General features: G+C 46.8%; 1 long non-coding RNA gene across 1 annotated transcript; it reads right to left on the bottom strand.

Moving 5' to 3' along the window:
- Positions 1-23,205: 23,205 nt before the first annotated feature.
- On the bottom strand, positions 23,206-60,239 carry LOC119967230. The gene is made up of 3 exons (XR_005460941.1): positions 60,144-60,239; positions 49,158-49,352; positions 23,206-23,395 (listed from the first exon to the last, which is right to left on the bottom strand). It is a non-coding gene; the product is annotated as an uncharacterized LOC119967230 (long non-coding RNA).
- Between the last annotated feature and the right edge of the window lie 11,850 nt (positions 60,240-72,089).

Genomic DNA, 72,089 nt, shown 5'->3' with positions numbered 1-72,089 from the left:
TTGGTTTCTCATTAATTTTGAATTAATCTTTTACTCATTGAATGAGTTGGGAATTGCAATGAATGTCAGACATTCCAGCTAATTTTGAAAAGGAAGGTGTCTCATTGGTGGTAAATTTCAAAAATGTAGTAAACTTGATCTATACAAGAAACAATTACTTTCTGTGGGAATGTGTTAATGAAAGTGTTAAACCTCAGTAAACATTAGAAGCCAAATGGAATTTCTCATTCTAGATGTCTTTTTTGTAAATATACTTGCTTTTCTGCTCCACTGATCCATTATGATTTGTGTGGAAGCAGATGACAGATCGAACCAGATCATTCAAGCCATGGCCACTGTCATCACAACTTTCCCCTAAGCCTAATCTCGAAAACTTTGCCTGTGCAAAGTTGTCACATCTGATTTCAACCTTCCTCTCGCAAGGGAAAAGAATCAGAGGGTCACAGGATCAGGATGTGCCTCAGGGCTGCTCCCTGCAGTACAAAAGACTCGACTCAACTCACGTTAGTCATTTTGCTGGCCCTATCGGTGGTGACGGAATGCCAACTCTGTCTATGGCTAGCAGGGAAGGCAAAGTGATATCAGCATTGAAATGCTAAGTGCTTAATTAGGGACCTTTCATATCAGTTTATAGGTTTCCATCACCCATAGCCCTGGGCTCTGTACATTACGGTCAAATCCTAGGAGCTCACCACAATTTTATTGTGGTGACAAGTGAAAGGAACAAGTGGTTTGTAATCTTTTCACAGCCCAAATGTATGTTGTGATAGAGTCAGAAAGCTGTTTGCAACAGAATTACTACCATATATCGCCAATATTTACTAATTCACTATTGGTTTGATTTAATTTCCTGCTTTCCTGAAAATTCAATCCAACTGAAGAGAGAAATTTGTTAAAACTAGAGATATGCTGCCTCCTGAGATTGAATAAGATACATGACATACAATGTTCCACCCATTCCATTGTATTTTCATATGGAAATAATATGTGTGTAAATGTATACGTGCACGTATATACACATATATGTGTCTGAGTTCATGTATAATATTTGTTTATGTAGCAGTTAAAACAATCTGTGTTACATATCATAATGTGTTCATAGTGAAAAATATTCACGGTAGAATTGCTCAAAATATCAAATTCGGAAACGCTCAAAAAATAATAATACATACCAGTGATATCAGCAGGCTGTCTGTGTGATTATGACAGAGCATATGGGCAGTGCTCACAAAGCAGATAGACCCTATGTTAGTGCCACTTGCAGCATGCAGTTTCTTCAGGCAAAATTGAGCTTTGATATCATCAATTACTTGACCAGGATGGGTCGATGAAAAAAGGATAAAAAATGGGGCGGGTCTGCATCACTCCCAAGTCTGCGCATGGTTGCTGTTGTCCTGGAACATATGCACCAATATAAGTGTGACTAGGACTCAAAATGCCCCTGAAAAGGTTACCTTTAATTCTTCTGGGAACCAGTCTCTGAAGAGTAGTTAATAGACAAATGACATATTTATGTGCATGGTTGTTTTGATTCCTAGTAAACAGTTCTAAAGATGATTACTTCAGATGAATGGGATTTTTTTTCAAATTTGATTTTCTTCATTTAATTGAACATTTTTAAAAAACTATTCAGTTAAAATTCTTATGGAACTCTGGCTATTTAATTTTCTTTATTAAAAAACTGCAAATAAATAAACATTTGGATGACCATTTTGAAGATATCTTTCGATGCACAGGATTACGTACGTTCTCAATATTTGGAATTTTTAAAATTCACTTGTGGGACATGAGAATTATTGGCAAGGCTAGCATTTATAGCCCATCCGTAATTGTCCTTGATAAGGTAGTGTAAGTGGTGTAGGTACATTCTTGGGGCAGTTCAGGTGGGAGGGCCAGCATTTTGATCCAGCAATTACGGCAATTTTTGGAGTTCCAAGGAATTTGGAGAGGTAAATTAGGAGAATAAAATGATCCATAAAAGGACAAGGAAATAATAGAAATCAGGGTACAACAAAGGAAAACGTAAGAGTGAATAGGCCATGGACCTTGGTAGTGGTGCAAAGGGCAGGGAATCCACATTTCAGGAGATAGGAGACATTTATAGAGTTTCAAAGAAAAGCAAACAACTCAGAAACTGTTTTGGGGAAATGGCGTAGTGACAGTAGATTTGTCCTATGGCACAGCAGATCAGTCATAACACAAGCAAATTAACCAATAAGTCTCATAAAAATATCTGAAGTCTTTATGGCTGCCCAATAATTACAGTCACCAGGTTTATAAGTTTAGACACCATTACGTTTTATTTATAACAAGGACCATTGTGAGATATGCAGTAAATACAACAGATTAAAAACCGGCCAATACCTACTACCCACTTTAACTGTCCCACCCTCTACCCACACACACAAGACAGAAAAACACAGAGGGGGGAAAGGGGTGAAGAATAATAAGGATGAAAGTCAAAAGATAAGAGTTGTTGCTTCAGGTGGTAGATCTTTCTTCACAGCATGCTTGCAGTTTAGAGAGTTTGCATTTCAGCAGGTAATGGTTTTCTTTGTAGAACCATTCATTCAGAGTCCCTTCATTTCGAAAATGCAGTACTCACAGGCAGCAGGCTTTCCGGAGAGACACCTTATTTCCCTTCAAACTGGGTCTTCTGCGCAAGGTTTGCATTGATTTGATTTGATTTATTGTCACATGTACCGAAGTACAGTGAAAAGTATTTTTCTGCGGCCGAGGAACATACAAAGTATGGACATAGTAGACACAAGAATAATCAACAGAGAACATTGACAATGGTACATCGACAAAACAGTGATTGGTTACAGTGCAGAACAAGGGGCCAAACAAAGCAAACAAAGCAAATCCATGAGGCCTCTATCTTTCTGGAGAGACACTCTATTTCACATCAAACTTTGCTTTCAGCTCATGGTTTGACTTCAGGCCTCTGAGGTCTCAGGAGAACAGCACACAGAGGCTTGCTGGGGAGAAAGGCAGCCCTCACAATGACATTCTGGAGGTTATTAGCTGGAGTTTTTTGGAGAGAGCTAGTTGGATCTCTTCATTGGGCTACCAGAATCAAAACTAAAAATAAACTTGAAACTCGAGACTCTGAAATGCCTTCCAGTGGAATAATATCCAATCATCACCTGTTACCAGGCAGAGCACAGCCCTCTGAGCCCATTCATTGGCCACCAACCAAATCAATCAAACCGAGTCCTCACTGATACCGGTAAGTCTGCAATCAACAGTTTAAACCAGCACAACATTCCAAATTCTTCTGTTTGAATTAAATGTACAGGCTTCTTGCAGGCTACCTGTCTTAAAGTGCCATGTCCATTAATCATCCACAGATCAAAAATGCAACAGCAAAATAGAAGGGGAAATAAACAGGAAATAAACAGAAAGAACTCTTACAGTGTATGTAAATTCAGCTCAGTTGGCTTACTATAAAGTGATATTAAGGCCAAGAGATATGTTTAGAGACAATGTAGTTGATTGACTGTGATTGCAAAACAGTTTCAGAACTGTGCTGCTGATTTACATAGTGATGTCACGATTTTCAAGCAATGTAAGGAACAATAATGTGACGCCTAAGTGAGTGACTTTCATCAGTCTCTCAATTGGCAAGGGAAATTCAAAAAGGTGCCATTTCTGGATTCTAAAACTTGAAGAAGTGTAAGAAGAGAGCTTTTCTTGCACAGTGGTGACCTAGAACGGCCACCAAATGAACGTTCTCCTCGTGTCCGCATGGGTTTCCTCCAGGAGCTCCGGTTTCCTCCCACAGTCCAAACACATGCAGGTTAGGTGGATTGGCCATGCTAAATTGTCCTTAGTGTCCAAAGGGGTTGGTGAGGTTGCTGGGTTACGGGTATGGGGCGGGGTTCTGGGCTTAAGTGGGCTGCTCTTTCCAAGGGCCGGTGCAGGCTCGATGTGCCGAATAACCTCCTTCTGCCATGTAAATTCTATGTGACAATAGTAGGCTAACATATGTTCAGAAAATTGTAAATGAAGCAAGTAAGTGTTCCTGCTTTCTCCATGGGAAAATGAACATTCATAAAGTGCCAGTTGGCTTTTGCTGGGAGAGAAAAAACTATGTGCTGAATTCTCTGCCATCGGGATTCTCCGTTTTGCCGGCACCCCAGGGTTTCCTGACGGTGTGGGGTTGCCCCACAATGGGAAACCCCATTGACCAGCCTGCAAAATGGAGAATCCCAATGGTGTGCTGAACCAGAAATCTGGCGCGGCGGGAAGGAGAAACCCACCCAATGTAAACAACATGTACAGCCCCACAAGACCTTTGAAAGTAAACGCACCGGGTTGTAAAATAATCAGTTTGCTTGGTCATAGTTCCAGTTAGTGGCAGTAGACTAAGGTTAAATAAAATTATGCATTTCAGTTTGACAGAAATTGATCGTGTATTGCCACTATAACATAGGCTTTGACCTATCACAGTGTTAAATCCTGTACTGAAGACTTGTGCTCCAGAACTTGCCCGACCCCTAGCAAAGCTGATCCAGTACAGCTACAACACGGGCATCTACACAGCAATGTGAAAAATTGCCCAGGTGTGTTCTGTACACAGGAAACAGGACAAATCCAACCCAGCCAATTATTACCCTATCAGTCTACTCTCCATCATCAAAAATGTAATGGAAGGATGACTGCACAATGTTCAGCACCATTCGCGACTCCTCAGATAATGAAGCTGTCCATGTCCAAATGCAGCAAGACGACCAAGACAATATCCAGGCTTGGGCTGACAAATGGTAAATTACATTTGCGCCACACGAGTGCCAGGCAAAGACCATCTCCTACAAGAGAGGATCTAACCACTGCCCTTTGACATTTAATGGCATTACCATCACTGAATCCCCCACAATCAACATCCTGGAAGTTACCATTGATCAGAAACTGAACTGGGCTAGCCACATTAAAAATGTGGCTACCAGGGCAGGTCAAAGGCTAGGAATGCTACGGTGAGTAACTCATGTATCCACTCATGTATATAATGAGATGCAGACAGGCAGTGATTGACACATAGGATGACCAGTAAGCATACAACACAGTCCAGCCAATCACCAGACAGGATACTACCACTATAAAGCCAGAGGGCACTAGGTTTCCCGCCCTCTCGGGACCCAGCTACTGAGACAGTCAGAGTCCACGAGCTAGCAAGTGCAAACACCATGCGGTAGCTAGTAAGTCTGGTCAGGCTACTACTGGGTCTCCAGTCAGATCAGTATAGTGTCGACCCACAGCTGAATATGTATAGCAGTTCTATAGTTGAATAAAACAGTGTTGGATCTTCTCCAGTGTTAGACGTCTGTTTCTAATTTCCCTGTATCGAGTGCAGCCCACATCGAACCAACCTGCCTAACATATCACTCACCTCCTGACTTCCCAAAGCCTGTCAACCATCTGCAAGGCACAAGTCAGGAGTGTAATGGAATACTCTTCACTTGCCTTATTGAGTGCAGCTCCAACAACACTCAAGAAGCTCAATACCATCCAGGATGAAGCAGCCCGCTTGATTGCTACTCCTTCCACAAATATTCAAACCCTCCACCACTGAACAGTGGCAGCCATGTGTACCATCTGCAAGATGCACTGTACAAGGTTCCTTAGACAACATTTTCTAAACACACGACCTCTACCATCCAGATGGACAAGAGTAGCAGATGTCTGGGAACCCCACCACCTGGAGGTGCCCCTGCAAGTCACTCACCACACTGACTTGGAAATATATCGCTGTTCCTTCACTGTCGCTGGGACAACATCTGCAACTCCCTCCCTAACAGCACAGTTGGTGTACCTACATCTCAAGGACTGCAGCGGTACAAGAAGGCAACTCACCACCACCTTCTGAAGGGCAACTCGGGATGGTCAATAAATGCTGGCCTAACCAACAACCCCCACGACCTAGAAATGAATTTTTAAAAACATGGACTGGATGGGCGGGATTCTCCGGCCCCTCTGCCGGGTTGGAGAATCGACGGGGGGCAGCATGAATCCCGCCCCCGCCGTTCGCCGAATTCTCCGGCACCGGAGATTCGGCGGGGGCGGGAATCACGCAGCACCGGTCGGCGGCCGCTCGCAGCGGACCCCTCCCCCGGCAATTCTACGGCCGGCGATGGGCCGATATCCCGCTAGTTCTTTGCCAGTCCTGCCGGCGTAGATCAGACCAGGTCCCTTACCGGCGGGACCAGGCGGCGCGGGCGGGCTTCGGGGTCCTGGGGGGGTGGGGGGGCGCATGGCGATCTGGCTTTGGGGGATGCCCCCACAGTGGCCTGGCCTGCGATCGGGGCCCACCGATCTGCTGGCGGGCCTGTGCCGTGGGGGCACTCTTGTCCTAAGCGGCGGCTGTGTCAGCCTCCGCGATGGCCGACACATAGGTGAACCTCCCCTGCGCATGCGGGGGGATGATGTCAGCAGCCGCTGACTCTCCTGCGCATACGCGGACTCTCGCCGGCCGGCAGAGTCCCTTCGGCAGCCCCGGCTGATGCAGCGCCAAAGGCCTTCCACAGCAGCCGGCAGGGGGCAAAACACTCCGGCGCCGGCCTTGCCCCTGAAGGTGCGGAGGATTCCGCACCTGTGGGGCAGGCCAACACCGAAGTGGTTCACGCCACTCCGTCCCGCCGGGACTTCCCCACCCCGCCGGGTACGGGAGAATCCCGCCCGATAAGTCACCAAAATAATATTTCTGTGTTAAGAGGCATCAATTGTAAAATACAGCACCATTGAAGCCTATTGTCTGAGTGTTGCAGTGGAAACAAAAATCTTTGGAACAGCATGGTAGCATTGTGGTTAGCACAATTGCTTCACAGCTCCAGGTTCGATTCCCGGCTTGGGTCACTGTCTGTGCGGAGTCTTCACATTCTCCCCGTGTGTGCGTGGGTTTCCTCCGGGTGCTCCGGTTTCCTCCCACAGTCCAAAGATGTGCAGGTGAGGTGGATTGGCCATGCCAAATTGCCCTTAGTCTCCAAAATCGCCCTTTGTGTTGGGTGGGGTTACTGGATTATGGGGATAGGGTGGAGGTGTGGGCTTGGGTAGGGTGTTCTTTCCAAGAGCCGGTGCAAACTCGATGGGCCGAATGGCCTCCTTCTGCACTGTAAATTCTATGAAGCACCAACTTGTACATTGCTTCCCATCATTAAGCCCCTCCTTAAAAGTGAAACAACAGCTTCTACATTAAAAGGTCCGTGTGAATACAAACTCTAGTATGTTGTTGCCATTAAGGAAAACCCAGACTATTACTTCTTAAATTATTATATTGAAACTAAAAGAAAATGTCCCCATAAAGAATGTTTTCTATTGTACTAATTTCAATTTTTATATCATGTATTCTCTTTTGAATTCCTTAATATCAACTATTTCATTCTACTTTTTAATTCATTAGATTTCACCATTCGTGACAGGGTTTTGAGAAAATCAAAGACTTTTCAGGAGGAAAGAATTCATTCAACCTGGCATCAAACAATGGTCTTTCCAGGAAAATCCCTTGAGTTGCCTGAACTTAATGAACAGTTTTTATTTGAGTGAGAATACCTCCTATGTTTTGAGAATATGTCTCTGTGTTGTTTTTCTGTATCTAATTAGGAAGAATCTGTGCCATACTTAACCCTTTTAAAAGACCACTGTGAATTCACACTGGCAAAGATATATATGAACTCAAGTAACATTATTTTGTGGTATTCTTCAGACATTAGCTGACTTCCCATTTTCCTACCAATTTTATTCATTCATATTACAGTTTGTTTCTATTCACTTTGGACTTGCGTGATGCACCTTTTGTCCTAATATATTCCCAATGTGCCTGGCATAACCATTGCATATCATCCAACACTTTCCACCTCTTGTAAATATTTGAAAGAATCCTGTTTACTGCTTATTGAAGAATCATGCAGCTCAGAGAGAATCTACTTCACCTATTTTATTGTCCAGACCTTCAATTGAGCTATCCAATTAGTTCCATATCCCTGTTCTTTCTCCTTAACCTTCCAAATGACTTATCTCAAATGAATATCCATTTATCTTTTGAATATGCTATGATCCTGGGCGGGGTCCCCAAGTCTTTTGCACACACTGGTTAGAGACGAGTAACGTTTGGTTTAAAGTATACACACAGTTTTAGATACCAGACCCTTGTATAGAAAATAAAGCTTCAAGATTAATTTGGCTTCAAACAAACAAAATTAATGTTTATCTTATGGTCAGGAAGAGAAAATTATTTACAAAACTATTTCATGCTCTAACATTCAGGGATAATATGTGTACATGTGAATTAACAGGGAAACTGTGCTTGAAAACTCCACACCACACAATTAGCATTAGATGCAACCAAGGCAGAATCTCTAGATATTTTAACGACCCACCTCGACATCATTACACAGTGAGCTAACCAATCTTATTGAAATCTGTCTCTCTCACAAGGGGTTCCAGTCTTCACATTCAAAGATCTCACCTTCGGATTCTTTCCAAACATCACTCTACTCGGATGGTGTCAATGGTGGCCATGTTTGAAACATTGCAGGGTTTCATTGTTGCCTCGAGACTGCATTCCTGAGTCTACACTCCATTACCAACACACAATAATAATTTAAAGCTCTTTAGCGGCACTGAGCAGAATGCAATTGCTTCAAAGGGTCACCTTCATTCCAATGGCCAACAGCATGGAACACCAATCTTCTGCTGTCTTATTCAATCACCAGGGCTTCTCCTGAGCCAACTTCAATTTCCTGGGCTGCTGAGTCTTCACCATTTCAAGCCTAGCTACTGCAGCACTTGTTCTGCCTGGAACTTCTATCTTTTCTCCTCTTTCTTCTTAACTGGAATTTTTCCATTTCCCTTCCCTCTGGTCCCTTGCTTTGGACTCACTTTGGAACCGCTCCCTATCCCCTGCCTTCTGAATTATGGCGCTCCATTTCTGGGTCACATGATCCCACTTTTGGACCATTTTACATTTTTTTCTCTTCAATAGGTACCCTGCGAACTCTGCAGACCCATCTAGCTCCTAATCCGCACCTGTGTCGAGGCCCCTGAGGCATGCTGGGAGTTGTAGTACCCAGCTCCCGATGACCAGGGTAAGTCTGGACCAAATAATAAATACTACTTTTGAATCTGCTTCCACCTCCTTTTCATGATGTGGAGATGCCAGCGTTGGACTGGGGTGAGCACAGTAAGAAGTCTTACAACACCAGGTTAAAGTCCAACAGGTTTGTTTCAAACACTAGCTTTCGGAGCACTGCTCCTTCCTCAGGTTAAGGAGCAGTGCTCCGAAAGCTAGTGTTTGAAACAAACCCGTTGGACTTTAAGACTTCTTACTGACCTCCGTAAGACTTCTTACTGACCTCCTTTTTAGGTAGTGCATTGCAAATTATAACAAATCACTGCGTAAAATAATGTTTCCTCGTTCACCCTCCTGAATTTTTTGCCAATTATCTTAAAATCTGTAACCTCTAGTTACCATTGCCCTACCAGTGGAAGCAGTCACTCCCCGTTTATTCAATCAATGCTTCATAATTTTAAACACCTCTGTCAAATATCTCCTTAACATTTTGAGCCCTCAGGGGAATAATCCCATCTTTTCTTTCGCTTGTCTACGTAATGGAAATCCCTCCTCCCTGGTGCCGTTCTCTTCTGCAACCTCTACAAGGCCTTTCTAAAGTATGGTGTCCAGTTTGGACAGAACATCTTAGCTGGGCTTAACCGCTGATTTGTAGTATTGACAGGCTTTGCCAGTTCTTATTCCCTTCCATCTTTGCTTTCTTCAAACCCTGTCTAGCTTTCTTTATCCAGTCAGACATAGAATCTGCATCCAAAATGTTAATTTATATCTTCTCCTTTCAAATTCTGGTGGGTATGTTATGTATTTGCAACATCTTCTGTTTTGGATTTCATTTTTCCAATGTTTTCAATTTTATCTTAATGGCACTATTGGAAGATTATTTTTCTTCAAATAAAAACGATTTCATATTCAGACAAACAAAACGAGGTGAATGCATCATAAATTTGCACTATTTCATCGCAGTATAAAAGTACTTTTTGTGAACAATATCTCAGGAGGATTTACCACTTAACCAAATTACTTGCTGAACTTTCAAAATATGCCCCAAATTATTTCTGTAACAACTGCATAAGTAAATACATGCAAAGCTGTTGCTTGTGATTATGTACCAAAATCAGGGGGATATTACAGAGCACAGGACATGCCTTCAGTATTCAGGCCATACAATTTGAGGCTTGTAATTGGTTTATATGTTAATACTGAAATGCTGCTACTGTCTTTTAGTTACAGAGGCAAGTGAAATCTGCCCAAGCTGTTTGCTGATGCCGACTAATTTGCAGCAGAGAAATGTTGGTAACTTGAGGAGGTAGAGTGGGTTTGCTACTTTAAGATGCATCTATTAGTTATAGAGAAGCGTTTGGTAGTGCAGCCACTCTAGTGGAATGTATTTTTAAGACAGGAAGTTTCAGCTCCTGACAGCAACAATCAGGAGTGGCTGCAGGCAGCTGCTTTGCTCCAGGCCACATTCAATTATGTCACCCTGTATTAGGCATTCATAAAGCTGTCATTGCCTCCCTCCCCACCCCCCTCTCCCCAGCCTGTGAACTAGCTGTATGAAGGATGTACGAAGGTACATCCTGCGGTCTTAGAAATCAAGCAAGAAGAAAGACCGCAAGGAAGAAATAACAAATCATCTCACATTTGGAAGAGTTAGAGCAGCACTTTTCAGCCACTAATACAAATTTGTGATTGCAGGAATTTTATGGTTTGAAAGTAATTTAGTTTGAATTTCTGGTTGAGTGGGGCCCACAGGTTGATATAGGATCAAAGCCGTTGGTCCAACAACAAGAATTATATCTACACGGAAAAATTGATGACACCAAATGATATATTGCTAAAGAGTATTCAGACCCAAATTAATTTTGGTCTGGTACTTGATTTCATTGCAACAGCTAGAATAACTTGCGTTACTGGAGCAATTTTTGCACTGAGGGAAATGAAGTGCCTCAGAACATTTTATAATAAAGGGGAAAGGGTAATATCAAGGGGAATGGGGAGAAAATGGACATACGACTGAAATTGAAGACCAAGTCAAATGGAAGATTTTGAAAGCAAGCAAGGACAAATAACACAGTGGAAAATTCCAAAGGGCAGGAGCACGGGGAGATGCTGTAAGCATTTTTAACCTGTCTTTAATGTATTAAGGCGCCCTAAGGTAATAAAAAGTTTTTTTTGGTTGGGTGCTTTGATACGTGCATTTGTATTTAAAAAAAATACATGAATTATGAGTTCATAATGCCGTGGTGATATTTAAAGGGATCATCAGCTACTGGATGCTTATTTGCTGATTAATCTCCATTGGCTCTGTTTGAGGTTGTCAGAAGTGTTTGGTGGTTTGCAGAGTTGCGTAAAGCTTGAATGGTGCATAACCTGGCTCCACGAGAAATTGATGATGGTGAATTTCAGGCCATTTGACTTGCCGGCAATTGCCATTGGTAAGGCCTGGGAGGGGATATTCATGCAGCAATGGGGCGGGGCTGGAGTGATCAGAATGATTATGGAGTCCTGCTTCTCCCAGTTCCAAAATTAAATTACATTTTATTTACCGCAACAACAACTGCTGAAGAATCTTGAGCAGGACAAGACTGCTTCTTTAATAGGCATTAAGCCCTTAAGTAACATATGCTAGCTGCCAAATGCCTTTTCTGAGTCACTTTCTGAATGTTTGAAAAATGTCTGATGAATTTAGTAGTGGCTGAATGGGCACCATCCCCTGTGCCTTCAACCTTTGGGACTCCTCCAATCGGCCTTGCAGTCACTGTAATGTTGCTGACACCCCACCTGAATCTCACGGCTCTGACCGATCTGCATCAGCTCAGAGAGAACATTATGCAGAGGTTTGACATCTTACTGGGACCCAGTTATGTCCTGGGATCCAGCAGACCTTTGAGCGCTGTCTTCCTTGGATGTTCCTGTCTCAACTGATGTGCATCAACAACTGTGTGATACTCACTAAATTGTGCTTCAACTACTAATATCATCCACCGAGGAGTGTGTCTCTGCACTGGTGTAATGTGGGGCGATATCTGTGACGCTTTTGATGGTGGCCTCCTTGTTGTTCTCCTCCAAGTTGGTCTCTTGGGTGGTAGATGGGGGGTTACAACTCTGGGTGACCGGCCTCATCGGATGGAGATCCTGCAAAACAATGGACAAGGAGTCAGTGAGAGGAAGAATAATTTTGAGGGACATCAACAACTCACTTGAGACAGGTCATCTGGATGAAGGGCGGTGGATCCTCCCCACTGTGATGTAGGCCAACCTTGCTCGCAGCCACTTCTTTGCCCGCGGGCAATCCCGTGATCTCCAGGGCCCATTCCTCTGGGACTCCTCCCCCCACCTTCGCCCTTTCCCTCTTATCATGGGCTATCTGCTCCTGTGAGGGCAAAGAGATGACATTGTGAGCCGCATGCGTGATGGGTCAGGGAGTCTATAGCAAGTGACATGTGTGGGCACCACACCTGGACATTCAATGGTTGCGCTGATGGGGTTCCAGGCGGTTCTGAGGAACAAGATTGAAGATCGGATATGGGGAGGGTACGAGGTATTACCAATGGATTGGGGGTGAAAAGGGGGGCGTGTTTGGGAAATTGAGGGGTGGCAGGCAGAACTAATGCCAAGAGAGAAGTGGAAACTTACCCTTGCAGCTCATTGGAGGTCTTTGGTCTTCTTTCGACATTGGACAACCTGACTCCTGTTCATGATGCCCTCACTCACTTCAGCTGCCACTGCCTCCCAGGCGGCATTGCTGACCCTGCTGCTGGTTCGCCAACCTCCTTGGGGAAACAAGGTGCCCCGCCTCTCATCCACAGTGCTGGGAAACCTGGTCAGGTCAACATTCCAAAGCAACAAACAGGTCTGCGCACTGCCATGCTTGTGTGTTGACTGAGAGTGAGTGGTGAGGGAGTGTTTAAAAGCAGCTCCACCTTATAAGTGGTGATCATCTGAGGTGCAAGTCAGGCGAATCAGATTTCAAGGGAGCCAGAAATGGTGAGATTCACATGGGGGCTCATTTTTGGCACTAAGTGCTGGTGAATAATAATAATCTGTAGGAGTGTCACAAGTAGGCTTACATTAACACTGCAATGAAGTTAGTGTGAAAGCCCCCTAGTTGGCACACTCTGGCATCTGTTTGGGTACACTGTGGGAATGTCCAATTCACCTAACAAGCATGTCTTCCAGGACTTTGTGGGAGAAAAATGGAGCACGCGGAGTAAACCCACACAGACAAGGGAGAACGTGCAGACTCCGCACAGACAGTGACCCAAGTCGGGAATCGATCCTGGGTCCCTGGTGCTGTGAAGCAACAGTGCTAACGACTGTGCTACCATGCCACCCAGGCCACAATGTCACCAACGTGGCCTCTGAGAAACACCATGCCAAACGCAGCAAAAGCAGCCTATCTCACTCAATAACATGTTCTTGAATTTTACACCAAATGTTTTGTTTTGGAAATCAATCTACATTTGAAGTTAAACCAGGAATTCAAATAAGTGTAAAGATGTTATTAAGCATCCAATTGTTTAGTCTCATCTACATTGGAATCAACCCAACACAATCTGTGCAGGAATATGCCAAAAATGTATCTATTTATTTTGAAAGAATACAGAGAACTATGCTATAAAACTTTGACTACCAAGCCATTGAATCAGGCCAACGTTATTGAAGATGTAGGACACGATCTTCCGGCCTTGTTACACTCTCGCTCAAACAAAACGAGGCCACGGAAGAGGCCAAAACGAGATCTGCGCCAGGCGGCAAACAGTCAGCGAATCAACCGACCCGCTCCCCGAGGCAAAATTGGGATCTCGCCACAGCAAGGCGAGAAACCAGCTATCACCACTTAAGCCCCATTTCCATACAATTGATGTGAGCCACCCCTTATCCAATAGCCTCCCGTTATTCAGCGGCCTCCCCAGCAAGTGGTCGCACTGGCACCGATTAGTACTCCTTTTTAAAAACGTGAACCTGGTGGAAGGGCTTCTGTGGGGAGCTGAGGATGTGAGTAGCCACCTTTGCTCACAGGCAAGAGCCCGGGGGCGCTGGACTTGCTGTGTCTGTGCTCGGCAGGGGGTGGGGAACCCTCGCTTGAGAGTGGGAGGCTTTCAGCAAGGGTGGGCCGCCATGGGAGGGTGGGGCGGGGGGGGGGGGGGCACTGGAGGGCAACCGGGGGCAACTGCTCGAGGCACCAGCAAACCAGCCCCTGGATTATGTGTACTTGTTCCAGGGGAAACACTTGTCCTTGCCCGTCTGCCCCATCGACCACCCATAACCCTCACCCACAGCCAAGGCCTCTGACTGTGCAGCTGAAGACTGAGTGAGCAGTCCACACAACCAAAGTGGATTCCCTTGTGTGGGTGGGTCATGTAGCATTACCCAGTATCCCAATCAGACCGCAATGCATGAACAGTGTATCTGGATACTGCGGAAGGCAACATCACACACGCAGCAGCCAACATCTGAACACCCAGGGGCCAGCACCCACCAGTTGATGTTGTGAGCAGGTGTCCAGGGTACAGGGTCTGTGGCCCGGTGAGGGTGGCCTGCTGCGGCCGTGAGTGCATGGGCAGTGCGTTGCGGGTAGGGATGTGGGGGAATCAGTGGGGGAATGCAGGTTCCCGGAGTGGGAGCTCCTGTTGTTTGTCAGTCTAGCACTATCTCCCAATTATTTACAGCTATTGAATGTTATGGCAGGGGCGTTGGATGCAGAAGTTGCCCCAGTGGTGCTGGTGCTACATGATGCTGCCAGACACAGGAGAAGTCTGATGATGCTCGAGCCAATGGCCCATGTGCTGGTTGCCGCCCCACACCCTCAGCAAGATGATCAGGCTGCAGGATTCTCCAGCATCGCCAGGATGCACCAGGTCCAGGGAGTTATAGATGCCATGCATGTTGCCCTGCGCTCACTGGGCTATCTGGGGGTGCCTTATGTTAATAGAAAGGGGTTCCACTCTGAACTGACTCTAACATTCACTTACCTACTAATGAGAATCCTAGTGGTCAGTCGGTGAATTACAACACAACCATGATATCATTCCAGTGCCCTGCAGTACACCACCTGGAGGTTCGCCCACTTTGTTGTGGTCTGCTGTGTCCTCCACAACCTGGCACAGCAGCGGGGCGACGAACTGGAGGTTGGTTATGAGGAACATGAGGCCACCTGCGAGGAGGAGGAAGAGGGAGATGAAGACGAGGATGATGAGGAGGCGTCGGATCAGCAAGGCTGGAGGATGAGGCTGGGGAGGAACCTGAGGCACAGGCGGAGGCTACAGGACAGGCGGCAGTGGAGAAGGTCCGGCAAGCCCTCATATTCGCCTGCTTCACCCAGGATGTAGCCTGGTCCATCTTTGCAACCTTACCCACCCATCATTCTCCCAGGGTATGCGTCAGATCACTCCAGGGTGTTGGGACTATGTCGGCCCTGTCAGCCGGCCACTGTCAAGGGCAAGGGGGTGATGATAACCCACAGAGAGCTGGCCGCTGGTGCTTCTCAATCTATTTCATAGTCTGAACCCTGCATGTCTGCTGAGTGTTCGCTCACACCCATCACCTGCGCGTGGTGATACTTTGCGGAAGAAAGTGACAGGGGCATCCTACTAGTTGTACACAAGGGTGTTTATTGTTCAATACAGGTCCCCACACTCCTGATGGTGCCGCCCTACGCCCCTCCACCCCTCCCTTAACACCCACCCCCTACACCCACCCCCTTCACTGCCCCAACCACACCCACCCTCGCCCTTACCTACACCATCCCGCCCTCTCCGCCGGTGCCCTCAGTGATCCTTGACATGCCTGGCCCTTCTACGTCTAGGTGTCTCCTCAGGTTGCAAATTTGAAGTGGAGGCAGCCAGCTGCTTAACTCATCCCATGGCCTTTGATGCCCCTGGTGGGTGTCCTCTGGGGGCTCTGGGATCAGAGAGCCTTGGCTCATTTATCGAGGGCCCATACCTAACTGTGTCACATGCTCCCATTCAAACCTAACCTCCATAGGGAATGCATAATGTGATTCAGCAAAGACCCAATTCTTCTTCAGGACATTCCTGCAGGACCAGACACCCTCCCATTAACAGAGTCTGAGGACCTAATAGTCTAGTAATGGAAATCGAGTTGCAAATGAATGGCCTGGCTCCGGCCTTTTGCGTTGACGGGAATGGGCTATTAGCTAAAGAATGAGAATAGATTCAGGTTTGACCACCTCAGGAGAGAATCCTTGTTTGAAGGGCTGGGCGGACCTCAGAACCACTACAGCGCAGAAGGAGACCATTTGGCCCATCACATCTGCAACGACCCTTTGAAAAAGTGCCCTAACCAGGTTCCCATCCTATCCATGGAACCCCATAGCCCCACTAACCCGCACAGTCCTGGATACTAAAGGGCAATTTAGCATGACCAATCCACCTAACCTGCATATCTTGGGACTGTGGGAGGAAACCGGAGCACCCGGAGGTGTCATTAGAGAGAGAAATAAATCTAATTTAGAATTGAATAGGGATCGAGTTTAATTGAGCCTGTCTGGCAGGTATGGATGGGGGCAATCAAAATGGAGCATTGTGCCTTACTGTCTTGCTCCTGCTGGAAGCCCACGAGCCACCATTTTGACATCTTTTGGGTTGTGTAGGTGAGACCCATGCAGACATGGGGAGATGGTGCAAACTCCACCCGAACAGTGACCTGGGTCCACTGCGCCGTGAGCCAGCAGTGCTAACCACTGCACCACCATGCTGCCCTTACCTGCCACCATTTTAATTGCACTCTGTAGGTTGATGGCTGAAGCAGCTCCCAGAAACAAGTGGAAACCTCATGAGTTGGTGCAAATTGAGTCCAGTTAAATAAATGGGACTCAGATTAGATTTTATTCTGGGTCTCATTAGGGGGGTCATGATGGCAATCTCACCAGCTGGAAATGAAGTAGGACAGACACCTTTAAAGCTAATTGGTGAACTTCCTTAGTGGGGTGAGGAGGACCAGACCTTGCCAGCCCTTCAAGGAAAGCCCCTGCTGTGAGTTACCTTTTTCCCTCCTGGAAGACCCTCCTAAAATCCCCTCCCAGTAATTTACCTGTTATTTTGCAAGTCTTCCTTTAATGTCAGCCATGAGCCTCTGCACAAACTTCCTCTCCCACCCGGTGAGCAGGTGCCACTTTCTGCCTGCTTCTAAACAGAGAGAACCGATTGCCGGGCAAATTAATCATACAAAATATTAGTTTGAGAGAGCAATTGCGTTTCAGTTTTTTTAAACACATGATTAATCCCATCTTCTGTGATTTTAAGAACTTAATTCAAATATTCAAGGTAGCAACCTTTTTAAAATAAACAAAAGAAGCACTGTCATTAGGCTTCCATTGAGAGCACTGGTGTTTCTGAACATAAGAACATAAGTACTAGGAGTAGGAGTAGGCTATCTGGCCCCTCGAGCCTGCTCCGCCATTCAATGAGATCATGGCTGATCTTTTGTGGATTCAGCTCCACTTTCTGGCCCGAACACCATAATCCTTAATCCCTTTATTCTTCAAAAAACTATAGAACATAGAACATAGAACATAGAACGATACAGCGCAGTACAGGCCCTTCGGCCCTCAATGTTGCACCGACATGGAAAAAAAAAACTAAAGGCCATCTAACCTACACTATGCCCTTATCATCCATATGCTTATCCAATAAACTTTTAAATGCCCTCAATGTTGGCTTAACTTTTCTCCTAATTTTCCTTGTCGTTGAACCCATATCTTCATGTAACAACCTGCCGTGTCGCTTGCCATTCATGTTTTTACTTCCCGTTTTATTCTTTTTAGTATTACTGGGCCTATTCACTGTGCTCCCCTCAGTCACTGTACCATGTACTGTCACCCTTTTTGATTTTTGACTATGGTTTCTCTGCCTTACACTTCCCCCCCTTACTTCCTTTTGCTCCTGTCCCTGTTTTACTACCTTCCAACATCCTGCATCGGTTCCCATCCCCCTGCCACATTAGTTTAAACCCTCCCCAACAGCTCTAGCAAACACCCCCCCCCCCCCAGGACATCGGTTCCAGTCCTTCCTAGGTGCAGACCGTCTGGTTTGTACTGGTCCCACCTCCCCAGAACCGGTTCCAATGGCCCAGGAATTTGAATCCCTCCCTCTTGCACCATCTCTCGAGCCATGCATTCATTCTATCTATCCTGACATTCCTACTCTGACTAGCTCATGGCACTGGTAGCAATCCTGAGATTACTACCTTTGAGGTCCTACTTTTTAGTTTAACTCCTAACTCGCTGAATTCAGCTTATCGGACCTCGTCCCATGTTTTACCTATATCGTTGGTGCCTATGTGCACCACGACAGCTGGCTGTTCACCCTCCCTCTCCAGAATGTCCTGCAGCCGCTCCGAGACATCCTTTACCCTTGCACCAGGGAGGCAACATACCATCCTGGAGTCTCGATTGCGTCCGCAGAACCGCCTGTCTATTCCCCTTTCGATTGAGTCCCCTATCACTATAGCCCTGCCATTCTTCTTCCTGCCCTGCTGCACAGCAGAGTCAGCCACGGTGCCATGAACATTGCTGCTGCTGCCTTCCCCTGGTGAGCCATCTCCCTCAACAGTATCCAAAGCGGTATATCTGTTTTGCAGGGAGATGACCGCAGGGGACACCTTCACTGCCTTCCTACTGTTGCTCAGTCTTTTGGTCACCCATTTTCTATCTCCCTCAGTAGCTTTCACCTGCGGTGTGACCAACTCGCTAAACGTGCTATCCACGACGTCCTCAGCATCGCGGATGCTCCAAAGTGAGTCCATCCGCAGCTCCAGAGCCGTCAAGCGGTCTAACAAGAGCTGCAACTGAACACACTTCTTGCACGTGAAGGAGCCAGGGACAGTGGGCATTTCCCTGAGCTCCCACATCGCACACGAGAAGCATGACACGGGTCTGGGATCTCCTGCCATGTCTTAAACCTTAGGTAAACTTATACAACTACAATTACATTGAAGCTGATGTAATGTCTCACTCAGCATGTAACAACCCCAGAGTAAACTTGATTGATTCACTAAGACTTACCATTCAGAAGATACAACATAAAAAGAGGTATTATCAACAACTGGGCATGTGAAACCAGCAGGCCAACTTTGGAGTTGCTGCATGATGTGTAAGACCCATGCATTGGGAATATGTGACTCCAGTGCTCTCCAAAACACAATGAGTGGAATTCTCCGTCGTGTTGGCGCTGGGACTGAATTGCGGGTGTTTCGCCTTCCCGTTGGGCACACTGGTTCTGGAGCAATTTAGGACATGCTAATGAACCAGCAGTATGCCCACGTGAAACTAGTGCAGTTCTCATTAGCGCCTGTGTCAGATGCGCTTGTGCCAGAATTTGTGCTGTTCAGCTTGTCAAGCTGGAGGTACTTATAAGTACTGCGCTCCCCACATGCTCTCATTCCTGCCAAGAAGATGGCACCGAGGATGTAGTGATATCATGGTTGTGTTGTAATTCACCGACTGACCACTGGAGTCTCATTAGCATATAAGTGAATGCTGGAGTCAGGTGACCTCAGACTGACTGGAGAGCTGGGAGAGAGGTTACTTGTGCATGTTCATACTGTTATTCATCTGTTGTTTTGTATATATTTGACCCACAGTTAATGTGGGAAGATATGGCAGACTGCAAAAATGAACAATGTGGAGTCGTTGAAGCCACGAGTCTTGGATTTCATGGGAATGTGGACAGTCAATCTGATCCATATCTCGCTCTATTGAGTGACAGAGTGTCACCATTGTAACATGGTAGATTGCCAACACAGTTACTCATGAAGGGAAGATTGCGTACCGCACTTTCATACTAGCATAAGGAGGAGAATGCAGTGGTACTGCAGGAAATGCAAAACATTAAAGCAAAACAAAAGCAGTTCTATGATAGAGTGTCGAGAAGTTTACAACCTCTGAGTGTGATGACATTGTGAGAATGGAAGATTCAGGTAATTGGTTGTGAAAAGCCATTGTGCTTAAAGAAGTAGCACCTCGTTCCTACAATGTACAGACAGAGGTAGGGATGGTTTTAATAAGAAATCATTGCGCGCTCTTGAAAACTAGAGAAGACTTTCACAACAACTTGATGGATGATGAATCTACGCCAGAATCAACATCTGCTGCAGTGTCAGATAGTTCAGCAGTTCCTGAGCTTGAGAATGTCATGGAGAATATTGAATTTACAAGCTCTGAGCAGCAAGGTCAAACTTTGAGAAGATAAACCAGAGTCAGAAGAAAACCTGATCAACTCAATTTGTAGATTTCGACTATTTGTGCATACTATGTTTGCTGTTCTTGTGTATATATAGATATATATGTTAAACCAGTATAAAAAAATAATACTGTTAAACTCACAGGCTAATGATATCACATGTAAATATACTGATGATAATATATTAATTTATTCCTTCGAAGGCAGGGGGATGTAGTGATATCATAGTTGTGTTGTAATTTACCGACTGACCACTAGGAGTCTCATTAGTATAGAAATGAATGTTAGAGTCAGGTGATTCCTCAGACTGGCTGGAGAAAACTAGCTTAAGTGAAAAGTCTTCTTGCAATATAAAATCCGGCCATCCGATGAGAACATTACTGAGGAGAGCAGCCCCAAGGTTCGCAGATGCAGAGCTTGAATGGATGCTGGATGTGTTGGAGGAGAGGTGGGACACCCTCTTTCCCAGAATGGGTGGGAAGCTACCACTCACTGATGTTAACTGGGCCTGGGCAGAGGTGGAAAATGCCGTGGGCCTCACCAGGCACAATCGCGATTACATTTCTGGTATTGCGGGGCGGAGAATCAAGGCCAAAGCACAGTACAGCACAGGAACAGGCCCTTCTGCCCTCCAAGTTTGCACCAATCATGATGCCTGTCGATACTCAACCCTTCGCACTTCTGGGGTCCGTATCCCTCTATTCCCATCCTATTCATGTATTTGTCATGTATTTGTCATGTATGTCATGTATTTTCCTCTTTAGTATCGCTATCATAACTGCTTCCACCACCTTCCCCAGCAACAAGTTCCAGGTACTCACCATCCTCTGTAAAAACTTGCCTCGCACATCACTGCTAAACTTTCCCCCTCGCACCTTAAACCGAAGACCCCTACTTTTCCACCCTGGGAAAAAAACATCTGAACACCCACTCTGTCCATGCCACTCATAATTTTGTAAACCTCTATCAGGTCACCCCTCAGTCTCTGTCATTCCAGTGAAAATAATCCAAGTTTATCCAACCACTCCTCATAGCTAATACCCTCCAGACCAGGCAACATCCTGGTAAACCTCTTTTGCACCCTTTCCAAAGCCTCTACGTCCTTCTGGTAGTGTGGTGACCAGAATTGTACACAATATTCTAAATGTAGCCGAACTAAGATTCTATACAGCTGCAACATGACTTGCAAATTCTTATACTCCATGCCCCGACCAATGAAGGCAAGCATGCCATATGCCTTCTTGACTACCTTATCCAGCTATGTTGCCACTTTCAGTGATCTGTGGACCTATACGTCCAGATCTTTCTGCCAGTACTGCCATTTACTGTACAGTTTTCACCTGTATTAGACCTTCCAAAATGCATTTTGTTTTATTCGTTCATGGGAAGGGGGTTTCGTTGGCTGGGGCAGCATTTATTTCCCACCCCTGAGGGCAGTTAAGAGTCAACCACATTGCTATGGATCTGGGCAGCACGGTAGCATGGTGGTTAGCATAAATGCTTCACAGCTCCAGGGTCCCAGGTTCGATTCCCGGCTGGGTCACTGTCTGTGCGGAGTCTGCACGTCCTCCCCGTGTGTGCGTGGGTTTCCTCCGGGTGCTCCGGTTTCCTCCCACAGTCCAAGGATGTGCGGGTTAGGTGGATTGGCCATGCTAAATTGCCCGTAGTGTCCTAAAAGGTGGGGTTAAGGGGGGGGGGGGTTGTTGGGTTACGGGTATAGGGTGGATACGTGGGTTTGAGTAGGGTGGTCATTGCTCGGCACAACATTGAGGGCCGAAGGGCCTGTTCTGTGCTCTACTGTTCTATGTTCTATGTTGGCCAGACCAGGGAAGGACAACAGATTTCCTTCCCTAAAGAACATTCTTGAACCGGATGGATTTTTACAACAATCGACAATGGTTTCATGGTCATTATTACACTTTTGATTCCAGATTTTATTGAATTCAAATTTCACCATCTACCATGGCGGGATTTGAACCACGGTCCCCAGAGTATGACTCTGGATCTCTGGATTACTAGATTACTAGTCCAGCGCTAATACCACTACATCACCACCTCTCCTTTACCAAAATGCACTGCCTCTCATTTGTCTGGATTAAACTCCATCTGCCATTTGTCTGCCCAAGTCTCCAGCCGATCTATATCCTGCCAATATAAAAGCAGATTGGGTTAGAAGGTCGCTATTTCAAACTCCCTTCCAGCACTTGAATGCATAATTTAAACTGACATTCCAGAGTAACCCAGAGGGAGTGCTGGCCTGTCAGACGTGGATGTTATATTGAAAGCCCTTTCTGCCTGTTTAGGTGGGGCTTAAATATCTCATGGCACCATTCCAAGAATAAGGATTCCCCTGGTGTCCGATCCATTTATCTCACTGTTATTTGTGGAATCTGTCCTGTGTGAGGAATATCCATTTATGAATCGACTCTGGAATTCATAATTCATAATAATTTATTGCATGTGAAATGTTTTCGGATGCTCCTGTGCAAGAATGAGCATAATGCAAAAACACATCAAGTCTGAGTCTAATAGCTGAGAGAAAACTAATATTTATTTTTGTATTTTGCTTCCATTAAAGCTCTGGTCAATTGTATAACAGTGCATTTTGAAAGCTGCCGTTTTGGTTTTGTGATTGCATCATTTAATATCTATTGAGATTTTTCTTTACAGGCCCTCTTTGAATGCAACATGTAAAACTGTTTCTACTTTCAATAAATTGAATAAGTCATCGTGAATAGAGAAATTAATGTAGATACAATAAATAATCCGTGAGACTAGGTTAGCTACCTCACTCAGTGCTTCATCCCAAGTAGATCCAGGTCATGCACATATGCCCTCTAGTGTCAATGGATTGTAATTCCACTTATTTTACTTCACTCCCATTTGAGAATTACATACAATTCTGTAGCCCCAAAACAACAAGAAAACAATTGCTTGAATATGAATATTGTATCATTTAATATCTGTTGAGATACCATATGTACAGGCACAAAAGGATTTTATTTTTCAATTTCTTTATTTCAGAAGGTGAATTCTTCCTTCAGCTGCACAAATGTTCTCGCAGATGATTCCGTCTCAGTTTTTCTTCTGTTCAAGTGTTGAAGTCACAACTCCAACATCCTCACTGTGAATCAGACACATTATTCACAAAGACTGCTCAGTTACAGTTAACAGATCCACGTGCAGGTAAACAGATCATAAAATCGAAACTGTTACAGTTTATAATGAACTATTTACAGCAAAGAAACAGGCCATTCAAACCAACAGTTCTACGTTGGTTTTTATGCTCGACATAAGCAATTATGTGATTCGATTAAAATGATTAATTATTTTTTTTAAAGACCTATGAAATATGCATGATGGTATCACATTCCACTAGTTATGTAACCTAAGTTTATCCACTACAGGTGCTCCAGTTTCCTCCCACAAGTCCTGAAAGATGCGCTGTTAGGTAATTTGGACATTCTGAATTCTCCCTCCCTGTACCCGAACAGGCGCTGGAGTGCGGCGACTAGGGACTTTTCACAGTAACTTCATTGCAGTGTTAATGTAAGCATACTTGTGACAATATAGATTATTATATTATTATTATTAGATACATTTCAAGATAAAAGCAAATTATTGCGGATGCTAAAATCTGAATCAGAAAATACAGCAGGTCTGACAGCATCTGTGGAGAGAGAAGGGAGCTAACGTTTCGAGTCTGGATGACTCTTTGTCAAAGCGATAGAGAACTGGAAATAGGGCCAGATTTATACTGTTGTGGGGGGCAAGTGTGTGGAGCAGTGGGGCTGAATAGGGGGCCAGGATAGGTGGAGATTGACAAAGATACTGAGAACAGAAAGAGAAAGGGAACGTAAATGGGGGTGATCGAGATGATATATTTCAAACTTTTAAAATTATGAATGAATCTGCTTTGCTTCAATCCCTTGGCTTTAACATTACTGTGATCTGAATATTATCTCGGTAAACTATTTAGTTATGCCTTGCAACTTCTCCACTGTTTTGTGGATCTGGGTCCCATTTTTCAATCCTGGCAGTGGGCCTACCTACCTTTTGAAAACTGCTGGTCGGTAACTCGGTTTCTCTCTACGCAGATGATGACAGACTTGCTGCGTATTGCTCATCAGAGGTTGCATCTCTACGGTGTATTTGAAACATTTTTGAACTTTATTGAAAAGTTACGATTTCCAGAATGCAATCGACAAGGTGCAAAGTCAAAGATTACTCTGCAAAATAAGAGCTCATGGTGTCGGGCATAACACCAGATGGAGGCTGGAGGATTGGTTCGCTGACAGGAAGCAGACAAGATGGATAAATGGGAATTTCTCTGGTTTGCAAGATCTGACAAGTGGAGGGCCACAGGGATCAGTGCTGAGGCCTCAACTATTTACAATTTGTATCAATGACTTGGATAAAGGGACAATAGTTATGGTTGCTAAATTTGCTGATGACACAGAGAAAAGGCGACCCAGTAGCACAGGGCGACCGGTAGCACCGTTGCTTCTCAGCGCCAGGGACCTAGGCTCGATTCCTGGCTTGGGTCACTGTCTGTGCAGAGTCTGCATATTCGCCCCGTGTCTGCGTGGGTTTCCTCCAGGTGCTCCCACAGTTCAAAAATGTGCAGGTTAGGTGGATTAGCGATGCAAAAATTGCCCTTAGTGTCCAAAAAGGTTAGGTGAGGTTACTGGGTAATGTGGATAGGGTAGAGGTGTGGGCTTGGGTAGGGTGCTCTTTCCGAGGGCCGGTGCAGACTCAATGGGCCGAATGGCCTCCTTCTACACTGTAGATTTTATGATTCTAGTTAGGAAAGTAAACTGTGAAGAGAACAGGAGTCTATAATGGGGCATAAATAGGTGAAGTGAGTAGGCAAAGATTTGGCAGTGTGAGAAAGTGTGAACTTGTCCACTTTGACAGGAAGACTACAAGAACCATCTAAATGGAGAGAAAGATTGCCGAACCCTGAGGTGGAAAGGGGCGAAATTCTCCCAAAGGGAGACAAAGTGCCAACGCCGGTGTGAAACCCGGAGTGTTTCACTCCGCCGTCGGAGGCCGCTCCTCGCCCCCTATTCTCTCCCCCCCGGGGGGCTAGGAGCGGCGGCAAGTCAATTTCGCACGCCGGGCCTTGACGCTTGCGTCAAAGCAGCGGCGCCTGTATGACTTCACGCCAACCCGTGCATGCGCGGTTCCCGTCTTTCCCTCCGCTGCCCCGCAAGACATGGAGGATTGATCTTGTGGGGCGGCGGAGGGAAAAGAGTGCGTCTTTCAGAGATGCCGGCCCGACGATTGGTGGGCACCGATCGCGGGCCAGACCCCTCCTGATCACCCCTCTGGTGCTCGATTCTCCCTCCGCCCCCCACAGGCCCCACATACAGCGGTCCCGCGCTGTTCATGCTTGCAGCGACCAGGTATGGTTGGCGCCGGCGTGAACCGGTCGGATTCAGCAGACCACTCGGCCCATCCGGGCTGGAGAATCGCCGCTCAACCGGAGCGACGATACTCTGAGTGGCCTGTCGCAAAACGCGACACGCCGTTTTGGTGGTGGGGGGGGGGGGGGGGGGGGGGAATCACGTACAGGTGCCAGGGCGGGGTGGCATGATTCGCCCGGTACTCCCGCGATTCTCCCACCCGGCATGGGGTCAGAGAATCACGCCCATGAAATCTGGATGCCCTGGTATATGAACCACAAAAGGTGTGTACAGCAAGTGATGAGGAAGGCAAATGGAATATTGTTGTTTATTACCCGGGGAATGGAATATAAAGGTAGAGATGTTGTATCTAGAGTACTGTATGTAGATTTGGACTCCTTATTTAAGAAAGGATATAAATGCATTAGAAGCAGCATCAGAGAAGGTTTACTTGGCTGATACCTGGGATGGAAGAATTAACTGATGAGGATAGGTTGGACATGTTTCCTGATAGATCTGATAGGCAAAAGAAGGCTATTTAGTGTAAATATTAAGCCCCAGTTTTAATACCCATTTTAAATTAAGGATTTCAGCACTCATAACCTCAGGTCATGATAAAACACAGAGCTTTAACAGAGACACAACAAGCCTGACACATGCATAAACTAATTGGAGATTAAAACAACATTTTTACGAAGCAAAGATGAAAAAGCTATTGTTCTAACAAACATATTTTCAAAGACAGTTTGACATTAAGAAATGAGCTGTACCAGTAATCAGATCAAGGACGAAGCAGGCACCATAGCAACATGAAGGCACTATTGTTCATAATGTGGATGAGGGTGAAGTCAGCAGAAAACCAGTAGAAACCAGATAATAGCACAGAATCGCATTCCATAACATACATAAATATTCAAATATGAAACATTCAGAACTTATGTTGCACATTAAGGATTGACAGCTAACGATCGAATCAAATACGTTTGATTCTAACCCAAACCAATTAGGACGACATAGAGATGTAGATAGTTGGCTCAAGACAAATAAGATTTCTTATAAACATGATGGTCCGTACGGCAATCTTTATTCTGGGATCATCCTGTACTTTGACCTAACTATTCGCTATCTCTATTTTCATATCTTCACTTTTCCACTCTAACTCTTGAAGTAAATGCAAGCTGCTTTGCCGTAAGCAAGAAACCATTTCTGTATTATTTTGAAAGTTAAATTGTGTACAAGTTACTTCTCTTTAAGTCCTTTTGCTAGCCGGACTTTATTGAGAATAGATTTAATTTTCTCCTAATTCTAATCAAATAGAGGCAAGAAAGATTCTTGTTTGCATCCGAGAAGTTTAACTCAAATTTCTACTGAGTTTTAGTGTTGCAAGACTTCACTAATTCCGCATGGTAGATCTCATCAATTTGGCGTAGTTTGCAAAAGGGGAGGAGCACAGAGTTACAGGAAATCGGAAGACCGAAGAAAGACCAGAAGGACGAAATACCCAAAGACATCTATCAGAAAAACGGCTAGACTGGGGTAAGAAACATCTTTTTCACCCATTAAAAGTCTTAAAGCCGCATCAAGCAGTATTTCGACCCTTTAGAAAGGACCTTTTTCAGATTGGGTTATTCAATTGGGTACCGGTCGTAGAAACTAAAATAAAACGGGACTGAATAGTGAATAGTCGCGATCGTTTACACAGATTGCACAAAAACATAGTTGATGACTAAAAGATTGGGTGTAAGGCTGAGTTTATGGTGGACATGACTCCTAAAATAGATTTGGAACCTTCAAATGGTAGAGAATTACTTCCCACAACGTCCAAGGGAAGTCGCGCTGTCCCGGATGTCTCTATTGATGATATATTGGGTGATCTTAGATCTTTGATTTATAGACAATTTGGACTGTCCAAAGTATCCACAAAAATTGAATACAACATCAAAAAAGTTTTGGAAAAAAACCACACGATTGACCAAAAAGAAACCTATGAAATGGTCTTTTGCAGTAATGGCACAGCTCTATAAGCAGCAAGAAACAGTCACAAACACAATTGTGAACTTAAAACTGCTAAAGAAAAACTAGTGAAGCAACTGTGCTAACCACTATGCTACCGTGCTGCCCTTATTATGACAAAACTACCAGGAGTCTGAAACCTTTGAACCCAAATGACATGGTGAGAGTGGAAGGTCCTGATAGCTGGTCAAAATGTGCTAAGGTATTGCAGAAAATAGTTCCAAGGACCTGTACTGTGATAATTGGGGCAGCATGGTAGCATAGTGGTTAGCACAGCTGCTTCACAGCTCCAGGGTCCTAGGTTCAATTCCTGGCTTGGGTCACGTTGCCTGTGTGGAGTTTGCATTTTCTCCCCGTGTGTGCGTGGGTTTCCTCCGGGTGCTCCGGTTTCCTCACACAGTCCAAAGATGTGTGTGTTAGGTGGATTGGCCATGATAAATTGCCCTTGGTGTCTAAAAAAGGGATGGGGTTACTGGGTTACGGGTATAGGGTGGAGGTGTGGCCTTAAGGGAGGTGCTCTTTCCAAGGACCGGTGCAGACTCGATGGGCCAAATGGCCTCCTTCTGCACTCTAAATTCTATGAAACGAGCAAGGACAGGTTTTAAGGAGGAATAGACGAGCACTCCTGAAAGTGAAACAACCTGTTGCTGAACAGCAAGGCGAGGATGTAGATGAAAGTTTACATTCACCAAGAAAGACACAAGCAGTGCACAAGTTAAATGTCAATGTACAGTATGATGTTCAGAACAATGATACAATCATGGTAGTTGTACCTACAGAAGTTCAGAACTATCACACAGATTCACCAGATTTACCAATATTGAGATGATCAACCGAGAAACAGAGAGAAACCAGAACGGTTGGATCTGTGAATGGACAATATAACTGCGCATGATGTAAAATATATTATATCATATGTAATATTTGCTGAAATAATGTATTATATGTGTTCTTAGCAATCTCAAGGAAAGGGAATGTATTGATATGCACAAACAAGTGTATATGTAAATACGTATAGCCTCTGACCAGTAGGTGTCAAGCAAGTAATAATACGTGACACTGCAGCCTGGGAGGAGTCTGGAGGAGAAACCATTGTGTTCAGTCGGGTTTGTATTAGTTCCAGTTTGATGATATTACTTCCCTACCCACAGGTTATTGTACCATAATAAAATTAACTTTAATAAAATTAACTAGTCTTGAACTAGATGTTCTTTAGTATGCTCACTCAGTAATTGTCTCTGTACAAGAACGTAACAGTAGGGTAATAGGGTGGCAAGTAGATAGGGTGACAGGGTGGCAGTTGAGTTGGCTGATTTGTAGGTGGATGGCTGATGGGTAAAGTGGTAGATGTGTTGAATGGTAGGTTGTTCGGGTGACAGGTGAGCAGAGTGTGAGGTGGGTGAGTGGGTAGGTGGATTAGGCAGGTTGGATCAGGGGGAGTTGTCAGGTGAGGGATTTGTCAGGTCAGTCAGGGCCTTGCCAGTTTGTGTCCGGGTGGGGCATGTAGGGGTGCGTTGAGGGGCTGATGTGGGGGAGACCTGGGGGTGTCATGAAGGTAGTTGGGCAGTAGGGGCTAGTAAGTTGGAGGGAGGGGGTCAATGGGGAGTCAGGGGTGCCAGTTACATAGTTATTCAGTCGTTATCCAGCAATTGCATTAGGATTCATCTGTCTATCCTTTATTTGGTAACTATTCAGGTAAGTCCAAAGTCTTTGCTTCTAACTCAGAATTGGAAACTTTTTTTAGAGCATGCCAGGCAGCACGGGAATTGCCCATTGGAAGTTCAAACTTCCTAAGGAAATTCCAAAAGAACCTTCCAAGGAGTCCCATAGTGCCTCTTCTGAAGTATGTCCGGTCTCTGATTATCTGGAGATAAAACTATCTCTGATAAGATCTGTGTCATTATGGGGGGGACCCCCTGCTGGGCCGGAGAATCGCCAGTGGGAGGCGTGAATCCCACCCCGCCGCCCCGACGCCGGCAGCCAGATTCTCCGGTGCCGGTCTTTCGACAGGGGCGGGAATCGTGTTGCGCCGGTTGGGGTCGATTGGAAATAGCCCGCCCGGTGATTCTGCGCTCCGCCATTGGCCGAGTGGCTGCCCATTTCTGGCCAGTCCCGCCGGCGTAAATCAAACAAGGTCCTTAACGTCGAGAGCTGGCTCTACGGGCGGCCTGCGGAGTCCTAGGGGAGGGGGGGCGGGATCTGCCCCCGGCAGGGGCCCTCATGGTGGCCTGGCCCTTAATCGGGGCCCACCGATCTGCGGGTGGGCCTGTGCTGTGGAAGCACTCTTTCCTTCTGCGCCGGCTGCCGTAACGGTGTAGCCACCTGGGGTGGCCACTGCCCAACACAAAATGGAAGATTGCAAGGAATGCAGGGAAAATGGACATGTTGTAAAGCAAGCAGCTTGCAAAGCGCTTGTATATTGGGACAGCTGCAGAAACCAGTTTTGACAGTTTGTATTATAATAAACTCAGTTGTTTGGACTTCCTAAATGGTGTATGATTTTATTACTTTGAACTTCACCTTGAAGCTTGTGGCGGTATCTTAACGACACCTGGCGACTCCAGAGCAAAGTATAGAAACAGAGCCAAATTGTGTGTTAAGCACACTCACCCAGAACGACCAACAATGGTCCGCCATGGCCGGTGTGGAGAGGAACCCCCCTGCGCATGCGTTGGAATCATGCCAGAACACGCTGGCGCTCCTGTGCATGCGCCAACTCGCGCTGACCGGCAGAGGCCCTTCGGCACCGGTTGGCGCGGCGCCAACCCCGCCGCCGCCAGCCTAGCCCCTGAAGGTGCGGACGATTGTGCACCTTCCGGGCAGCCTGCAGCCATCTGGGCTGGCCACTTACAACCAGGGACAGAGAAATTCGCACAGCCTAGCGGGTAAAATGGACAAAGCAAGATTTAGGCAGGCTCAGAGCCTGAAATGTATATTTGCAAGCAAGGAGTCCAGACGGTATCGAAACTCTGACCAATTAGCATTTTGATGGGCCGATTAGTATTTCGTGGCCCATCTCCACCAAGACAAAGGACTGGTACTCGAGCGACCAGTATAGTCCCAGACATTTTGCCGCCACTCCCTGTTCAAGGGAAGCGTAAACAACGGGGTCAGTGACTGCTTGGGACATGCCCAGCCATCCAGGCACCCACCCATTTATTGGTTAGGAATCGAACAGAGTGATCAGGGATCACCCAATTAGTGGTGTCCAAACTGAAGGACCGCCCAAAAGAGCGCAAATCCCCCAAGTATAAGAAGGGAGTCCGCCATGTGTTTGTCCTCTCTTGGACCTGGCGGCCCGGCCACGTCTGTTTCCAAGTGCAGCACCACCAGAAGCAAGTCCAAGTTCAACACTCGCTACCAGACGGATGAGCCTAACTGAGCAGCAGTTACTTCTCCAGATTCGATAGATCCCAAAGCAAACAACGGCCACTGTTCCTCTGACATCAGCAGGGTGCCTGAAGTTAAGTACAGGTTGTCTTAGTTGATAGGTGTAGTTAACTAGCAGTGTTTATGTTGCATGACTAATTGTGTGTAAATAAAGTACCCTTAACCTTGAACTAACTAACTGGTGTTTGGCTCTTTGATCGATAGCCGGTTGAACCTTGTGGTGGTATCATTTGATAGCTGGCGACTCTGAGCAATACAATATAGATATCAAAAGAAAGGAGGGCAAACCCACTGATTACCATAGTTACAGCAGAGCCACAGAAAAGGGAACAGACCTGACGCTGGAGTGGTTCACGCCACTCCGCGGCGCCGGTACAGCCCGCCCCGCCGGATATCGAAGAATCCCAGCCTGTGTCTTTTTGGCTCCCATAAGTTAGAAATAATCACACTTGAGACTTAACATGCTCGGGCTTCATCAATTCTATTTCTTGCAGCTTTGCATGTGGCTGGTAGATTTATAGACAGGTACGTTGGCCGGATTTTTCCCTCCCGCCCAGATCAGGCGTAATGGCGGGTGGGAGGGGAAAATATCACGGAAGACAAAAGAGCGGATGATCAGAATTGGCCATTGGCCGCTCCTGCTCCATATCTAGGCCCCATTGAGGAATGCGTCTCTGAGTTGGTTGAAGGTGAGTGTTGTGAACGCTCTTTATTTGTTGCATCCTCATGATCCGCAACTGAGGTGTCCATTGGGGCTGGGGGGGGGGGGGGGGGGCATTTAAGAGAGTGGAGTTAATTAGTGCGTGGCATCAAAATACAAAACAGCATATTGCACTCACGCAGTCTGAAGGATGAGCTGGTGCAGGGTCCTCACTTGGATGTACAAAGATGACCTCACCACTGTGCTGCAGGCGCATTCTTGGTCCTTTCCAGTCAAGTGAAGAACATGCTCCCCATAATGGGTGAGGGCGCTGATCTCTGCCAGACCGTACCAGTCCAGGACACAAGTTGCACAGGATGTGAGGTGATATGGAGATGTCAAAGTTCATGCAGGAGCCTGAATGGCGATGTCTCTTGTGATGGCAATGCGTGCGATCCCTATGGTGTTTGAACCTGCAAATGTGTGAGTGGCATGTGAGAGTGAGTGCTGAGAGTATAACAAGTTTGACTTACCGTGGCTGTGCAGCTGAGATCATTTTTTTTTTAAATTTAGAGCACCCAATTATTTTTTTTCCAATTAAGGGGCAATTTAACATGGCTAATTCACCTCCCCTGTACATCTGTTTGGGTTACGGGGGTGAGACCCATGCAGATACGGGGAGAACGTGCAAACTCCACACGGACAGTGACCCGGAGCCGGGATCAAACCCAGGTCCTCGGCGCAGTAAGGAAATAGTGTTAATCACTGCGCCACCGTGCTGCCCCTCAGGTGAGATCATTCACCCGTTTTCTGCATGATATCGTTGATCTGTTCTCGGTGGAGTAATCGCTCATCGCCACAAGCCCGGTTTTGTTACCACTGTGGTCCTCCTTGGGCAATGACCGGGATACAGAAAGTTCTGGCAGTCCTCGAATGCATCAAGCAGGTGTTCCATCAGGAGACTTTGAGGCTGCATGCTTCTTCTATTTGTGGGCCATCTCTGTCTTACTGTAGGGTGGCGCAGTGTTTAGCATTGCTGCCTCACAGCACCAGGGACCCGGTTCAATTCCTGCCTTGGGTGACTGTTGATGGAGAATTTGTACATCATCCCCGTATCTGCATAGGTTTCCTCCGAGTGCTCCAGTTTTCTCCAGGCAGATTACGTGGATTGTCCATGTTAAAATGCCCCTTAGTGCCCAAAGTTTAGTTGGGGTAATGGGGTTGTGATGAGATGGGGGAGTGGGCCAGAGTAGGGTCCTCTTTTGGAGCATTGGTGCAGACTCGATGGGCCGAATGGCCTCCTTCAGAACTGTGGGGATTCTCTGGATTCTAAGATTCCTAGTCCTGCTTTTGAGATGGAGATTTGGGCCAGGTTTAAATATGGTGCCCCCTGCAATAACTCACTGTCACAGCAGGTGAATCACAGGCTGTCCACCGCACTGCAGCGTGTTTCCTGTTGATGAATATTTAATCAGGTGCAAGACGGACAATCAGGCGCAAAAATCCGCTGATGTAGCCAGCGGGAAAGCACCGCTTTCCTCACCCACCACCACACTTAGTCCGAGGAGGGAAAAATTGCACCCGCTGTTACGTGACCTATGACAGTGAGTGTGGCATCTCGGGATATATATTTACATAATAATTAGTTCCCAGTCTTTTACAGTACTTCCTTTAATGAATTTGATTGATTATGCAGTCATTTACCTGTAATAATAGTCAGCAATCAATCACTCTTCATGATTTGCCATTGATGTACCTAAAAGGTAGACACTGGAATAAAACTGGTTTTGCTCATTCACTTGCAAAATCCAAATGCCACCATTCAATACAGCTGTTGAGCATTGTCTCCTACTCCATATGATCCACGTCCCCTGAGATGTTCCACATCAATTGTCAAGTGAAAGCACCCTTAGGCAATCAATGGAGAGGCACATTAAAAGGCTAATTGGTGACTTCAAATCCCTGTAGAAAAAATACATCTACAGCGGAGAACTTTGCAGGAGAGAATGTCACACAGAATTTCTGCTAATTAAAATCACTTCAGCACTGCTGTCTTTCACTCTTTCTAACAGACTAGGCAATGATGTCAAATGCACCTTTTTTAAAACCATTCTATTGCCTTTGATAAGTCAGAGGCGGCATCCTTTCTTCACCGAGCATCCACATTTTAAACATAGAAAGCATTAAATGGGTGGGCACAATCACAATCTCTTCAGGTTTCCACTAATGTCATTTTCCTTGTTCCGAGCGTTTGATTTTTCAGGTGCATGCAAAGTAAATACAGAAATGCTGTTTGTGCTATTGCCTTGAAAAGACGTTTTCCATGTTGCTGGGGTGTTTTAGCGTACTTCAAGGAGCGCTGACTGAGGCAGATTGGGCGAGATGGACACTTCCTGACTCAGGTGGCAATGTTTCAGTTTGAGACCTGTTGACTAATGTGATAAATTAAGTCACAGATAAAGCAAGATCAGAGGAGGTTACCTTATGAACACCACATTGTTCATTGTTTGCAAACAACTGGTCCTAACATTACTGAAGCAAGATAATAAAATAAACAATGGTCTTATTGAATTGCGGAGCAGGCTCAAGGAGCCCTTGACCTCCAACAAACCCTGATCTCTGACCACCACAACCTCACCTCTGTCCCCAACTTCAGACAACCACACCCTGTGGGGGCTGGAATTTGAAACAAGAACAGAGGATGCTGGAAAATCCCAGCAGGACTGGCAGCATCTGTAAGGAGAGAAATCCGAGTTAACGTTTCAAGCCCACTTAGTTCAAAAATTTTACAAGCCCAGGCCAGATAGTGGGGGATGATGGGGGATGTCGCATTACATTCATCCCCCACCATCTGGCCTGGGCTTGCAAAATCCTCCCAACTGTCCTGGTTTGAGACAATTCACACCTCTTTAACCTGGGATTACCCCTATCTCTGGATCTGTAAAGATTCAATTACCTGCAAATGCTCGCATTCTAAGCATCTTTGAATTTGTCTATATATATGTTTCTGGAACAAACCTCTTCATTCACCTGAGGAAGGAACAATGCTCCGAAAGCTAGTGTTTGAAACAAACATGTTGGACTTTAACCTGGTGTTGTGAGACTTCTTACTGTCCTCATAATTTTGTACACCTCAATCAAGTCACCCCTCAACCTTCTTTGTTCCAAGGAAAATAACCCCAACCTATCCAATCTCTCCTCGTCGCTAAACTTTTCTTGCCCTGGCAACATTCTTATGAACATCCTTTGCACTCTCTCCAAAAAATTACACCCTTCCCCTAACGTGGTGACCAGACTGCACAGAATACTCCTGTTGTGGACTAACCAGTGTTTTATACAATTCCAACATTTTTTCCTTGGCCCGTAACCTCCTGGCCCCTCAGTGTCAGATCTGGGGAGTACCCTTTGGAGGTGGGAGAGTGGTCAGGGATTGAAGGTTGGGGAATAGTTGGAGGGGTTCGGAGGTGGGGAGTGGTTAGAGGATTGGAGGCCAGGAGGTCTGAGTTGGGAGGTCAGAGATAAGGGGTGGCTCTGAAGTTGGGGGTCAGAGGTCATGGAGGTGAGGTTAGGGAGGTCAGTGATCTGGGGTTGTTGGAGGTCCGGGCAAACTTTATGCGTACGTGTGCAGTATGATTTAAAAACCACAATGTGCTTCTTTCATCTCCAGATGGTTTCTTGCCCAGAAGCCAGCCTGACTGATAGGCTCTGCTCCCTGATGGACGGGGATTTCCAGGAGCAGGTAGTGACCCTGAAACCAGTTTTGTGTTAGCAATTGTGGTTGAGGTTCAGATTAGAGAGGTGGTCTCTGACTCTGGTGGTGAGCGGGAAACCCTGGGACCGGGAGACTAGGGGTTTGTGATTATAGGGGGATATGTCAATCATGGGTGAACGTCAAATTGCAGGGATGGGATTGTGAGGGAGAAGTGGGTACTTTTGAGGTAGTTGGGAGGAAGACTGACCCACAAGCAGTGCAGTAAAATGTCTTCATCAGGTAGTCCTCATCTCCCTTTCGCTGTCACGTTTCCTGAGACTTGTAGAACACAGTTGGCTAGGGTCAAACATGGAAGATGGTTAAATTTTAGGGTTGCAACCTCATTAGTTTATTTAAATGAGCAACCTGCCACTTGGGTGAAGATTTATTTCCCACCACCCCCACCCTGCCTCTGTTAATCCCGGAAGTGGGTTGTTTTGAAGGGGTTGGGACTGAGTTGAGATTTTAAAAGTATTTTTACAATTCACCAACCACAAGTGCATATATTTCAGGGGAGCCAAAATTCTACCTGGAACAATTTTCCCCACAGATCCTCCAAAGTTAAGTACATTGGCCAGCATATAGCATTTAATAGGAAAATGTTACTTCATGAATGTTTCAAAAGGTGTTTCCCTAAAGTCGCCAGTGAAAATATTTGTTTCTGAGCATGTATGTTTTGTTCTTGGAGTTGGTAATTCAATACAAAAATAACCCAGCAGCAAAATATTTTCTTGTAAAATGGAAAAGGTTAATGTATTTCACTCTGTTTCTCTGTAAATTTCTTTGGGCAGCACGGTAGCACAATGTGTAGCACCGTTGCTTCACAGCTCCAAGGTCCCACGTTCGATTCCCGTCTTGGGTCACTGTTCTCCCTATGTCTGCGTGGGTTTCTTCCGGGTGCTCCGGTTTCCTCCCACAAGTCCCAAAAGACGTGCTGTTATGTAATTTGGACATTCTAACTTCTCTCTCAGTGTACCCGAACAGGGGCCGGAATCTGGCGACTCGGGGCTTTTCATAGCGGTGTCAACGTACGCCTCTTTGTGAGAATAAAGATTATATTATCTTGAGCCTGCTTCACAATTCAATAAGACCATGGCCAATTTAATTTTGGCCCAATACCTCAATCCTGCCTACTCCTGATACCCTTTGATATCCTTTTTAGTCAAGAATTGATCTACGTCAGCTGTAAATGACCCTACCTCTGCTACTCTCTGGGCAAAAGAATTCTGCTGACTCATAATCCTCTGAAAGAAAATAGTTTTCCACATCTCTAACTTAAATGGGAGACTTTTTTGTTGACCGCTGCATCCGTGGTGTTCCCTCCTCCAGTATTCAGACACAGTGTCCAGGCATTACGGTCTGATTGGGATGCTAGGCAATAACTCCCACATGCTACATGGCACGCCAACCCATGGGAATCCACTTTGGATGTGTGAAGTTCTTATTTAACTACCATTGCTCTTTCCCTATTACCAATAGCATTCAGACACAAGTCCAGAGGTCTCCGCGGTCACTGGGCAATATGGGTGGTCGGCGGGGCTGGCAGGCTGGAGTTGCCCTAGGAACTGGAACACACATTCCAGAGGTGGCATGGTGGACCTGCAGGCGCTGAGAGACCCATCACCCCCCCCCCCAGCTCAGGTCATGGGCGCCCCCACTCCGTAACTCTCATCCAATGGCGGCCCCCCCGGGGGCTCCCCCAACCACTCTGAACACCATTGCCAGTGACCAAAGATGGCTAATCACCTCGTCGGGTCCCCGCAGCAGCCCTTCCATCAGCATCAGGTTTTTTAAAAGGCCTACTAATCGAGGTCCACATGACCACTTGCTGGGGAGGTCGTTTGATTGCCGGAGGCCATTAGATAGGGGGTCGCTCCCGTTATGGAGGTTGGCCTTAAGTGGTGATTATTGGTTTCTTACCATGCAATAGTGGGAACTTGATTTTGCCAACAGATCACATTCAGATCGGACCGGCATGGCTCTCAATTTCGGCCTCTCCCACAATCTAACGACCTTGTTGCACTCTCGCCTAAGCGCAACATGGCCTTTAAATTGCATCCTAAATATCTTGAGCTCCCAAAACACCTCAAAGCTAAAATGTGGCCTTAATTTACTTGCTCCATAGTCATTTATCTCATTCTGTTATTATATTGGCTCCACTTTTAACTTATTTTTGTCTAACAACGCCATTTCTAATTATCTATACATTTTCTTTCAAAACAAAACTTTTACATTGTTTTCTATGTCTCTTGAGTCCCAACTGTCATTTTTATAACCAATAGCAACACTGAATAATTTGGTCTGAAATTAAGCCTGGCTTCATATTGTTTGTGAAGAGTATTTTCTTTCTGAAGCTTATTAAGATCCAATAATGTTCATGTATAATTGAAGCTAAACAATATTTATGTTTACGTATCAAACTACAGCTAGCAATATGTTAAAAAATCATATTTGACTGCTGTTCTTCAGTACAATTTAAAAGTGTACATTCATATACAATGGTTTGTGTTGTGACCTCCTTCGAGCCAAGGACTGTACTCCATTCAATTTGCCCCATACACAACTGAGTATGAACTCCCTGGGAATTGGGGAGTGGAATTTCACCTTAACAAGGGTAAACTATTCTGTATAAAAACCCTGACCTGGGTGCAGGTCAAAGAGGGTGGCCCTTCGGGGAGAGGGGTATTAGTAGTTTTGATTTTGTGTACACCGTAATAAACCAGTCGTTCATTTCTACCTACCGTGTGTTCCTGTAGCCTCTCCCATTCAGATTCCACAGTTTGGGACCTTGACCTACTCTGTTTAGAACTGTCAGTCAATGATATTGAGCACTTAACATAGCATTTTGCTATAGTAGACAAAACCTGCAAGCTTATCTGCTTGTTAAATGTGTAATTTTACAATACAGTGTAACACTCACTTTGGGAGCTGAAGAACAATTATATTTATTCCAATTAATAGCTGGAGGGAACTTTACTATGCAATGAAACTTTTTGAGGAGAAAATATATCAGAAAGACCAGATTTTTAAAAAAGTTCTTTTTAACTATGTTCCATATGATAAGACTAGATAACATGTGACGGGAATGTCCCTGAGGAACCAGTGAGGGATACTGGAAACATTTTATGGTTGCAGAATTCCAAACATTAATCACATAGTATAACTTTACATATACCACTGGAACCACAACCCAAAGATGTGCAGGGTAGGTGGATTGGCCATGCTAAATTGGCCCTCAATTGGAAAAAGTGAATTGGGTACTCTAAATTAATAAAATATATGGATACCTCATAAATTCTCATAATTATGAACTGCTAGAAAGGCAAAGAAAGTTGCAAAATCCTACATGTACATAAGCTTCCAGAACACAATGGTTAAACCAGCATCAACAGTACCTGAAAATTTTACAGGTTGGATTTCATACTTGTTTTTCCTGTAATCACAACCAAAATATATATGATTGAAATTAGCAGAACAATTTATAAGTAAATATTTTTCCTTAACACCGGTATTTGTTTAACAAGAATATCATCATTTGAGGAGAAGGAATGAAAAGAACAATTCATTTCTTCTTCCTTCCCATACACTTATGATTAACTCAGCAGACTTTCTCTTTCTGTCAGGGTATCTCCCTCCATTTCCATTAGCTTGTCTCTGCTCTCTCAAACATTTCAGGCAGTGTAAAATTGTTCATCTGAGGAAGGAGCTGTGCTCTGAAAGCTTGTGTTTCAAACAGACCTGTTGGACTTTAACCTGGTGTTGTAAGACTTCTTGCTATTTCATTCAATGATTGCGACAATAACATGGATTTGTCTGAACCAAAGTCCCTGCATCATGTGTCTCTGCCAATGGATTCTGTTGTACCAGCAAACCTTGCGTTTCTTTTTGACTTTCATTTTGGGCTGCAAGAGGAATTTGGATTATAGGAGGTCACATTTTCCCTTTCAAGCAAATGATCTACACGACGCTCATGGAGCTGTTGTGTTTTATGCCTCGGAGATATGCAGAGATGATTTATGTTTCGGACAATATATATGTCTGAGCAGTTTTATTCTGTGCTTTAAAATGTCTGTTTACGTGCCTCCAGCTGCTTGCCTGCAGCTTAGTTTGTCTTTCTCAGTCACCATGCAGGCTTAACCAATCACACACACACACACAGGCCAGAGAAGAGTCAAAAGATGCACACAATCAAACATCAAACAGTTGAGAAATTAAGCACATGGGCCAAATTTTCAGAGGAGTAGAAACACCAGTGGCTATATTTTTGGTACATTTTCATTCACGAACACACTTAGAAAAGTTTTGAGAAATCTAAATAGCCTTTCAATGTGTTAATGAGTGAGGTAAGTGGATAGGATGGGTAGTGAGATGGTAGGGTGTCAGATGATTAGTAGGTGACAGGATCAGGAGGGTAGCAGGGTGGATTTAAGCTTTCGACCATTATCTGACAGCAATGTTGGTTTTTAAAAATCTTTATTGGTGACACAAGTAGGCTTACATGAACACTGCAGTGAAGAAAACTCTAGGCAGCCTCAAGATCATGTGGTCATTCTGTTAAGGGATAGGAACTTCACCAGCATTTCCTGTGAAGCAGCTAGATAGGGTGCAGTCTTTTCAAACACTGCACCAACCTTTCACTGCCTATGGCAGCCATCATGAGGCAGGAGCCGCATTGCAAATCTAGGTGCGCTCATGGCAATATGCCAGGAACACTGTAAAGCACCTCAAGGAGGACAGTCACCAATCACTGGTTATTGTCTGGACATCTGAAAACTGATCGGAATCTGGCTCGGGGATTCTTTGAGCCACGCTAGCCAGCTCTTCCGGTCCACAGCAGCATCCTCCCATTTAATTGTCCGACATGACCCTGGTGAGACCACATTTGGAGCATTGTGTGCAGTTCTGGTCACCTCACTATAGAAAGGATGTGGAAGCATTGGAAAGGGTGCAAAGGAGATTTACCAGGATGTTGCCTGGTTTGCAGGATAGGTCTTATGAGGAAAGGTTGAGGGAGTTAGGGCTTTCCTCAGGTGAAGGAGGAAGGAGCTGCGCTCCGAAAGCTCGTGTTTGAAACAAACCTGTTGGACTTTAACCTGGTGTTTTAAGACTTCTTACTGTACTGTTCTATGTTCTATGTTACTGTGAAAATCCCCTCGTCGCCACATTCCGACACCTGTTCGGGTACACTTAGGGAAAATACAGAACGTCCAATTTAACTAACAAGCACGTCTTTCAGGACTTGTGGGAGGGGGGAACCTCAGGAGACTCCCGCAAAACCACGCCCAACCCTTGGCCCAATTATCGCCCACCCCACCCCCAAACTGACCTCCAAACTCCACACCGCCTGATCCCCTCCAACCCCCCTGATCACTCCACCCTCACCCAAACAAGAGAGAAAACAAGGGTGAAAAACAAATGGGACCAGAATGTAAAATCAAGCTAAGGTGGCTGACAAGGTGAAAAAGACAAGACTATAGGCTTTGAGTCTTGATGCATGGAACATTCACAATAAGCTAGATGAATTAACAGAGCAAATAGATATAACCAGTTATGATATGATTGCACTTACAGAGATATGACTTCTGGGTTACCAAGAATGGGAACTGAACATCCGAGGGTAATCATTATTTTGAAAGGACAGATGACAAAAGGGAAAGGCAGTGGGGCAATATTGTTGGCGAAAGAGGAAATAAATGCAATGGAAGAAGGATATTGGCTCAGAAAATCATGATGTGGAATCTGTATTGTGTTTCGACATGCTGGGCAAATTCACAGTCATTTCCAGCTCCACTCATCCCGGAGAACAACACAAACGAACTAACCAATAATTTGTATGAAACTACCTAAAATCTTTGACCATTGATTGTCCAATAATTACAGTCACCAGGTTTGTAAGCTTAAACACAATTACTGTTTATTTATAACTAGAGAAAACATGAAATATACTCTGAATACAATTGGTTAAATGTTCTTTAGGTCAGCACGGTGGCGCAGTGAGTTAGTACTGCAGCCTCACGGCTCTGAGGTCCCAGGTTCGATCCCAGCTCTGGGTCACTGTCCAGGTGGAGTTTGCACATTCTCCCCGTGTTTACGTGGGTTTCGCCCCCACAACCCAAAGATGTGCAAGGTAGGTGGATTGGCCACGCTAAATTGAAAAAAATGAATTGGATACTCTAAAAAAAAATGTTAATGTTCTTTAACGCCTGACTTGCCTTTAACTGCCCCACTCTGTACCCACACACACAAGACAGGCAATAACAGAGGGGAAGGAAAAAGGTGAAAAATTAATAAGCATTAAGGTCAGAAGACTCCTTGCTTCAGATGATAAGTTCTTCAGTGCACTCTCTTCACAGTATGAGTGTGGTTTAAAGTCTCTGGCCTACAGCTTGTAATGATCTTGTTTGCAAATCAGCAGTACATCTTACTCACAGCTTTTATCAGGAGACACCGTTAGCTTCACATCAGCCTGTTCTGCAGAGACAGTTATCAGATTCTGATCTCTTTTTAATATCGGCCTCTTTTTTGCAGAGAGAAAGTCATCAGATTCTGGATTCTGCTTCCACAGTCAGTTCTGCAAAGAGGGCTAGTTCTCACAGTGGTCTTTTGGTGAGAATTAACTGGATATTACTGGAATGAGTTGGTCAGATTTCTCCACCCAGCCTGCAGAATCAAAAGTGAAATGAAAACGCAAGCCCTGTGACACCGAAAAGCACAGCAGTGTGACCTGATCCAATCACCACCTGTCACCGGGTAGACCACCACCCCTTTCAGCCTATTCATTGGCCATCAGCCAAATCAATTAAATTAAGTCATCACTGATCTCTCCTGCTGCTGCAACCCTCTGCTTGGATTTAAAGGCACAGGACATTTACAAGCTGTTTGGGCTTAAAGTCAAAGGTCCATTAATCATCCATGGACCAAATTGGCAACATCAAAAATAAAAGAAATGGGAAATAAGGGAATAAACAGGAAGCAAACCTTACAATTGGTGGAGCTAAAAGAAACACCAAGGGGCAGAAAATGTTGTCGGGGTTGTTGATAGCCCCCCCCAAACAGTAGTGGGGATATAAGGAAAAGTATTAAACATGAAAACAGAGATACATGCAATAAGGGTATAACTGTAATCATGGGTGACTTTAGTTTACACATAGATTGGCCAAACCAAACTAGCAATGGTATATCAGAGGTAGGGTTCCTGTAGTGTGTACATGATGATACTTTAGACCAATATTTGAGGAACGAACCAGTGAACAGGCTATTCTAAACTGGGTACTGTGAAATAAGAAATGATTAATTAACAATCTTGTTGTGCAAGGTCCCTTGGGGAAAAGCAACCATATTATAATAGAATTCTTCATTAAGATGGAGAATGAAATAGTCAAATACGAAACCAGGGTACTGAATCTTAATAAAGGGAATTATGAGGATATGAGATGTGACTTGGCAAGGATAGATTGGGGAACTTTGCTAAAGGGGTTGACGATAGATAGGCAATGGTTCACTTTTAAAGAACGTGCATGAACTGCAACAATTATTCATTCCTTCTGACACAAAAATGAAAGATGAAAGGTGGCTCAACTATGGTTTACAAAAGAAATTAGGGATAATATTAAATCCAAAGAGGAGACATATAAAATTGCGAGAGAAAGTAGCAAGCCTGAGGATTGGGAACATTTTAGAATTCAGCAAAAGAGGAGAAAAAAATTGATCAAGTGGAAGAAAATAGAGTATGAGAGTAAACTTTATTTTTTATAATCTTTATTGTCACAGGTAGGCTTTGCATTGAAGTTACTGTGCAAAGCCCCTTGTCGCCACATTCCGGCACCTGTTCAGGAACACAGAGGGAGACTTCAGAGTGTCCAAATTACCTAACAGCACGTCTTTCGGGACTAGTGGGAGGAAACCGGAGCACCCGGAGGAAACCCACGGGGAGAATGTGCAGACTCTGCACAGAATGTTACCCAAGCCGGAAATCGAACCTGGGACCATGGCGCTGTGAAGCCACAGTGAAGCCACTGTGCTAGCGTGCTGCCCGACTTGCAAGGAACTTGACAGGAATATAGAAACTGACCGTAAAACTTCTATAAACTGAAGAGGAAAAGTGGAGATATATTCAGAAACGGGAAAATTATAATGGGGAACAAAGAAATGGCAGGAGAATTGAACACATACTTTGGTTCTGTCTTTACAAAAGGGGGCACAAATAACCTCCCAGAAATGTTAGGGAACAAACTCTTGAGTGAGAAGGTGGAATGAAAGGAAATTAGTATTAGTAAGAAAATGGTGCTGGGGAATTAAGCCGAACAAATCACCAGAGCCTGATAATATACAGCCCAGTACTAAAGGAAATGGCTCTGGAAATATTAGTCATCTTCCAAAATTCTATAGACTCTGGAGTAGTTCCTACAGATTGGAGGGTGGCAAATGTAACTCCACTATTTAAAAAGGGAAGGAGCAAAAAAAGGAGAATTACAGACCAGTTAACCTGACATTAGCAGTGGGGAAGATGCTGGAATCTATTATAAAAGATGTGAAAAAAGGATATACTTTGGGGCAGCACAGTAGCACAAGTGGATAGCACTGTGGCTTCACAATGCCAGGGTCCCAGGTTCGATTCCCTGCTGGGTCTCTGTCTGTGCGGACTCTGTACGTTCTTCACTTGTCTTCGTGGGTTTCCTCTGGATGCTCCGGTTTCCTCTCACAGTCCAAAGATGTGCAGCTTAGCTGGATTGGCCATGATAAATTGCCTTTAGTTACCAAAAAGGTTAGGAGGGGTTATTGGGTTACGGGGATAGGGTGGAAGTGAGGGCTTAAGTGGGTTGGGGCAGACTCGACGGACTGAATGGCCTCCTTCTGCCCTGTATGTTCTATGTTCGATGTTTTACCATGGAGGGAGTGGAGCGAAGGTTCACTTACCTGACTCCGGGGTTGGCAGGGCTGTCCTATGAAGAGAGATTGATTCAGCTGGCCTGTATTCACTGGAATTTAGAAGGATGAGAGAGGATCTGACTGAAATGTATGATATTCTAACGCGGCTGGACAAACTGAATGCAGGGGGAGTGTTTTCCATGTTTGGGGAATTGAAAACTAGTGGATCCAGTCTCAGGATACAGAGTGGAATATTAAGAATTGAGGTGAGGAAACATTTCTTCACTCAAAGAAAGTCAACCTGTGGAATTCTCTACTACAGAAGTCTGTGAATCCAAGTCACTGAATGTATTCAAGAAAGAGATTGATAAATGTTTAGATTTTAATGGCATCAAGGGAATGGGGAAAGGAGAACTATGGTATTGAGATAGAGGATCAGCCATGATCACATTGAATGGAGTGGGCTGGAATGGCTGAATGGCCTAGTTTCTATGTTTATGGTGCAATGTTTATTTTAGAACTGATCAATGTTGCTGTGAGCTCAGAATGTATATTTAATGTATATTTATTGCAAGCATTTTCCTTGACTTTTGTCCCACTTGTTTTTTTCCAAGCTCTGCTGAGCTTCTCATGCCCCCTTTGGACCAGCCCAAATCATTTCTCTGTCCAAGTCAACTAATTGTCCTGTAACTGGACATTGTTGTAAAGTCAGCAAGATGATGCAGGGGACATTCGAATTTTCCTTCCCATCCCTCAAAACTTCACTAGCACAGGGGTCTGGATTCTCTGGTCGCCGATGCCAAAATCGCGTTCAGCGATCGGCTGGAGAATCACAGTTCCCGACCAAATTTAGCACACTGGGCTAAATCGCTGGCTTTTAAAGCAGACCAAGGCAGGCCAGCAGCACGGTTCGATTCCCGTACCGGCCTCCCCGAACAGGCGCCGGAATGACTAGAGGCTTTTCACAGTAATTTCATTGAAGCCTACTCATTTTCATTTCATTTCAAATTGGGGGCGCGCCACTTTCGCGATGCTCAGCCCCCTCCAAAGCGGCATACTCAGAGAGTACGCCGCGCCACGTATCGATGGTCTCAGGACATTGCCTGAGGCCTGCTACCCGATGCTCCGCCCCGACCGGCCGAGTTCCCGATAGCGTCGGTCGCATGTGATCTCATTCGTTCGGAACTCGGCGTGGCAATTGCATACTCAGTCCAGCGCCACCACAGTCGGGGGAGGCCCGATCTGCGGGCAGGGGGTCTTTTCCAGGGGCTAGGGCACTGTCGGGGGATGGTCCAGGGTGTGTGAGCAGGCCAAAGGGGGGGCACCATTTTGTGGGCCGGGTCAGCGAGCGACCCCCAGCAAAACGGGGAATCGGTGGCCGTTTTACGCCATTTATTCTGGCATAAAGTGCCAACGTTCCCGCGCCGCCATGGGGACATAGCCTCAGAATCAGAGAATTCAGCCCCGTATTCCATTCATCTTGAAAAAATACTTGGTTGAACTGCTGCTGTTGATTTTTGTATCAGTCCCATGAACCAATCAATAACTTTGGAGTGTAAAGCATTTTCAGCATACCACAGTTTTGGTATTTACCAAGTGAATGCTTCCTTTTAGATTTTTTTTACAAGTTCCAGTCATGTAAATATTTCAGACTATGCTTGAGGGAATGTGAGTGAGTATTCTGAGAAACCTGAAGGTTCTTGGGTTTTGACAAAGTTGAATAATTTAGTACACGTACATTCCTTGAATCATTGAGCAGACCAGCAACTGCTCATTACTGAAGCTTGATAAATTACATTGCTGCTTTGTATGGTTGTTTTTAATTGCAGCCTTGACAGCACAGGGGGTAAAAAAATTCCACATTTAGTTGTGAATAAAATTTGTTTGCAGTTTCTTGTGAAAGAAACAGAAACACGTAATCTGCTTATGATAAAATAAAACTGGCACGGTTATTGTAAATCCATTTGTTTTTCGAGAGCTTGTGGAATTGTTCCAATTGAGATGTAATCGTGTCTTCTGCCTTTGCTGAGAATAACAGTGAATGCACTTTCATGGAGCCTAATTGTAAGTCAGCATCTTCTATTAAACGTATGATGGATTTCACAACCAAACTAGAAAAAGAAGTGAGTGGCTGTGTGTTTCTATTGTGTAATACACCCAAAGTCATACATAACGTTGTCATAATTATTGCATGGCAATGCTGAGTAATTCATTAACACCCAAACTTCACACAATATTTTGATTTGTCATAATGCGCTACTTTTTTAATGTGATAGGACCAATGACGGATGAGAAGAGAATAAAGAGTTTGGGATGATACTTGCCAGAGTTTAGAAGGATGAGGGGATCTGATCACGGTATATAAAATACTAAAAGGGATTGTAAAATAAACGTAGACCAAATGTTCCCCATCGTGGGCCAATCTAGTACAAGAATTCACAGAGGGTGAGAGGCGATAGATTTAGAACTGAAATGAGGAGGCACTACTTCTCACAGAGGGTAGTGAATTTGTGGAACTCGCTTCCCCGTAGTGAGGTGGAATCCGAGTCATTAAATGGTTTCAAGAGGGAGATAGATATATTTCTGATGAAAAATGGGTCAAAGGGATATGGGGAATAGGTAAGAAAGTGGATTTGAGATCAGGAAGAGATCAGCCATGATCTGATTGAATGGCGGAGCAGACTTGAAGGGCTGAATTGGCTACTTCTGCTCCTTATTCCTATGTTCACAAAATTGATGAAGGTGACTGTGCAGGTACCCAGAAAGCAAGCTCTGCCCTGCTAATGGCTGACTCACGATCATCTCTGGAAGCAGCATGGCATTAAGCTGAAGGCTAAAAACCACTCTAGCAGGCCATTGTCCTTCCTGTCCTCTTAAAGTTTGCAGAATCCTTGTGCCAACATCTAAGCTCTGGAACACTTCCACCAAAAGCCCGTTGTCCATTCAGGACTGGCAGCATCAGGTGATGCTGGAGCCTCCGGAGCTCACACCAGCCTCACTTCCATCCCATAGAGTAGCCCGGGGGGTCCAGCGTGCACCTCAAGACAGGAGGAAGTGATGGAGCTCATGCCAGTGCCACCTGCAGGGGAGGTACTGGAATACCTCAGCGTTTCTGAATTGTATTATGATCCCAGACCAGACCCCAACAATTGCTCGGATACCGGGCAGAAACGTCAATATTTTAGTTAATTTGTAAAACTGTGAGGAAAGGATATTTTGCTCCAGGAGTGAGTCCATGCACAAATAGGGATATGATATATTAAAACAAACATTATTGCTAACACAGTATTATTAACTTTTATATCATAAAGAAAATATTTTATAATTACCATTTAAACAATGCTTAACAATTAAATGAATCACTAATTCCTACCTGCTATCTTTTATCTCCACTCAAGATAAACCCATCTCAGGTCAAAATCCACTTTTAAATACAATTAGCCAACCCAGGAATACTTGTTGTAAAGAGATGGTTTGGATAAACTGCTTTGGGAGAGAGATCCTTCAGGAAACCAGCTTGCAGATTCTTGCCTGTGTCAGACTGTCAAATAACCCTGCCAGCCTTTTCAGAAACTGCAATTCCGTTTACAGCAAAATATTTAAAATTAAACTCTTTGAGATAAACTGCTGGTCTGTTCACGGACAGATCAAAACTCAACTCCAAAATCCAACACCTGACTGCTTCAGCCCATGGCTGCTCCCATTAACTACATCATCTTACTACAGCTAAACACACTGGTCTGGATTCTACCAAAATGTCCCCACGCCAACATAAAAACAGTGAGGATTTACTCCAGAAATTCCGATAAGCAAGTTGAGCTAGTTCAATGCCCTGCAGGAGGCTAGCAGGGACCGATGTAAATCTTGCAGCTTTAGCTGCTGATACGGGCCCCCGCACTTCCGGTTTGGATTCCACACATGAGCACAGCTGCGGCCTCCAGCGGCCACGCTGAGCTCCATGGCGGACTCGGATGGAAAAATTAGACCCCCCCCCCCCCCCCCCCCGATCGGCCGCAAGCCGAGCATTAAACTGCGCATAATCTAACCCCACGGATTAAGTCCGCAGCCACCAGGCCGGCATCCCGACCGGTAATTGGTGATTAGTTCCACGCCGTCGGGAACTCGGCCGGCGGGCCTCTGTCAATGGGCCCCCAGCCGCGTGGCGTACTCCATGGTCACACCGATTTTCGGGTCCCGGAGAATCGCCGGACTGGCGTCGGGCCCGATTAGGGCATGAAAGTGAATTCTCCTCCCCCGCGCCAGCCGCAATTTTGGCATAGGGCTGTGAAGAATCCAGCCCAATGTCTCTAATTATCTATTCCGAGGGAACCTTCTTTATATAAATACAATTTTATTAACCCTTTTTCAGGTTAACAGTATACCTGGTTGGAATGAATGATGATTTAATTTTTACTTTAAAAAAAATTAGAGTACCCAATTCTTTTTTTCCCAGTTAACAGGCAATTTATCAATGCCAATCCACCTACCCTGCACATCTTTGGGCTGTGGGGGTGAGACCCCGAAAACAGGGGGAGAATGTACAAACTCCACACAGTCAGTGACCCAGGCCGGAATCGAACCTGACTCCTCAGCGCCATGAGGCAGCAGTGCTAACCACTGTGCCACAGTGCCACCCTGATTTAATTTTTACGATGCTTTAATTGCACTTCTATAGTCTAAGTGTCTTCTGTCTTGTAAATCAGGATTTTAAAAAAAACTTACTGTAGCAGTCATACACACATGGGTTTTAATCCTTACTGTACAAGATACATATAATACAATATATATCTGAAATTCCTATATTCATCACACTCACCATCGCTTGCAATTGGCGCATCTCATGGGCAGCGGGCAGAACAGGCTAACACATCATCACCTGTGGCACCCAAAGTTTGGCTGGACCCATCCAGACCCAGGCTCTCCAGAGGATGGCCACCAATGGCATCACATGGAAGAGAGCAAGACATGCAGCAGAGAGTTTCCATTTCTGATGTACTGTCTAGTGTAACACCTAGAAGGAGGGGTAGGCCACGTAAAATAATTATTGTAGATAACACTTAAATTGGCACAGGTATAGCACATGGATGATAGTTAAGGGTTAGGGAACACCACTATACATAGTACCATTAAACACCTTGCCCCACCAGTCCGCTGGGCCGCTAACCTCCGTCCGCCGGAGTGAAGGCTGGGCTGGGGCTGGGTGTAAAATGTCGGCCAGGTGAAGACTGTCAAGGTTGGGGAGGGGCAGTGCCCCTTTGACACACGAATGTCGAACATCGTGACACCCTCAGTGAGAAGGGGCAGGGCAAGGGGGCAGCAATGTGATACCATTTTGCATTGCAGCATCCCCAGTCAGTGAGCCCTAACCATTAAACATCTCCCACAAACCGCTCCCCCCCCCCACTCCAATATATATGGCCCATGAGAAAGATTTGCCAGCGCACATGTAGGGATCACCCGGGTGGACAGTGGAATATCATTCTAAAGAGAGGAGTCAGTCTCTGTCAGACAATGAGGAACACCAGAACTCCTATCAGAGTGAGTTATCATCATCCTCCGTCGTGTGGCCCCGACTCTCTGATACTGCAACTCAGGGCCAACACCCTGTGGTGCTGTTGGTAGGACCCTCGAAAGGGGGAGTTGTGATACTGGGAAGGAGTGGAAGGCTGGGTGGAGTGAAGGACCCGGGAAGATGGAAGGCAGAGTGAAGGGCTGAGTTATAGGGAAGAGTGAGAGGCTCTAGAGAAAGGAGATTCTGTGTGCATGGATGGAAGGGGGATGTTGGGACAGGACGGCAAAGCTGCCGGGTACCTGACCTTCTAGTTGGTAAGTTGGAAGGTGATGAGGTTGTCCCATGTGCGGTGGCCCTGGAGCACATGTTGGACGGCCAGCCGTACAACATCTAGCCCATGCCCAGGTCTCCCTGGACACCCTCCTCATCTGCCTTGTCAGATGAGGCCTGCCATGCTTCCTCCTCCTCCAGCATGCAGGATGTAGCAGGCCAACACGGTGCGTGAGACCCTCCTGGGGCTATATTGGAGAACCCCACCAGAGTAGTCCAGGTATCAGATGCGCATTTTGAGCAAGCCAATGCACAGCTCAATGACATTCCTGGTTGCTGCATGGGCATCATTATAATGGTTCTCTGCCGGTCTGAAGCCTCTGAACAGGTGTCATAAGCCATGACCTCAGCGGGAAACCCTTGTTAACCAATAGCCAACCCTTTACCCGAGGGAGCACCGTGTAGATGTTGGGAACCTTAGAGTGCGCAGGATGTATGCGTTGTGCACGCTGCCTGGGTATGGGGCACAGGCGAGCATGATGTGCAGTTGATGGGCTTCCTATTTAACCCCCAGAACCCAAAGATGTGCAGGGTAGGTGGATTGGCCATGCTAAATTGCCCCTTAATTGGAAATAAATGAATTGGGTACTCTAAATTTTTTTTTTAAATGGCCATCTCCAGGCCATCCCAGAAACAATAGAACTGTCCTGTCAATCACACTTGTTTACCAGACACAGCGGCACCTAAACTTCTTATTTGGAAGAGCCTAGCTGCCCCCAACACTTACAGGCATGGCCACCGAGTGCACATCCCGAAATCGATCTGGCAGCCCCTGATTGGACTTGATCGATCAGGGTGATGGATCCCTGATCAATTGATTGGCAATGATTCAGAGACCGCCCAAAAGTGTTAAAAGGTGCTGCACCACCTTAGTACCTCGCTCTGCAGCAGCAACAAAATAACGGCGATCTTCACTGGCCACCACGAGGCGGACCATCAGGCTATCAACAGAAGGAAGACCAGAACCAGATACAGACCAGACGGAGGACTGGACATTGAGGACTACAGGATTCAGCACACAGATAAAGGCCAATATCTGTCTGGTCCTGGCAAGTCGCTCTAAAGCTCAATTAAGGTCTAGTATGAACTTTTAGTACTCTGCAGAATAATGTGTGTTGATTGATTAACTGTAACATTGTGTGAGTCTGAATAAATAGTATTTGATTGAAACAAAATTGACTCGCAGTCATTTGTCCATATGGATTAAATACACACTGTGGTAGCAATGCATGTAACACGGGTTATGACGGGGACCTGGTCAGGGACAGAATGAATGGGAACAACCTGTGTTGTGGGGCATTGCTTCTGCGGAGTGCTAACACCTGGTGGGCCAGCGACTGTGCATTGGCCATGCTCATCCCGTTGATGATACTGCTGGGGTCTGAGCATTTGCAGAGGTGCGGGCTGGGAGAGTTCCCACAGGACCTCTGAGCATATGCAGGATATGGTGAGCAGTCAGCAGAGTGAACAGCCATGGACCTGTAAGTTGCCGTAAAGGGTTTAAATGGCATTTTTCAGCAATAGGGGTCTGAGCCAGCCCACCCGGATCCTGAGGAGGACACCACTAATGCATGGATTTGGCATCAGGTCATTTCCCGCTACTCCCTGCAGTCCAGGCATACATACCCCGCAAGTCGGAAAAGCTTTGAGAGTTTTCTTACCCTCTCACTCCTTCTCAACAGCCATGACATGCGGGCCCCACTTGTAAATACTTGCCCAACTGACGCCCACGTGACTCCCATCTAAGAGGGATGAAGCATCGCGATGGGGTGGAGCATTCAGTGTCCATGTTAATCACAATCAAATTCATGCGATTGATGGATTTCCATGGAGTCACCGGTCGGGGCGTGAATCTCACTGCTGCTGCCAGCAGGGGACTGGAGCATCACATCTGAATTGGCGCCGGGTGGTAATTCCAATTTTTGCTCGGCATCTCCATCCAGTTGCAATTCTCGCTACCGGCATGGAGCAGCGGAGAATCCAACCCAGAGTCATTACAGTACTGGGCTAACAATCCATTGCTCCATATTGTGAAATTACATTCAATATATCTGGCAATGAAAGCTGCTGGATCGTTGTAAAAATCCAATTATTTCCTGAATGTCCTACTCGGAGCAGTCTGCCAATTCTACCTAATTTGAACGAGATGTGATTCCAACCCCACACGAAAAAGATTTAACTCTTAATGCCCTCAGGTCAACGAGGGACGGGCATTAATTACTGCCTTGACACTGTCACGCATTTTCCAAGAATAAGTAAAAAATGTGTTCAGTGCTGGATGAAGATATAATGGGGAAATTATACATATTCACTCAAAGACTGGAAATCTTGTAAAAGATCTCCACAGATTACATGAGATAGGTTTTCATAAGTTCTTCTGCCATAAAAGAATGCTATTTCCCTTACTCATTTCAGATAGATAAATAAATTTGTTTCCTCATATATCATGGTTGCACATTGAAAATAATTCTGTGTCTTTGGGGTAAGAACTATTTACCTGGTGACATGGACTTGTAAATATCCCCTTTAGCCACCATCTATTTTGAATACAGTTTTAGCAAAAGCCAAGAACAATATTTAATTTTAAAATCAAATGAATTTCCGTCTTTCTTTGCCAATTATTTCTGCCATAGTATTGATGCCAGGAATTTGTTTGGATTTCTCTCATTCCTGTGCAGTAAGCCCACAGAAGACGCTGGGCAGAATTCTCCGTTCCTGAAGCTGAGTGATGACGGCAACGAAGAATCCGTGGGTGTTTCACCGCAGGAGAATCGGCACGAACCGCTCACGGATTCCGGTACCGGTGAGCGGCTAGCAACGGCACCGCATGAAACACCCGCAGATCGCACAGAAAATTAGGGCAGCACAGTAGCACAATGATTAGCACAGTTGCTTCACAGCTCCAGGGTCTCAGGTTCGATTCCCGGCTTGGGTCACTGTCTGTGCAGAGTCTGCACATTCTCTCCATGTGTGCGTGGGTTTCGTCCGGGTGCTCCGGTTTCCTCCCACAGTCCAAAGATGTGCGGGTTAGGTGGATTGACCATGCTAAATTGCCCTTAGTATCCCAAAAAGGTTAAGTGGGGTGACTGGGTTACGGGGATAGGGTGGAGGTGTGGGCTTGGCTCTTTCCAAGGGCTGGTGCAGACTGCAGACTCGATGGGCCTAATGGCCTCCTTCAGCACTGTAAATTCTATGAAAATGGTCGGAGAATCGCTCTGTCCTGGGCCGCGGAAGTGCAGGGCTGACAAGCTGCACCGGTCGCGCCGGAAAACATGCCGTCAGCCGTGCTGGACCGTGTACCCCACCTACCCGACCCCACAGCACCCCCCCCCCCCCCCTCCGGCCACCCCTAACGTCCCCAGCCCTAGTAGAAGCCCCCTGGCCAAGTGTGATAGTGCCTGACACTGTCCACAGCCGGCACACCAGGGTGTGGATGCTTTGGAGAGGGTGCAGAGAAGATTTACCAGGATGCTGCCTGGACTGGAGGGCTTTTCTCACTGAAGCGAAGAAGGAAGAGAGGTGACTTGACAGAGGTGTGCAAGGTGATGAAAGGCTTGGATAGAGTGGATAGCCAGAGACTTTTCCCCAGTGCGGAAATCGCTATCATGACGGGACATAATTTTAATGTGATTGGAGGAAGGTATAGGGGATTTGTCAGATCGGTTCTTTACACAGAAAGTGGTGCGTGCGTGGAATGCACTGCCAGCGAAGGTGGTGGAGTCTGAGTCATTAGGGACATTTAAGCAACAGTTTGACAAGCACATGGACAGCAGTAAATTGATGGGGTGTAGTTTAGGTTGATCTTAGATTAGGATAAGTGGTTAACACAACATCGTGGGCCGAAGGGCCTGTATTGTTCTATGTTCCAGACTGCTGGGACCACACGTGACCTGCACCATTGGGAACCCGGTCCATCGTGGACAGAGTATCGTGGGTGTTGCGACTGTGCATGGCGCATGTCCCGATGATGATGATTTGGAGGGGGCGGAGCATCATGAACCGCCATCAAACCTGCGCTTGCCCCAATTCCAGTGTTGGAAGCCATTCTTCGCCCGATCGCCGACCCCGATTTCGCCGTCGGGATACGGAGAATCCCACCCGTTGTATTTTGGTGAGATTTCAGAAAACTAGCAGTGTTGGATCAGTGATCCATTATAAACTCTATCTTTTTTCTATTGATCAAGCCAATAATAAGGGCATAGCGAATAGACAGAGCCAAATAAGTGCACCCTTTCCTGTATGACTGTAACCCCAATGAAAAACTAATTGCCAGTGCACATTTGACTTCAATGCAATAAAGTCGACCAAAGATAACACAAGAGAATGGGTTGGATTCTCCGATCCCCCAGCCGCAGGTTTCTCTGCAGCTTTATGTTTGTCAATGGGATTTCCCATTGCAGCCACCCCATGCCGCCAGGAAGCCCAGGGCAGGGGTGCATTGCCGGCTGGAAAGAATCCCAAGGGCCGGAGAATTCCAGCCAACATACATTTTTCAAATACTATAGGAGCCAACAAGACTTTCAAGAGCTTTGGAGAGGAAATGGACGTTGGAGGTGGATGGTAGTTTTCAACGGTAGAGGGGTTAAGGTTGCTTTTTCAAGTGTGGTATGATATGGCAGTTTTTGAAAGGGAAGAGGACAGAACCTAAGGAGAGAGAATTATTTATAATGTCAGTTAACATGGGACCAGAAAGGCAATTTAAGCGTCAGAAATTTTGTGCAAACGGAGCTAAGAGGGCAGCAAGTGGGCCTTTGAGACAAGCTGAGATTGACAAACGCATGAGGGAAGGAACTTCATAGTTCTCCACTGCAGAGGGATCTGGGTGTCCTCGTGTGTGAATTGCTGAAAACGAGCATCCAGGTACAACAGGTGAAAAGGAAGGCAAATGGAATTTTGGCATTTATAGCTCAAGGAATAGAGTATAAAAGTAGGGAAATTTTGCTAACAAGGCATTGTACAAGGCATTGGTGAGACTATACCTGGAGTACTGTGCTCATTTTTGTACCTCTTATTTGAAGAAGGATGCAGTTGCATTAGAGGCAGTTCAGAAGAGGTTCACTGGATTGATTCCAGAGATGAGGGGTGAGATTCTTCACCCATGGATGCCCAGAATGCGTTCGCCGATGGGATGGATAGGACAATATCAGGATCAGCGCCGGGCACCGACCTGAACTCCATGCTCCGATCTCTTGCTGGCGATGTGAGTGTCCATATGGCAACGGGAGCATGGAAATAATTCAAATGGGTTTTAATGACTTATTTGCATCTATTTAGTGGGCCCGCCGCCCTATGCTCGGCCCCCCCGTGATTCGTCGGTCTCCGGTCTCACGGGAATCACACGGGCAAGGTTCATTTATGGTCACTACCATCATGTCCCTGACATGGTGAACCTCACGGTAGCCCCCCCAAAACACACACCACCAATCAGTCTTCACCCGCTCTTGAATTGCTTGGACGCCCCCATCCCCAAGTATGGGGGTGACGCGACCCACCCACCCCTGTAATAGGAGGTCTCTGCCTAAACGAAACCCCTCAACAGTCGCCCTACAAATGGCCCACTGTCACACAGAGCCCTCTTCCCCCACAAAGCCACCCCCCAGAAAAGAAACCCCTGTCTGGAAGATAGAAAGCAGTCCAAACAGTGGCTGTAGAAAGCATTATAGCTGTAATACTTACGTTGCAACTCCATGGCTGGGATTCTCCGACACTGCGCCGGGTTGGAGAACCCCCGGGGGAGGCGTGAATTCAGCCCCGACGCCCCGACGCCAGCTTCCCTATTCTCCGGCGCCATTTTTCGGGTGCTGGCAAGATCACCGCCACACCAGTCGGAGGCCGTTGACAGCGGCTTCCCCGGCGATTCTCCGGGCCTCGATGGGCCAAGTAGCCGACAGGTTTTGCCCAGTCCCGCCTGCGTGGATTACTCACCTCACACACAGTGGGACCTGGAAGGTAAGTGTGCCGGAGCCGTCCTGGATGGGGGGGGGGTGGGGGAGGGTGGGCGGGCGGGGGATCCAGTGGAGCCCCCACGGTGGCCTGGCCCGCAATCGTGGTCTGCCGATCGGCGGGCAGGCTGGTTCCATGGGGGCCTACTTTACTCCGTGCCAGGCCCATGTATTGGCTCTGCCATATTGTCCAGAGGCCGGTGCGGAGAATGGAACCCCCATGCATACGCGGAAATACGCCAGCCGTTCCGCACATGCGCGAACTCGCGCGAGCCGTTCAGCGCCAACTGGATCTGCGGGAATCACTCCGGCGGCAAACTAGCCCGTTAGTAATGAGAGAATTCCTCACTTTTGGGGGCCGTTGATGCCGGAGTGGTTGGCGCCGGTTTTCACGCCGGCCTGGGGACATAGCCCCAATTATTGGACCATTCCTCGAAGGTGAGAAACTGTGTCTGCATGTGGTTCCCACAGATAATAATAATAATGATTTTTATTGGTGTCACAAAGATTAGCTTACATTAATGAAGTTTCTGTAAAAATCCCCTAGTCACCACATTCCAACACCTGTTCGAGTACACTGAGGGAGAATTCAGAATGTCCAATTCTCCAAACAACCACCCCTCAAAAGCCATGAATGGATTGCAGCAAGTGGGAACCTGGCTTGGGCCACTGCCTGTGTGGAGTCTGCACGTTCTCCCTGTGTCTGCGTGGGTTTCCTCCGGGTGCTCACGTTTCCTCCCTCAAGAACCCTGAAAGACGTGCTATTAGGTGAACTGGACATTCTGAGTTCACCTTCAGTGTACCTGAATAGCCGCCGGAATATGATGACGAGGGGCTTTTTACAGTAACTTCTTGCAGTGTTACTGTAAGCCTACTTGTGACACTAATAAAGATTATTGTTATTATGAAGCAGCAACTATTCCAAGGCATGGTAGAAACACAAATTCCACACGACCACTCCCAGAGCCTTTCCAGAGTACTGAAAGTTCACAACAGGTTCAGCATTGGGACAATTGGAAAAAGAGGTTTTCCAGTCATAGAACCACCTCTGGTTTGCACAAAAAAAGAACAAAATGGCCAGGTCAGCACATTCCGTCTGGCAGTACCTGGGCATTACCCTCTCCCCCTGAGAGATGCCAACACCTGAGCTCCCGTGGGAGGTCTGTTTAACCATATGCATGCCTTATTCATGAAGGCCCCGCCTTCTCAATCTTGCCGCTCGCCTGAGCTGTGGTGATCCTCAGGTTAAACCACCACCAGTCAGCTCTCTCCCCCCCCTCAAAGGGGAAATCAATCCATAGTCATCTGGGTCTATGGCAACTTTACCATACCTGCCTTCAGAGACAAGTCGTGATTCCGTTTTGCTGTCACGGCATTGTGGATGGATTTTTTGACGGGATAGATAAGATCATTGTCTGGGCTTGATAATGATATTTTAATCTATTGTACTGATGTTCCTGACGTTAATATCAGGAAATATTGTCTGTCGGTTCTCACAATATTTTGCGATCCTGTCATTGAACCCGCCCAAAGTGAACAGGAGAGGAAAGCTAAATCCTGATGCAGATAAAAAAGAAGAAACAAGATAAGCTTTACAGCCACCCTGAAGAAGGCCATTCACACCAATGGAAGGGAAAGTGCGCAATGTCCTTAACCTCCAAAAGAGGTGAGAGGAGATTTGTCAAGCTGTCTCAGAGACTAACCCTGTGAAGTTTATGGAAAGCTGGGGTGGCAAGGTGGCACAGCGCCAGGGACCTGGGTTCAATTCCGGCCTCGGGTCACTGTCTGTGCGGAGTCTGCATGTTCTCCCCGTGTCTGCCTGGGTTTCCTCCGGGTGCTCCGGTTTCCCCCCACATTCCAAAGATGTGCAGATTAGGTGGGTTGGCCGTGCTAAATTGCCCCTAGTCTCCAAAAGGTTAGGTGGGGCTACTAGGTTATGGGGATAGGGTGGGGACCCTTTCAGAGGGCCGGTGCAGATTCGATGGGCCGAATGGCCTCCTTCTGCACTGTAGGTAATCTAGTATTCTACGTCAGAGGATGTTAACATTGCTAGGGATAAAGACTTGAGGGGATAATAGCCAATTACTGCGGATGCTGGAATCTGAAACAAAAGAGAAAATGCTGGAAAATCTCAGCAAGTCTGGCAGCATCTGTAGGGAGAGAAAAGAGCAAATGTTTCGAGTTCGATGACTCTTTGTCAAAGCTAACAGACAGAGAAAGTGGGAAATATTTATACTGTGGAGTGAGAATGAAAGATGAGTCATAGCCACAGAAGCCCAGGGAAACCGGGTGCTAATGGCCACAGAAACCAAGGGGAAAGAGTGTTAATGGCAGTCCCCAGAGAGAACAAAAGTTGTGAAAGGTCAAACAGCAGGGAAAGTAACATCAGAGGATGAACCGTGTGGGGGGGAGAGGAAGTGGGAAGCAAAGTGGAGAAAGGTGCAGGAAGGGTGGATAAGATTGGGGGGGAGGGAAATTAAATGTATATTAAGAAAGAAAGAAATGGTAAAAGACAGTTAAAATGAAATGAAAACAAATAGGTCGAGGTGGGGCTGATCATCTGAATTTGATGTTAAATTCGATGTTCAGGCCGGAAGGCTGTAGCGTGCTAACCGGAAGGTGAAATGTTGTTCCTCCAGTTGCAAGACTTGAGGGGATATGGAGAGTAAAGGTTGAATCTCAGAAGCACATGATGCTGATGTAATATCACATGCTTGAGTAACAGATCTACAGGGAGGAGAGGTTCCAACCTCTTGCTGAGGTCCCAATATGCACATAGTAGCTGTAAATGAAGAGTAATGGTTTTAACAAATGACAATCTTGAGCATCTTACTTTGGAAGAATGTGCAAGTGCCAAAGAACCCCGCCTAAACTCTGAACATACAAAGAAACATTCAGGTAGACATCTCCTACTGATGATGACCTGGACACGGTAAATGGTTGATTAGCCATCAGGTTGGGGGACACGGAATGGCCACGGAGGGGTTGCAAATGGCTCTCCTGCCAGTGGATGCACTGACCATCATGAAAATTTCATTCTCATCATGTTTATTTTAACCCATGTTGCATGACCTGGTGAGTATTTTCTGTTTTTGTTTGAATTATCATTGGTATCCGGGCTAATAGACATAGACATAGAATTTACAGTGCAGAAGGAGGCCATTAGGCCCATCGAGTCTGCACCGGCTCCTGGAAAGAGCACCCTACCCAAGGTTAACACCTTCACCCTATCCCCATAACCCAGTAATTCCAACTAACTCTAAGGGCAAATTTTGGACACTAGGGCAATTTATCATCGCCAATCCACCTAACCTGCACATCTTTGGACAGTGGGAGGAAACCGGAGCACCCAGAGGAAACCCACGCACACACGGGGAGGATGTGCAGACTCCGCACAGACAGTGACCCAAGCTGGAATCGAATCTGGGACCCTGGAGCTGTGAAGCGATTGTGCTATCCACAATGCTACCGTGCTGCCCATAATGTTTAACCCCCAAACATAATCACTTAAAAAAAGATTATTTGATTATAAACACATTGCTCTTTGTAGATGCTTGCTGTGCAAAAGTTGGTTGCCATGTTTCCACAATGACAACAGTGACTGCACTTCAGCAAGTACTTCATTGATGGCAAAATCCTTTTGGAAAATCTTTCTTTCTTCCTTTTAATAAATGAATTTTATATGCAATAATCTACGAGGGGAGGTAAAGGAGTCAAAGACATTTGGGGAGTTGAAGATTTAGGGCTGGCTGAGTTGACATATAAGGAGGACAATTTTACTGGGCTGAAAAACCTTTTTTCTATCGTTCCTTTTTATAGTATTATATGAAGCATGTCCCCATATGTGAATCCTTCAAGAATTAATTATAAAAAAACACAATCAAAGCAGCACAAACATAATTGCAGATTTTCATGCAGGATATTTCTTTGAATTGAAAATATAACAGCAAGATGTACATGTTGTATATATCAGCAAGCCCTAGATACATCACAAAAATGGTCCTCAAACAGTTCTTACCTCTCTGAAGTCGTGAAAGACTAAACTGCAACATTACCACAATGCAAAGAAATGGAGATGTAATGCAAAGGAATGGAGATGTACATCCTGTTTGACAGTGCTGAAAAGAATAATATTCTGTCCTTAGGCTTTTTGTGGTATTACACTGTGAGTTGTAGTCTTGACTGATTTGTAGCCAAATTGAAATGTAATCTAAAGATGAACTCTGTCTGACGTCTGATGCTGAAAATATAAATTTCCAGAGTACACTTAGAAACTTAACCCTCTGCCAGTTGTTCGAAACCACATTCCACAATTATGTAGAGAAATCAGGCACAGAATATTACACTCCAGGCAGTTCAAGCAGAGTATTTTTGGCAGGATAACATCACTTGAATTAACAACATTTATTTACAGTAGTAGATTCCCGACATGGCATTTTGAAAAATGCCTTCAAAAAGAAAATGAAAAGGAAGTCACCTCCAATTACATCTTGAACTCCCAAAATGTCTTTGACTTTTTTTATCTTTCCTGATAGATTATTCCAAAAATCATTTTCATTTATTGAAAGAAAGGCTTGTATTCATACAGTGCCTTCCACAGCTGCGAGTCCACCCATTGATACTCGTCAGATTGTGCAGTGTACACTCCATTCAGCTCAGTACAAAAATGACTTTCCAAGACCCATGTCTGTCATAGGTCTCCCATCCAAAATTTTAAATGGGCCCAGGCGGCTTGACTCAGGAGGTTGCTCCTGCCACCCAACTTGGGGAAAGGGAAATATTGGACTTGGGGAAATGTTAGTCAATGGCGGCCATAGGATAATAAGTCTCGAGGTGCTTCAAAGTTCATCCAGGTGTATATTAAATCTATTCTAATTCCACAGACTCTGTAAGGTTTAAGGTTAGAGGTATAAAACCCTTCTAATTAAAAAACTCTCAGATCCAAATGTTTTATTTCTAACAATAGGATACACGAGTTGTGCTTGCTCTACAGGGTATGAACAACTAGTATTTATGAATCAAGTAGGATTTAGCAGGGCAGCACGGTGACCTAGTGGTTAGCACAGCTGCCTCACGGCGCTGAGGTCCCAGGTTCGATCCCGGCTCTGGGTCACTGTCCGTGTGGAGTTTGCACATTCTCCCCGTGTCTGCGTGGGTTTCACCCCCACAAACCAAAAATGTGCAGAGTAGGTGGATTGGCCACGCTAAATTGACCCTTAATTAGAAAAAATAATTGGGTAATCTAAATTTATTTAAAAAAAAGTAGGATTTAGCAAATAAATATTTACAAATACTTAACAAGGCGCAGTGAAGACAGAGAAACATAGAAACATAGAAAATGCAGCACCATTCAATATGCTCATTGCTGACCTTGCAAATTCAGTATCCCACTCCCGCTTTCTCTACATACCCCTTGATCCCTTTAGCCGCAAGGGCCACGTTCAGCTCTCTCTTGAGTATGTCCAACGAACTGGCCCAACAGCTTTCTGTGGTAGAGAATTCCACAAGTTCACAACTCTCTGAGAGAAGAATGTTCTTCCTCATCTCAGTCCTGAACGGCTTACCCCTTATTCCTATTTTTTATATAGAAACTTCTCATCTGTCAAGATCCAGGAATTCTTGCAGTTGGCAGTACAGCCGATGTCTCTCTCCATGTCTTTAAATTATGTTGAATTGTGTCCAGAAGAGTCATATCTCAAAAGCCATGGCATCACTGTGCCAACAAAGACACTAATTCTCTGACTTTTATCTCTCAGACACTCAGTATTCAGCACTTCTTTTTTTGGAGATGGTCCAAATTCTCTCTTCCTATTGGCTATAAGATGCACATCACCACACGTAACTCCAACTTGGCAATCTCAATATCTTCTCCTTATTCAGGAATCATTATTATCCAGGAATCGGTGAAGACGCACCACCACCATCCTCGGCGGTTCACCCACCTGCGGCTTCCTCATCAGCATCCTTTGTGCCTGGTCGACCTCCAGTGGGCCTGTCAAAGTCCCCCTCCCTCATCAGCTTCTCCAGCATCTTGGGTACATACAAGCCAGCATCCACTCTCTCAATCCTTTAGGCATTCTTATATTTTGTCTCCGGAAGTGATTCTCCAGATCCTCCACCTTCTCCTTTAACCGCTTCTGGGTCTCCTGCATCATTCCTGCCTTGGCCACCAATGAGGCGAACTGCTCCTCCCCCACCGTCTCCTCCACCTCCTAAATAGCTGGGCCCTGGGAATCCAGCCTCGGTCCCACATGGTCAATTCCCACTCTTAATGGTTTGACCGCCTTGGTTTGGTCATCCTGGGCTTCCTTCCTCTGCCGGCTGAACTTCTCGTATAAAAAAAATCCACCAGATGCTCCGTTGACCACTGGGCTGGCAGGGCTGGTGCTTTATCCTCTGCTATTTTGACCTGTGGCGCATTGTGATGAACGGTATTAATAACTGCTGTAAACGGTACCTGACCTTTAATACCTTGCCCCTTTAAGATGCTTGGAACCCTGGGGGACTCCGCCTCTGGCTACGCCTCCAGGAAACGGTATATAGGATAAGGCTCCATGTGGTGAGCACACTTCTCTCGGATGCTGTTCAGTTCTCTGCAGATTAAAGCCTTTTGATTACCGACCTCGCTCTCGCGTCGTAATTGAGGGTGCCTCAATTTAATCTACAGACACATTAAGATGGACAGCGCTCTAAAACCGGAGAAACTCAACCTGGACGCCAGGTCGCTGGGAGCCCCGGAAATTTTTTAATATTGGCTCCGGTGTTTCGAGGACTATCTGGACTCTTCAACGACTGATGTCGACAGCACTCGCAAGCTGCGTTTACTACATGGCCGAGTGGGCCACTGACTCTCTACCGTGATCGAGAATGCTTCATAAAACCTACTAACGAGGTACACGCCAGACATTTGCTTTCAACCTGGAGCCAGCGTTCTGGAGAAATGCTGAACGAGTTTGTGGAAAGACTCACTGCGCTCGTGAGGAACTGCAACCACGAAGCAGTGACGGCAGAAGACCACAGGAACTTGCATATTCGCGACGCCCTTGTGTCCGGTATCAGGTCCTCGTACATCCGGCAGCGGCTCCTAGAAGACGGGGCAAAGGATCTCCAGGGCACGGTAACGCTCGCCTCTTCTCTCGAAACGGCCCACCGTAACCTCCGTACGTACTCCGCGGACCTTGTGAACTCCTCTCGATCCCCTCCAGACTCGGCCACGCTACAGGCCTGTGCCGCACGGCGATCCGCTCACTCCGGGGGTTCCCCATGCTATTTCTGTGGGCAAGGTCAGCACCCACGTCAGCGTGGCCCGGCCCGCTCCGCGATCTGCAACGACTGCGGGAAGAAAGAGCACTTCGCTGAAGTCTGCCTGGGCCCAAAGGCAACAAAGGAAACCCTCACCAGGCCCAGAAATCAAGCACCCGGTCTCACAGATCCCGCAACATGGCACGCCCACTTCCGACACGTCATCGACCTCGTGCGAGTCATGGGAGTAGGGCGGCGGCCATCTTCGATACCCGACATGTTCGACCGGCGGTGGCGGCCATTTTGTGACTCCGGGAGGCCATTTTGTGAGTTCGACTCTGACGGCCCGCAACTAGGAGTGATCACACTCGATCAATCGCAGCCAAAGCACCTGCGGAACTCGATGATGCGGGTTCAAGTCAACGGCCACGACACTCCCTGCCTATTCGACTCCGGCAGCACGGAGAGCTTTATCCATCTAGACACGGTAAGGCGCTGCTCCCTGCGCACCCACCCCGACTCCCAAACTATCGCCCTCGCTTCGGGCTCCCACTCGGTACAAATCACAGGGTATTGTGTCGCGGACCTCGCAATTCAAGGCACTGAATACACCCGATTTAAACTCTTCATCCTCCCTCGCCTCTGCGCCCCCCTGCTGCTCGGTCTGGACTTTCAGTGCAGCCACCGGAGCATGACACTGAAGTTCGGCGCGGCCCTGCCCCCACTCATAGTCTGCAGCCTGGCGACACTCAAAGTTGCGCCACCCTCTCTCTTCGCGAACCTCACTCCCGACTGTAAGCCCGTCGCCACCAGGAGTCGCCGGTACAGTACCCAAGACATGACTTTCATCAAGTCAGAGGTTCAGCGGCTACTAAAAGAGGGGGTCATAGAGGCCTGCAACAGCCCTTGGAGGGCTCAAGTATTGGTAGTCCGCTCCGGGGAAAAGCAGCGAATGGTCGTGGATTATAGCCAGACCATAAACCGCTTTACGCAACTCGATGCGTATCCACTTCCCCGCAGAGCAGAAATGATGACCTAAATCGCCCAGTATTGGGTATTCTCCATGGTCGACCTTAAATCGGCCTATCATCAACTCCCTATCCGCCCACAGGACCACCCCTACACGGCTTTCGAAGCAGCCGGTCGGCTGTTTCACTTCCTCAGGGTCCCTTTTGGTGTCACAAATGGAGTCTCCGTTTTCCAGAGGGCAATGGATCATATGGTGGACCAGGCACTCAAACGGTGCTTGGTGCTTTTCTCCTATTACGCCCAGTGGGTCCCCAGATATGCAGACAAAGCCCGGCCACTCATTAAGACCACGTTTTTTCCCCTGATGGCTGAGGCCCAGTCGGCTTTCAGCCGTATCAAGGCCGACATCATCAAGGCAGCCATGTACGCGGTGGACGAAGCCATTCCCTTCCAAGTAGAAAGCGACGCATCAGACGTCGCCTTGGCTGCAACCCTCAACCAGGCGGGCAGACCAGTATCGTTCTTCTCCCGAACCCTCACTGCCTCGGAAATTCAGCACTCTGCCGTCGAGAAGGAGGCACAAGCCATAGTGGAGGCCGTGTGGCACTGGAGGCACTACCTAGCCGGTAGGAGGTTCACCCTCGTCACCGACCAACGGTTGGTCACCTTTATGTTCGATAACGCACAACGGGGCAAAATAAAGAATGACAGACTTCTGAGTTGGAGAATAGAGCTCTCCACCTACACGTACGATATTAAATATCGCCTGGGGAAGCTCAACGAGTCCCCAGATGCCCTGTCCCACAGCACGTGCACCAACGCACAATTGGACCGCCTAAGATCTATCCACGATGACCTCTGCCACCTGGGGGTCACCCGGCTTGCCCACTTCATCAAGTCCCGCAACCTACCCTACTTCACAGGGGAGGTCAAGGTCATGACTAAGGCATGCCTGATCTGTGCGGAATGCAAACCGCAATTCTATCGACCAGACAAGGCCCGCCTGATAAAGGCCTCTGGGCCCTTTGAGCGACTAAGTGTGGACTTCAAAGGGCCTCTCCCATCCACCAACCGCAATATCTATTTCCTCATCGTCATCGATGAGTTCTCCCGCTTCCATTTTGCTGTCCCCTGTCCCGATATGACCTCAGCCTCCGTGATCAAGGCACTGTGCAGCATCTACACCCTGTTTGGTTTCCCTGCTTATATTCACAGCGGCCGGGGTACATCGTTCATGAGCGATGAACTGCATCGGTATCTGCTCAGCAAGGGCATCGCCTCGAGCAGAACGACGAGCTATAACCCGCGGGGAAACGGGCAAGTGGAGAGGGAGAACGCGACAGTTTGGAAGGCTGTCCTCCTAGCCCTACGGTCAAGGAGTCTCCCTATCGCCCGCTGGCAGGAGGTCCTACCCGATGCCCTGCACTCCATTAGGTCGCTCCTCTGTACGGCCACAAACGGACCCCACACAATCGTTTATTTGTCTTCCCCAGGAAGTCCACCTCTGGGGTCTCGCTTCCACCCTGGCTGACGACTCCGGGTCCAGTCCTATTCCGGAGACACGTGAGGAGCCATAAAACGGATCCAATAGTCGAGAGGGTCCACCTGCTGCACGCAAACCCTCAATACGCCTACGTCGAGCACCCCGACGGCAGGCAGGATACCGTCTCCCTGCGAGACCTGGCACCCGCTGGCTCTCCCACCGACCCCACCGACTCTCCCACCGACCCCGACGTTTTCCCCACCGACCCCCCCCCTTCTACCGATGCTCCCCACCCCGCACCGACCGCCGACTCCGACAGCGTCCCCCCCATAGCGCCCTAGGACCCCAGCCGGCGCCGGCACTGATCACCCTAATCACCCCTGATACCTCACCCCCTCCAAGGCGGGCAAAGGCTCAGTCAACCGTGCTCCCGGATATGGAACTGCTCCGTTGACCACTGGGCTGGCAGGGCTGGTGCTTTACACTCTGCTTTACCCTCTGCTATTTTGACCTGTGGCGCATGAAGATTTTCTTACTCCAACTGCTCCCTTCTTCTCGACGCACTTCCGGTCCGTGGATCCATCCACCAGCCACACCAGTGGAGTTTAACTTTCGTCAGTTACTCCTACAACTTTTTTCACTGAAACATCGACCCAACAAGCTGGGAAGAGGTAAAAAAAAATCACCTCGAGCGGGAGCTGCCAAATGTGCAACTTATCACTCCATGGCCTCCACCAGATGTCCGCCACAGTATTAACGTGGCTAGTCCATTTCAGCTCCTGATCAATGGTAACCCCCAGCGTGTTGGGGGATTCAGTAAATGTCAATGGGGTGTGGTTAGATCCTCATTTGTAGGTGATGGTCATTGCCTGGCTCCTGTGTGGCGTGAATGTAACTTGCCACTTGTCAGCCCAAGCCTGGATATTGTCCAGGTTTTGATGCATTTGGACCTGGACAGCTTCATTATCTGAGGCGTCACGAATGGTGCTGAACATTGTGCAGTCATCCGCAAACATCCCCACTTCTGACCTTATGATGGAATGGAGGGCATTGATGAAGCAGCTGAAGATGGTTGGGCCTGGGACACTACCCTGAGGAACTCCTGCAGTGATGCCTTGAAGCTGAGGTGATTGACCTCCAACCACCACAACCATCTTCCTTTATACCAGGTATGAATCCAACCAGTGGAAAGTTTTCCTCCTGATTCCCATTGACTCCAGTTTATCAGGGCTCTTTGATGCCATACTCAGTCAAATGCTGCATTGGTGTCAAGGGTAGTCGCTCTTAACTCACCTCTGGCATTCAGCTCTGTTGTCCATGTTTGAACAAGGCTGTAAGGTGGTCAGCAGCTGAGTGACCCTGACGGAACATAAATTGAGCATCCGTGAGCAGGTTATTACTGAGTAAGTGCCACTTGATAGCACTGTTGATGACTCCTTCCATCAGTTTGCCGATGATGGAGAGTAGACTGAGAGAGCGGTAATTGGTTGGGTTGGATTTGTCCTATTTCTTGTGTACAAGACACACCTGGGCAATTTTCCACATTGCCGGGTAGATGCCCGTGTTGTAGCTGTATTGGAACAGCTTGGCTAGGGGTGCAGCAAGTTCTGGAGTACAAGCCTTCAGTACTATTGTTGGGATATTGTCAGGACCCATAGCCTTTTCAGTATCCAGTGCCTTCAGCCGTTTCTTGATACCACGTGGCGTGAATCGTATTGGCTGAAGACTGACATTGGTGATGTTGGGGACCTTCAGAGAAGACGGAGATGGATCATCCACTCGGCGCTTCTGGCTGAAGATTGTTGCAAATACGTCAGCCTGGTCTTTTGCACATATATGCTGGGCTCCTCCATCATTGAAGATGGGAATATTTGTGGAGCATCCTCCTCCAATGAGTTGTTTAATTGTCCACCACCATTCACGGCTGGAAGTGGCAGGACTGCAGAGCATAGATCTGATGTGTTTTTGTAGAATCGCTTAGCTCTGTCTATTACTTGCTGCTTATGCAGTTTGGCACACAAGTAGTCCTGTGTTGTAGCGTCACAAGGTTGACACCTCATTTTTCGGTATGCCTGATGTTGCTCTTGGCATGCTCTCCTACACCCTTCATTGAACCAGGGTTGATCTTGGTAGAGTGGGAGATATGCCGGGCCATGAGGTTGCAGATTGTGATTGAATACAATTCTGCTGCTGCTGATGGCCCACAGCGCCTCATGGATGCCCAGCCTTGAGTTGCTAGATCTGTTCGAAGCCTATCCCATTTAGCACGGTGGTAATGCCACACAATATCGATCAGAAATCCGAGGACAGCGTAAGGGCAATTCTCAATATGGAGAGTGAAATATTGCTCTCCTCCTTGAGTAGTGTTTAATTTATTTTAAGCCAGTGTTATGAATATCCCTCACTAGTGAGGATGATTGTCTTCCATGAGTCTGGAGATAGCTGATAGGGCCAATGTGCTGGGAAGGAAAGATGCTTGTTCCTGACATCTTATAGCATGGAGAAACTGTTGCACATCAGCTTTCACACATGTGTTAACAAAGCAAAACCTGGATCCAATGACAAGGAAACCAAGAGGATTGAAGGCCTCTTCTTGCTGTAGTCTTCGTTTGCCAGAACAACCATTGAGATATTCCAGGTAGCATATCTTCCTTTACCTGTTTTGTTGCTGTGAATTGTTTGCTAAGTATTTCTAGGGTTCCTAACAGGCCTTCATGGTAACAGAAGCGGCCCAGGACATAAGGAGGCCCACCACACTTTAGCATGTTTTGACCGACCCTTATTTACTCATTGCCAGGTTCCATAGTGAGGACAAGGGGATGGACATCAGGGGCTGTTTAGCACAGGGCTAAATAGCTGGCTTTGAAAGCAGACCAAGGCAGGCCCGCCACACGGTTCGATTCCCATAACAGCCTCCCTGAACAGGCGCCAGAATGTGGCAAATCGGGGCTTTTCACAATAGCTTCATTTGAAGCCTACTTGTGACAATAAGCAATTTTCATTTTTCATTTCACAATGGAACCCAGTCTGGATTTCAGCTAATGTGGTCAATGGAATCGCAGGGGTCCAAGGCGTGTTTGATTATAGATGGCATCTGGCTTGTGTGGGACACAGGTTCTGATGTGTAGTGAAACCTGGAGAGCTGGAATGAAGGGCTCCTGCTTCTGCGGCCCACAAGGAGCGCTGCCTGGCCCTGTCCTTGCCCTGCCTTCACGCACAGAAAATCAAGATGACCACAGCTAAACAGGCAAATATGTTAAATCCTAGGGTTTAAGTTAAAATGTTTAAAGTACCACTCCCCACCTGTTGTGGGTTAGCTGCCCCGCCACCCCTTTACTCTAAGCCATCCCAAAAGCCAGAAGTTGGCAGATGAGAGCTAACCTCTTGACACACTTCCATGTTTTTTGGAACTTAAATTTCCACCCTTGTTACAATTTCTCTCACTAATCCTGTTAATATTACCAGATGTACTCGAGCAATAGTTCACCTTGTAAAAGTAGACACCTGACCTTCGGCCAAATAATCCTTTAATTTTCATATTTGTCGTGTAGAGGTTGACCTGGACATTTGGCCAAATAATCCAAACTTCCTACTTAACACCCACTCGCTGCTGAAATCAAACTCGCAAATCTACTCTTTCAAAGGCAAATAAATGTTCAATCACTCTAACGTCTGCGCAGCAAAATTAAAATACTTTTGGGCTCCTTTTGCACTAGTTTTGGGGCAGGGCTGGCAGGAATAATCTCCAATCTGGAAATCCTGTGACCAACTGATGCAACGTCAACAGTTAGTGAGCACTTCCGGTTGCGGCTATGCGGAGCTAAGCCACCCGTTCGGCAGCTCCCGCCAGGAATGGACTTTTGGGCTCTTTTAAGGGCCCCCGGCGGTACTTGGTCGTCGATTCCCAACGTGGGAAGGTGTCAGCAGCAGATCCCCAGTGTTCTATGGTCTGGACCAGAAGTGGGGCCAGAAAAATAGCGGTGGCAGTGTCTAGAAAAAAGCAGGGGAAGAAAAACAAGATGGCGGCCGGCGGAGGCCTCGAGGAATGGAGGCAGTGGGCGCGAGAGCAGCAGGAGACTCTCCAGCGCTGTTTTCGGGAGCTAAAAGTGGAGCTGCTAGACTCGCTGAAGGCTACTACGGACAAGCTGCTGGCGACGCAGACAGCCCAGGGGGTGGAGATCCGGGAGCTCCGACAACAAGCCTCCGGAAGAGAGGATGAGGCCGCGGCCCTCGCGGTAAAGGTGGAGTTGCATGAGGCGCTCCATAAGAAGTGGCAGGAACGGTTCGAGGAGATGGAGAACCGGTCGAGATGGAAAAATTTGCGGATCCTGGGCCTCACGGAGGGGCTGGAGGGGTCAGACCTGGGGGCCTATGTGGTCGTCTTGCTGAACTCGCTGATGGGAGCTGGGTCCTTCCAGGGGCCCCTGGAGCTGGAGGGGGCCCACAGGATACTGGCCAGGAGGCCCAAGCCGAATGAGCCGCCGCCCGGCAGTGCTGGTGCGGTTCCACCGGTTCGTTGACTGAGAGTGCGTGCTTAGGTGGGCCAACAAGGAGCGGAGTAGCAAGTGGGAGAACATGGTAGTGCGGATCTACCAGCACTGGAGTGCGGAGGTGGCTAAGCGGAGGGCCAGGTACAACCGGACGAAGGCGGTGCTCCACAGAAAGTGTGAAGTTTGGCATGTTACAGCCGGCGTGTCTGTGGGTCACCTACAAGGACCGGCACTTTTATTTTGAGTCCCCGGAGGAGGCGTGGGCCTTTGTGCAGGCCGAGAAGTTGGACTCTAACTGAGGGTCGGGGGTTTGTAAATAACTGTGTTAACTTTTGGTGGGGGGGGGTTCTCTGTTTCATGCTGTTTTATGCTGGTTGTGTGTTGTTTCTAGGGCGGGTGGGGCGCTGTCTTTTTGCGTGGTTTCAGTGGATGGGCCCGAGTTGGGGGGTAGACTTGGAGTGTGGGGAGCTGGTGGTGGGGGCCGACAAGGGGAGCTACCCTAGAGGAGGTGGGGTCGGGCAGGGGGAAAGCGCGGGCTTTCCTTTTGTTTCCTGCGCCGAGGGTGGTTGGGGGCGGAGCTGAGAAGCGCGGGCCTTTTTCCCGCGCGAGAGCGGGAGCGGGAAGAAGAGGGTCTGTGTTGTGATATGAGTGGGAGCACTGCCATTGGTGCAGAGCATTGGTTTCCCAATATACTCTGGCTGGTCATGTGCCTCTCGTCTGATTGGCTGGGACTAGTCATGTGACTGCTCACCAATTGGTCGAGAGGCAAGTAGGGAGGCGGGGTATAAGTACCCAGAGTTCCCGGCGGTCGGCCTTTCTCTAATCGACCACCAGGCTAACAACTAGCTGATTAAAGCCACAGTTTGGATCTTCATCATGTCTCGCGTCCAATTGACGGTTCATCAATTTAATCAGCTAGAATTTTGAAATGGAGCAACGCATCAAGCCTGACTGCCTCCGCACCAGCCCGCATGCCTCAAATACGTCTGCAATCTTTAAACATTGGAAGGCGTGTTTCAACAGTTACCTGACAACTGCAGCCAGCAAACCCACCAAGGAGCAGAAACTCCACATCCTCCACTCATGCGTGGGCACGGCGGTATATTCAATGATTGAGGACAAAAGTGATTATGACGCGGCCATGGATATCCTGAAAGGACACTTTCTCCGGCCGGTCAATGAAGTATACGCATGGCATCTCCTGACAACTAGCCAACAGTTCCCTGGTGAGTCACTCGACGAATTCTACCAGGCCCTCACAGCTCTAGGGAGAATGTGCGCCTGTCCCCAAGTTTCTGCGACTGAGCACATGGAACTTTTAATTAGAGATGCTTATGTTGCCGGCATGCAATCCTCCTCTATCCGCCAACGATTGCTGGAGAAGAACGCCCTCAGCCTAGCTGAGGCACGGACCCTTGCAACCTCCCTGGAGGTCGCCGATGCATACGCCCCCGGCCGCGCAGCAACCCCCTGGACCTTGTGGCACGCGTCACCCCCGTCCTCCGCTGACCCCGACCCCCCACAGGCCTGTGCTGCGGGACGCTATCGGGGCCCTGCTGATATTTTTGTGGCCTCTCTAAACACCCCTGTCCGCGCAGCCCAGCCCGCTCCGCTCTGTGTAAGAGCTGCAGGAAGAAGGGCCACTACGCGGTGGTCTGCAAGACCAAGTCAGTCGCTGCTGTTCCGCGCAGCGAAAGTGGATCACCCCCCCCCCCCCCCGGGACCCCCAGGGCCCCGCGCCGCGCACCGACCTCTCCGGCCCGCCTCCTGGCCCCCGCAA

Source organism: Scyliorhinus canicula, chromosome 6, assembly GCF_902713615.1.
Source record: "Scyliorhinus canicula chromosome 6, sScyCan1.1, whole genome shotgun sequence".
Lineage (NCBI taxonomy): Eukaryota > Metazoa > Chordata > Chondrichthyes > Carcharhiniformes > Scyliorhinidae > Scyliorhinus > Scyliorhinus canicula.
The sequence above is the reverse complement of the archived record's forward strand: the minus strand, read 5'-3'. Positions and strand labels throughout refer to the sequence as shown.